Source organism: Bufo gargarizans, chromosome 3 (assembly GCF_014858855.1).
Source record: "Bufo gargarizans isolate SCDJY-AF-19 chromosome 3, ASM1485885v1, whole genome shotgun sequence".
Classification (NCBI taxonomy): Eukaryota; Metazoa; Chordata; class Amphibia; order Anura; family Bufonidae; genus Bufo; species Bufo gargarizans.
Genome location: NC_058082.1, coordinates 416,974,032 through 417,046,120, shown reverse-complemented (window position 1 = coordinate 417,046,120; position 72,089 = coordinate 416,974,032).

Below are 72,089 nucleotides of genomic sequence, written 5' to 3'. Positions count from 1 at the left end.
TATTTTGCCCAAAACAAGTGTTTTTTTTAAATAAAAGAATAGAACAACAGTATCTAACGCGTGTATCTGACACTGACAGATGCAGCAAAGGCAGCAAATGTTGTTTTTTGTTCAAAATTGGTGTTTTTTTAAACCCAGAAAGTTATTAAAGTATTTTAAGCTTGTCTTTCACACTGAAAAATGCTGCAAATGCACCAGATGTAGGGTATTACAAAAAATGGGTGTTTTTTATTAAACCAGAAAATTATTGAAGTATTTCAAGGTTGTCTTACACACTGACAAATGCTGCAAAGGCACCAGATGTAGGAAATTGCCAAAAATTGGCATTTTCTTAAACCCAAATTATTATTGCAGTATTCCTAGCTTGTATGTCACACTAACAAATTCAGCATAGGCTGAAGTTTTTTTTTGGAATAACAGAATAGAACACCAGTATCTAACGCGTGTATCTCACACTGACAGATGCAGTAAAGGCTGCAAATTTAGTTTTTTGCCCAACATGGGTGTTTTTTTTAACTCAGAAAATTATTAAAGTATTTCAAGCTTGTCTTTCATACTGACAAATGCGGCAAAAGCACCAATTGTAGGATATTGCCAAAAATTGGTGTTTTTTTTAAACCCAATAAATTATTGCAGTATTTCAAGATTGTATTTCACACTGACAAATGCTGCAAAGGCCCCAGATGTAGGGTCTTGTAAAAAATGGGTGATTTTTTTAAACCCAGAAAATTATTGAAGTATTGCAAGCTTCAATTTCACACTGACAAATGCTGCAAAGGCACTAGATGTAGGATATTGCCAAAAATTGGTGTTTTTTTAAAACCCAGATTATTATAGCAGTATTTCAAGCTTGGATTTAAATGTCACAAAAGCACATATGCTGTGCTGGTGCATTTATCTTACATAAAATGTCCGCCCCGCCCACCTAACTAACAGATGGATAAAGAAAAAAATTCTGTGTCACTGGGCTCAAGACAGGGTAAAAAGTTTGTGCACTGCACCCACAAAACTAAATCTAGGTAGATCGCTGAGTTAACAAGCACTTCTGATTATTTTTTTCCCCTATACTGTCCCTCACAGCAGCAGCATCCTCTCCCTACACTAGTAACAGCAGAGTGACGTGCAGCGCTATGTGACTCCAGCTTATATAGAGGCTGGGTCACATGCTGCACTGGCCAATCACAGCCATGCCATTAGTAGGCATGGCTGTGATGGCTTCTAAGGGCACAGAGTTAAATGCTTGTTGATTGGCTGCTCTGCAGCCTTTCAAAAAGTGCCATAAAATAGCCGAACATCGAACCTGAACTTTTACAGAAAAGTTCGGGCTTGGGTCCGGGGTCCAAAAATCCTAAAGTTCGGTAGGAACCTGAGCTTTACAGTTCGGGTTCGCTCAACCCTAATTACAATTTTTTAGGTAATGATATTTTTTCTTAATCAATAATTCTTTATTAATCGTACACAAAATGTATAATGCATATTGAATTCCTCGGCACATTAGTACGAAAATTTTGAAAAACACATATGCACATAAATTGACAAAGTAAACACAAAACTAGCACAATTCCTCAGGGTACAGAATAGAGTCCGGACTATTTATCAGGTTGAGCAGATGAGTATTTGGAAGATGTCCAAGCAATCCATAATTTGGTAAATTTAGCGTAGGAGTGTTGCACAAAAGACATGGAATGTTCGTAAAGCCATGTCTGGTTCACTCTGGCTATCACCTCCCCACGTGAGGGTATCTCAATACTTTTCCAGTGTGCAGTGATGGCCATCTTAGTCGAAATCAGGATATGAGTAATCACCAATCAGCAGTCCATAGGGAGGTCTCCAAGGCCAATAAAGAGGAGAGCAAAGGCGGGAGAGGGTTCCATCATCCTTCTCGATATTTCAGAAATAAGGGAGAAAATGTCTGTCCACAACGGCTTAAGTATGGGACAGTCCCATAAGGTATGGAAGAGTCTGCCTCTGGAACCACAAGCCCTCCAACACAAAGATGAAACCCCAGGATACATCATACATAACCTCTCCGGAGTGAGGTACCACCTCAATATCGTTTTTATGTAGTATTCGCCGTGGGTCACACATGTTACATACTTTGTTACACACCTAATAGCAGACTGCCACTGTGTATGAGTGAATTCAATATTTAGATCTTTTTCCCACAAAAGGAAAGGAGCTGATTTAACAAAGGTATCCTTGTCATGTATCATACTATAAAGAGGTCTAAGGCGGGTCGGGTGTCTAGATGGAATGGACCACAGTTCAAACAGGCTCTTGTTGGCCGCTATCCGGAGAGGGTCAGGAAATGTCTTACCCTTAAATATTTGTAAAACTCCAGATTAGGGATACCGTTTGACGTGTGTAGATGTTCAAATGAACAAAAGTCAGTGTTATGGTATAGTTGGTGAACATCATGTATTCCATACCTCCCCCAACCATCTATCCGCAAGTCCAGAAGCAGGAAGTCAAGGGATGCTAACAGAGCCACCTCTCTAAATAAATAAGGAGTTTGTGTACATTTAGTGTGAAAAAGAGACCAACATTTCAAAGCCACTTTTGAAAAGTACAATACAGAAGAATATTTAAAAGAGGGAACAAGGGACGCTATTAGAAGTGCTTTAAGGTCGGGTGAGGACCCCTCACAAGAGGCAATATGAACCCAATGTTTCTCAAGGTCCCTCCTCCACCAGCTTTCTAGTTGGGCAATTTGAGTAGCTAAGTAGTAGTCTGCAATGTTGGGAAGACCAATTCCACCTACCTCCTATGTTTTTGGAGAATTTGTTTCGCTATCTGATGTTTGCCCCTCTTCCACAGGTAAGCATTTACAAGCCGTGAACAAATCGTGAAGAAGGAGTTTGGAAGTTTCAGAGGGAGAATCCTGAATAAATACAGGAGCTTGGGAAGGGAAAACATTTGAAATGCCGCTAGACGACCTAACCAAGAAATTTCATATTTGGCCATATTGTCCAACTCCCTCTCTAAGGAGGACAGCTGCGGAAGATAATTGGCTCTATAAAGATTATTCACCGATTACGTAAGTTTAATGCCTAAGTACTTAACCTCTCTAGACTGCCAGTCTAGGAGAAACTGTCTCTGCAGACCTTTACCTCTGGTGGGCTTTAGGTTGAGGGGTAGTGCTTGAGACTTGGAAGTATTTAATTTATAATACGAGAGGTGTCCAGAATCGGTTATAACGTCCAGGGCACTCTGCAAGGCCACTTCAGGATTCGTAAGTGTGAGAATGACATCATCAGCGTAAAGACCTGTCACTGATCCTAACACCTGTAATGTCAGAACGGGATCTAATGGCCAGTGCCAGGGGCTCAATAGACAACACAAACATTAGGGGAGAGAAGGGACAACCCTGTCTCGTCCCGTTTGTAATCGAGAAGGGTTTGGACAAGTCTCCATTCACGAATACTCGGGCCGAGGGGCAGGAATACATAGAGGAAATTGTGGATAAGATAGGCCCTTGAAGGCCCATATGAGACAATACGGAGAAGGCGAACGACCAATTTACGCGGTCAAACGCCTTCTCCGCATCAAGAGTCACAAAGACTGCCAGCGTTTTCTTCCTAAGTAAATTATCAAGGACGGCTAAGGCTCTCCTAGAGTTTTCTTGGATTTGTCTCCCTTTTATGAACCCAACCTGATCCATATTGATCAGTGAAGAGAGCATGGGGGCCAGTCTCGTCGCAAGGATTTTTGCAAAGACTTTAGTGTCAGAGTTTAAAAGCGAAATTGGTCGGAAGTTTTTGGGGTCCTCAGTATCTTTGCCTGATTTAGGGATAGTAATTATAGTTGCCTCTAGCATTTCCTTCGGGAATACCCCCGATGACATGGCTGAATCGTATACTGTAAGAAGATGGTGGGAGAGTATAGGAAGAAAGGTTTTATAGTATATATTAGAGAGGCCGTCAGGTCCAGGTGCTTTATGTGGAGGGAGGGAATTCACCGCCGTAGTAATCTACTCTACCGTAAAGGTTACATTTAGGCTCTGAAGTTGAGACTTCGGCAGACTCAAAGATTGTAAGAAATCAGTAATAGCCTCCTGTGAAGGGGGAACAACTGAGTTCTGGGTAGCCAAATTGTATAGGGAAGCATAGAAGTCACCGAAGGATTCAGCTATGTCCTGTGGAGCCAGGATCCTGCCTCCAGACTTGGGGCACTTCAGGTGAGGGATATTTGTTTTGGCTGCTCTATGTTTTAAACATTGTGCTAACAATCGACCAGCTCTATTATCTTGGGAGTAATAGGAAGCTCTGGTGGCTTTTAGGCGCAGGTCATGTTTGTACATCAAACATTCCCATAGTTGGAATCTAAGGGAACTCAACCTGTCGATCTGCTCTTGTGTGGAGGAAGCTTTATTTTGTGTTTCTAATACGGTTATGTCATGGAGTAAGCTGTCCACCTTAGCATTTCTTTCTCTCTTCCACCTGCTACCTAATTTAATAAAAATACCTCTAATATAAGCCTTGTGGGCACACCAGAGGGAAAAGGGATCGGAGACGGATCCCACATTACATTGTAAAAACTCCTTCAGGTCTGCAGCTACGGCTTCCAAAGTCTTGGGGTTTTCAATCAGGAAAGTATTATTACGCCAGGGAATGTATGGCTTGGTGGCATGGAGCTCCGACCACGATAACGGGATTGGAGCGTGGTCAGACCACAGTACAATATCTATAGCTGAAGTGGTGATGACCTCAATCATTGATCTGCTGCCCAGGAAAAAATCTATACGAGAGTATGTCTGATGGACCTGAGAGAAGAAGGAGTAGTCTCTCTCCGTACCATGCTGAAGTCTCCAAATATTGTATAGATCCACCCCTAGGAACAGAGAGGAGAGTGCGGGACTATGATCCCTGTTGGAAGCTGTCGTATCTAGAGAGGGATCTAAAATACTATTAAAGTCCCCGCCCCACAGCACATGGCCTTTCTTAACTTTGTGCACCTTGGCAGCTAATTTACGGAAAAATGACACTTGGTGTCTATTAGGCGCATACACAGTAACCAATGTATACAGCACATTATTTATCTGACAGACTAAAATGATGGACCTACCACCCGGATCCAGCACTGAGGCAAGTAAAACAAAGGCCAACAAATCTTTTACAGCCACAAGTACCCCTCTTTGTTTCTTTGAATATAGAGAATGGAAGATATGAGGGAAATGGGGGTGATGAATTCTGTGGCTGTCAGCCTGCGTAAGGTGCGTTTCAGTTGCACAAAAGTTGTCACATTTCAAACTCTTAGTCTCCCTCCACATCATCGCCCTCTTGAAGGGACTGTTCAGCCCCTTAACATTCAAGGTTGCCAATGAGAGTATCATGATCGGACGAGACAAGGTAGCTGAAAGACGGACATGTCAAAATATAAGGCACGCAAAGTCCGCCCCATCCACTGCGACTCATAGAGTCGTACCCTATACTGGATCTGAGTAATATGCCCGACACATGCTCCTGAGGAACGTAAGTAAACAGTTAAACATGAAAAACAAAGACAATAAGAACAAAACATTGAGAACAAAACATACACCCGTGTATTAGTGTAGCAGCCTAAGCAGCCCGGTACCTCAGCAGTGTGGTTTGCGCTTCGCTTTCACCACCTGCCATTCATACGAGGTATGACGCGGAGGTGGGGAGGAGGTTTCTTCGGGTTCGGGGACCGATATATTCCATGATTTAAGCAGGCGGAATCCCCCCGATACTGAGTTGATGGCATGTAGCGCCCCCATGTGGTGATAGACTGGTCCCTTAGGATGGCCGTGACAGGAGCTAGAGAGTGGAGTTGTTGCAACGTTGCAGCTGATAAGTCCGCAAAAAATTTAACCCCCTCATAGGGACTGGGGAAGGATCCTTTCCTGCGTGCTGCCAGCAATAGCGTCTCCTTCGTCTGAAAGAAATGGATCCTTGCTAATAAATCCCGTGGCACGTCGTCTGAGAGGTGTTTCAGGCGGGCCACTCTATGAATCCTGTCTATGATAAGATCTCTGTCCGAGATGCCCGGCAGGAGGATTTTCATGAGACCTTGCAGGTAAGGGCCCAGATCAGAGGGATGTATGTCTTCACTGATGCCTCTCAGCTTTACATTATTACGGCAGGACCGGTCCTTGAGGTCAACCACCTTAGCTTTTAGTCGATCAATCTCGGAAGCCATCTCATTGTGAGCGTCCACAAGCTGGTTATGAGAATCAGCAAAATGTCCCATTTTGTCTCCACATGGGAAAGTCTATTGTCCACCTCAGAAATAGAGGCTTGCAAGGGGGTAATCAGAGACGTGAGCTCCCTGTGTATGGTGCGCCCAAAGAAGATCAGCATGTCCTTCATTAAGTTCCCAGACGCTGGTTGTTCATCAGTCGGGAATTTGTCCAGGGATGAAAAAAGCAGCTCACTTTCTCCCTGCGTGACAGCCTCAGAGAGCTGCAGTTTAGGACTCTGTTTCGCTGGGCTCGCCGATGGACAGACTCTGGAAGGCGGGATCTGGCTGCCGGGGAGTGTCGGGGAGGCCCGCAACGCCGGGACCAAATAAACGTGCCCTGGAGGGGAAAGACTCGAGGTAAGAGGGCTGGGTGAGGTTTTCGGAGCCTACCGGTCCCCTCTCAGAGAGTCTGGTGTCCGACTCTGAAGATGGCGTGGAGGCAGGGGATCCGGCGCCATCTTGCCCTTTGCATTTTTCAAGGAAAAAATCTAGTTTCCCCTGCTGGTGAATTGATCACTTGCTCCTGGGCATCTTCGGCGGCGTTGGGACAGCAAATGATGCAGAGGTGAACCGGTATGGCTGCGTCGTTTAGCTTTGTCGCTGAGCGGGTGCAGGAGCTCTCGCTTCACTCGGCCATCTTCTCCAGCCGGCAAACCACGCCCCCTTAGCTAATGATATTTATGATGATTATATAGTTGGTTAGTTACTTATAGTTCAGTATAGTATAATGTTATTTAGTTGGTTAGTTAATGTTTTTTTTTAGATTACAGAATCCAGTGTTGTTGTTTTCTATTACTGTAGTGTGTGTTGTCCCCTCATTTTTGGCCCTTTGTTTCTGTACATGTTATGAATACAGAATTATATTGCTGTGTGCACATATCTACCCTCCTGGCTGGGGGTTTTGACAACCTCCTCCTCCTCTTCTTCCTCATCAGGATCTGGGGGGGATTGCAGTTGCTGATAGAGACTAGCCTCTTCGGCCTCCACCTCCACCATTTCGCCAACATCTTGTAGTAGTGGAGCATCTGCATGCTGGGATGGTCCAGCATGCTCTCCTTCCTCCTCCTCCTTCTCCAATGCCAAGACCATATCCACCACCATATCCTCTGTAGAAGGCCTGTGCCGTACAGAGGGAACTGGAACCCCTGTAATCACACAATGTTCAGAATTTAGACAAACAACACAGAACTCATAGCAAAAGCAAATTCACCCATTAATGACCGGGACATTTTTCACCTTTCTGCCCAGGCCATTTTGAGCAAATCTGACATGTGTCACTTTATGTGGTAGTAACTTTAAAAAACTTTTACTGTTTTCTCGTCACATATTGTATTTCATGACAGTGCAAAAATTCTATTTAAAAAAAAATATACAAAATTTACAACGCTCCAACATGCGCTGCAGGATAAAGATGCAAGAATATAGTCCTAATTTCCTCAGCAAAACATCAAAAAGTATTTTGTCTTAGAACGGGAAATATTTAATTTTAATTAGGGATGAGCGAACTCGAACTGTATAGTTCGGGTTCGTACCGAATTTTGGGGTGTCCGTGACACGGACCCGAACCCGGACATTTTCGTAAAAGTCCGGGTTCGGGTTCGGTGTTCGTCGCTTTCTTTGCGCTTTTGTGACGCTTTCTTGGCGCTTTTTGAAAGGCTGCAAAGCAGCCAATCAACAAGCGTCATACTACTTGCCCCAAGAGGCCATCACAGCCATGCCTACTATTGGCATGGCTGTGATTGGCCAGAGCACCATGTGACCCAGCCTCTATTTAAGCTGGAGTCACATAGCGCCGCCCGTCACTCTGCTCTGATTAGCGTAGGGAGAGGTTGCGGCTGCGACAGTAGGGCGAGATTAGGCAGATTAACTCCTCCAAAGGACTTGATTAACTGATCGATCTGCAGCTGTGGATCATTGAGCTGCTGATCCTCAATTGCTCACTGTTTTTAGGCTGCCCAGACCGTTTGTCAGTCACATTTTTCTGGGGTGATCGGCGGCCATTTTGTGTCTTGTGGTGCGCCAGCACAAGCTGCGACCAAGTGCATTTAACCCTCAATGGTGTGGTTGTTTTTTGGCTAAAGCCTACATCAGGGTGAAGCTGTCACACCAAGTGCATTTAACCAGCAATAGTCTGTTTATTTTTTGGCCATATACTACATCAGGGGCAAGCTGCGCCTGTCACCAAGTGCATTTAACCCTCAATGGTGCGTTTGTTTTTTGGCTAAAGCCTACATCAGGGTGAAGCTGTCACACCAAGTGCATTTAACCAGCAATAGTCTGTTTATTTTTTGGCCATATACTACATCAGGGGCAAGCTGCGCCCGTCACCAAGTGCATTTAACCCTCAGTAGTGTGGTTGGTCAAGCTATCACACCAAGTGCATTTAACCAGCAATAGTCTGTTCATTTTTTGGCCATATACTAAATCAGGGGCAAGCTGCGCCCGTCACCAAGTGCATTTAACCAGCAATAGTCTGTTCATTTTTTGGCCATATACTACATCAGGGGCAAGCTGCGCCCGTCACCAAGTGCATTTAACCCTCAGTAGTGTGGTTGGTCAAGCTGTGACACCAAGTGCATTTAACCAGCAATAGTCTGTTCATTTTTTGGCCATATACTACATCAGGGGCAAGCTGCGCCCATCACCAAGTGCATTTAACCAGCAATAGTGTGGTTATTTTTTGGCCATATCCCAGTCTAATTCTGTCACTAAATCCATACCGGTCACCCAGCGCCTAAATACTAGGCCTCAAATTTATATCCCGCTAAATCTCTCGTTACCGCTGTCCTGTTGTGGCTGGGAAAGTTATTTAGTGTCCGTCAAAGCACATTTTTTGTTCTGGGTTGAAATACAATTCCCAATTTAGCAATTTAAAAATTTAGTGGTTTCTGCTGTATCAGAGCTATTTGAAATCTATCCCTAAAAGGGTATATAATATTCAAGGTGCACATAGGGTCATTCAGAATAACTTCACACACCCGCTACTGTGCATTTCCAAGTCTAATTCTGTCACTAAACCCATACCTGTCACCCAGCGCCTAAATACTAGGCCTCAAATTCATATCCAGCTAAATCTGTCGTTAGTGCTGTAGCTGGGCGAGTTATTTAGTGTCCGTTCAAGCACATTTCTTGTTCTGGGTTGAAATACAATTCCCAATTTAGCAATTTCATAATTTAGTGGTTTCTGCTATATCAGAGCTATTTGAAATCTATCCCTAAAAGGGTAGATCATATTGAAGGTGCACATAGGGACATTCAGAATAACTTCACACACCCGCTACTGTGCATTTCCAAGTCTAATTCTGTCACTAAACCCATACCTGTCACCCAGCGCCTAAATACTAGGCCTCAAATTTATATCCAGCTAAATCTGTCCTTAGTGCTGTAGCTGGGCGAGTTATTTAGTGTCCGTTCAAGCACATTTCTTGTTCTGGGTTGAAATACAATTCCCAATTTAGCAATTTCATAATTTAGTGGTTTCTGCTATATCAGAGCTATTTGAAATCTATCCCTAAAAGGGTAGATCATATTGAAGGTGCACATAGGGACATTCAGAATAACTTCACACACCCGCTACTGTGCATTTCCAAGTCTAATTCTGTCACTAAACCCATACCTGTCACCCAGCGCCTAAATACTAGGCCTCAAATTTATATCCAGCTAAATCTGTCCTTAGTGCTGTAGCTGGGCGAGTTATTTAGTGTCCGTTCAAGCACATTTCTTGTTCTGGGTTGAAATACAATTCCCAATTTAGCAATTTCATAATTTAGTGGTTTCTGCTATATCAGAGCTATTTGAAATCTATCCCTAAAAGGGTAGATCATATTGAAGGTGCACATAGGGACATTCAGAATAACTTCACACACCCGCTACTGTGCATTTCCAAGTCTAATTCTGTCACTAAACCCATACCTGTCACCCAGCGCCTAAATACTAGGCCTCAAATTTATATCCAGCTAAATCTGTCCTTAGTGCTGTAGCTGGGCGAGTTATTTAGTGTCCGTTCAAGCACATTTCTTGTTCTGGGTTGAAATACAATTCCCAATTTAGCAATTTCATAATTTAGTGGTTTCTGCTATATCAGAGCTATTTGAAATCTATCCCTAAAAGGGTATATAATATTCAAGGTGCACATTGGGTCATTCAGAATAACTTCACACACACCCGCTACTGTGTATTTCCAAGTCTAATTCTGTCACTAAACCCATACCTGTCACCCAGCGCCTAAATACTAGGCCTCAAATTCATATCCAGCTAAATCTGTCGTTAGTGCTGTAGCTGGGCGAGTTATTTAGTGTCCGTTCAAGCACATTTCTTGTTCTGGGTTGAAATACAATTCCCAATTTAGCAATTTCATAATTTAGTGGTTTCTGCTATATCAGAGCTATTTGAAATCTATCCCTAAAAGGGTAGATCATATTGAAGGTGCACATAGGGACATTCAGAATAACTTCACACACCCGCTACTGTGCATTTCCAAGTCTAATTCTGTCACTAAACCCATACCTGTCACCCAGCGCCTAAATACTAGGCCTCAAATTTATATCCAGCTAAATCTGTCCTTAGTGCTGTAGCTGGGCGAGTTATTTAGTGTCCGTTCAAGCACATTTCTTGTTCTGGGTTGAAATACAATTCCCAATTTAGCAATTTCATAATTTAGTGGTTTCTGCTATATCAGAGCTATTTGAAATCTATCCCTAAAAGGGTATATAATATTCAAGGTGCACATTGGGTCATTCAGAATAACTTCACACACACCCGCTACTGTGTATTTCCAAGTCTAATTCTGTCACTAAACCCATACCTGTCACCCAGCGCCTAAATACTAGGCCTCAAATTCATATCCAGCTAAATCTGTCGTTAGTGCTGTAGCTGGGCGAGTTATTTAGTGTCCGTTCAAGCACATTTCTTGTTCTGGGTTGAAATACAATTCCCAATTTAGCAATTTCATAATTTAGTGGTTTCTGCTATATCAGAGCTATTTGAAATCTATCCCTAAAAGGGTAGATCATATTGAAGGTGCACATAGGGACATTCAGAATAACTTCACACACCCGCTACTGTGCATTTCCAAGTCTAATTCTGTCACTAAACCCATACCTGTCACCCAGCGCCTAAATACTAGGCCTCAAATTTATATCCAGCTAAATCTGTCCTTAGTGCTGTAGCTGGGCGAGTTATTTAGTGTCCGTTCAAGCACATTTCTTGTTCTGGGTTGAAATACAATTCCCAATTTAGCAATTTCATAATTTAGTGGTTTCTGCTATATCAGAGCTATTTGAAATCTATCCCTAAAAGGGTAGATCATATTGAAGGTGCACATAGGGACATTCAGAATAACTTCACACACCCGCTACTGTGCATTTCCAAGTCTAATTCTGTCACTAAACCCATACCTGTCACCCAGCGCCTAAATACTAGGCCTCAAATTTATATCCAGCTAAATCTGTCCTTAGTGCTGTAGCTGGGCGAGTTATTTAGTGTCCGTTCAAGCACATTTCTTGTTCTGGGTTGAAATACAATTCCCAATTTAGCAATTTCATAATTTAGTGGTTTCTGCTATATCAGAGCTATTTGAAATCTATCCCTAAAAGGGTATATAATATTCAAGGTGCACATTGGGTCATTCAGAATAACTTCACACACACCCGCTACTGTGTATTTCCAAGTCTAATTCTGTCACTAAACCCATACCTGTCACCCAGCGCCTAAATACTAGGCCTCAAATTTATATCCTGCTAAATCTCTCGTTAACGCTGTCCTGTTGTGGCTGGGAAAGTTATTTAGTGTCCGTCAAAGCACATTTTTTGTTCTGGGTTGAAATACAATTCCCAATTTAGCAATTTCATAATTTAGTGGTTTCTGCTATATCAGAGCTATTTGAAATCTATCCCTAAAAGGGTATATAATATTCAAGGTGCACATTGGGTCATTCAGAATAACTTCACACACACACGCTTCTGTGCATTTCCAAGTCTAATTCTGTCACTAAATCCATACCGGTCACCCAGCGCCTAAATACTAGGCCTCAAATTTATATCCCGCTGAATTTGAATACAATACATTGGGCCAAATAATATATTTGTTGTTGTGGTGAACCATAACAATGAGAAAAACATCTAGTAAGGGACGCGGACGTGGACATGGTCGTGGTGGTGTTAGTGGACCCTCTGGTGCTGGGAGAGGACGTGGCCGTTCTGCCACATCCACACGTCCTAGTGTACCAACTACCTCAGGTCCCAGTAGCCGCCAGAATTTACAGCGATATATGGTGGGGCCCAATGCCGTTCTAAGGATGGTAAGGCCTGAGCAGGTACAGGCATTAGTCAATTGGGTGGCCGACAGTGGATCCAGCACGTTCACATTATCTCCCACCCAGTCTTCTGCAGAAAGCGCACAGATGGCGCCTGAAAACCAACCCCATCAGTCTGTCACATCACCCCCATGCATACCAGGGAAACTGTCTCAGCCTCAAGTTATGCAGCAGTCTCTTATGCTGTTTGAAGACTCCGCTGGCAGGGTTTCCCAAGGGCATCCACCTAGCCCTTCCCCAGCGGTGAAAGACATAGAATGCACTGACGCACAACCACTTATGTTTCCTGATGATGAGGACATGGGAATACCACCTCAGCATGTCTCTTATGATGACGAAACACAGGTGCCAACTGCTGCGTCTTTCTGCAGTGTGCAGACTGAACAGGAGGTCAGGGATCAAGACTGGGTGGAAGACGATGCAGGGGATGATGAGGTCCTAGACCCCACATGGAATGAAGGTCGTGCCACTGACTTTCACAGTTCGGAGGAAGAGGCAGTGGTGAGACCGAGCCAACAGCGTAGCAAAAGAGGGAGCAGTGGGCAAAAGCAGAACACCCGCCGCCAAGAGACTCCGCCTGCTACTGCCCGCCGCCATCTGGGACCGAGCACCCCAAAGGCAGCTTCAAGGAGTTCCCTGGCATGGCACTTCTTCAAACAATGTGCTGACGACAAGACCCGAGTGGTTTGCACGCTGTGCCATCAGAGCCTGAAGCGAGGCATTAACGTTCTGAACCTGAGCACAACCTGCATGACCAGGCACCTGCATGCAAAGCATGAACTGCAGTGGAGTAAACACCTTAAAACCAAGGAAGTCACTCAGGCTCCCCCTGCTACCTCTTCTGCTGCTGCCGCCTCGGCCTATTCTGCTGCTGCCGCCTCGGCCTCTTCCTCCGCCTCTGGAGGAACGTTGGCACCTGCCGCCCAGCAAACAGGGGATGTACCACCAACACCACCACCACCACCTCCGTCACCAAGCGTCTCAACCATGTCACACGCCAGCGTTCAGCTCTCCATCTCACAAACATTTGATAGAAAGCGTAAATTCCCACCTAGCCACCCTCGATCCCTGGCCCTGAATGCCAGCATTTCTAAACTACTGGCCTATGAAATGCTGTCATTTAGGCTGGTGGACACAGACAGCTTCAAACAGCTCATGTCGCTTGCTGTCCCACAGTATGTTGTTCCCAGCCGGCACTACTTCTCCAAGAGAGCCGTGCCTTCCCTGCACAACCAAGTATCCCATAAAATCAAGTGTGCACTGCGCAACGCCATCTGTAGCAAGGTCCACCTAACCACAGATACGTGGACCAGTAAGCACGGCCAGGGACGCTATATCTCCCTAACTGCACACTGGGTAAATGTAGTGGCAGCTGGGCCCCAGGCGGAGAGCTGTTTGGCGCACGTCCTTCCGCCGCCAAGGATCGCAGGGCAACATTCTTTGCCTCCTGTTGCCACCTCCTCCTTCTCGGCTTCCTCCTCCTCTTCTTCCACCTGCTCATCCAGTCAGCCACACACCTTCACCACCAACTTCAGCACAGCCCGGGGTAAACGTCAGCAGGCCATTCTGAAACTCATATGTTTGGGGGACAGGCCCCACACCGCACAGGAGTTGTGGCGGGGTATTGAACAACAGACCGACGAGTGGTTGCTGCCGGTGAGCCTCAAGCCCGGCCTGGTGGTGTGTGATAATGGGCGAAATCTCGTTGCAGCTCTGGGACTAGCCAATTTGACGCACATCCCTTGCTTGGCGCATGTGCTGAATTTGGTGGTGCAGAAGTTCATTCACAACTACCCCGACATGTCAGAGCTGCTGCATAAAGTGCGGGCCGTCTGTTCGCGCTTCCGGCGTTCACATCCTGCTGCTGCTCGCCTGTCTGCGCTACAGCGTAACTTCGGCCTTCCCGCTCACCGCCTCATATGCGACGTGCCCACCAGGTGGAACTCCACCTTGCACATGCTGGACAGACTGTGCGAGCAGCAGCAGGCCATAGTGGAGTTTCAGCTGCAGCACGCACGGGTCAGTCGCACTACAGAACAGCACCACTTCACCACCAATGACTGGGCCTCCATGCGAGACCTGTGTGCCCTGTTGCGCTGTTTCGAGTACTCCACCAACATGGCCAGTGGCGATGACACCGTTATCAGCGTTACAATACCACTTCTATGTCTCCTTGAGAAAACACTTAGGGCGATGATGGAAGAGGAGGTGGCCCAGGAGGAGGAGGAGGAGGAGGAAGAGGGGTCATTTTTAGCACTTTCAGGCCAGTCTCTTCGAAGTGACTCAGAGGGAGGTTTTTGGCAACAGCAGAGGCCAGGTACAAATGTGGCCAGCCAGGGCCCACTACTGGAGGACGAGGAGGACGAGGATGAGGAGGAGGTGGAGGAGGATGAGGATGAAGCATGGTCACAGCGGGGTGGCACCCAACGCAGCTCGGGTCCATCACTGGTGCGTGGCTGGGGGGAAAGGCAGGACGATGACGATACGCCTCCCACAGAGGACAGCTTGTCCTTACCCCTGGGCAGCCTGGCACACATGAGCGACTACATGCTGCAGTGCCTGCGCAACGACAGCAGAGTTGCCCACATTTTAACCTGTGCGGACTACTGGGTTGCCACCCTGCTGGATCCACGCTACAAAGACAATGTGCCCACCTTACTTCCTGCACTGGAGCGTGATAGGAAGATGCGCGAGTACAAGCGCACGTTGGTAGACGCGCTACTGAGAGCATTCCCAAATGTCACAGGGGAACAAGTGGAAGCCCAAGGCCAAGGCAGAGGAGGAGCAAGAGGTCGCCAAGGCAGCTGTGTCACGGCCAGCTCCTCTGAGGGCAGGGTTAGCATGGCAGAGATGTGGAAAACTTTTGTCAACACGCCACAGCTAACTGCACCACCACCTGATACGCAACGTGTTAGCAGGAGGCAACATTTCACTAACATGGTGGAACAGTACGTGTGCACACCCCTCCACGTACTGACTGATGGTTCGGCCCCATTCAACTTCTGGGTCTCTAAATTGTCCACGTGGCCAGAGCTAGCCTTTTATGCCTTGGAGGTGCTGGCCTGCCCGGCAGCCAGCGTTTTGTCTGAACGTGTATTCAGCACGGCAGGGGGCGTCATTACAGACAAACGCAGCCGCCTGTCTACAGCCAATGTGGACAAGCTGACGTTCATAAAAATGAACCAGGCATGGATCCCACAGGACCTGTCCGTTCCTTGTCCAGATTAGACATTAACTACCTCCCCATAACCATATATTATTGGACTCCAGGGCACTTCCTCATTCAATCCTATTTTTATTTTCATTTTACCATTATATTGCGAGGCTACCCAAAGTTGAATGAACCTCTCCTCTGCCTGTGTGCTAGGCCTAAATATATGCCAATGGACTGTGGCAGTGGTGGCTGACATGAAGCCTGATTCTCTGCTATGACATGCAGACTAATTCTCTGCTGACATGAAGCCAGATTGTCTGTTACGGGACCTCTCTCCTCTGCCTGGGTGCTGGGCCTAAATTTATGACAATGGACTGTTGCAGTGGTGGCTGACGTGAAGCCTGATTCTCTGCTATGACATGCAGACTGATTCTCTGCTGACATGAAGCCAGATTGTCTGTTACGGGACCTCTCTCCTCTGCCTGTGTGCTAGGCCTAAATATATGACAATGGACTGTTGCAGTGGTGGCTGACGTGAAGCCTCATTCTCTGCTATGACATGCAGACTGATTCTCTGCTGACATGAAGCCAGATTGTCTGTTACGGGACCTCTCTGCTCTGCCTGTGTGCTAGGCCTAAATATATGCCAATGGACTGTTGCAGTGGTGGGTGACGTGAAGCCTCATTCTCTGCTATGACATGCAGACTGATTCTCTGCTGACATGAAGCCAGATTCTCTGTTACGGGACCTCTCTCCTCTGCCTGTGTGTGTGCTGGGCCTAAATATATGCCAATGGACTGTTGCAGTGGTGGCTGACGTGAAGCCTGATTCTCTGCTATGACATGCAGACTGATTCTCTGCTGACATGAAGCCAGATTGTCTGTTACGGGACCTCTCTGCTCTGCCTGTGTGCTAGGCCTAAATATATGCCAATGGACTGTTGCAGTGGTGGGTGACGTGAAGCCTCATTCTCTGCTATGACATGCAGACTAATTCTCTGCTGACATGAAGACAGATTCTCTGTTACGGGACCTCCCTCCTCTGCCTGGGTGCTGGGCCTAAATATATGCCAATGGACTGTTGCAGTGGTGGCTGACGTGAAGCCTCATTCTCTGCTATGACATGCAGACTAATTCTCTGCTGACATGAAGACAGATTCTCTGTTACGGGACCTCCCTCCTCTGCCTGGGTGCTGGGCCTAAATATATGCCAATGGACTGTTGCAGTGGTGGCTGACGTGAAGCCTCATTCTCTGCTATGACATGCAGACTAATTCTCTGCTGACATGAAGACAGATTCTCTGTTACGGGACCTCTCTCCTCTGCCTGTGTGTGTGCTGGGCCTAAATATATGCCAATGGACTGTTGCAGTGGTGGCTGACGTGAAGCCTCATTCTCTGCTATGACATGCAGACTGATTCTCTGCTGACATGAAGCCAGATTCTCTGTTACGGGACCTCTCTCCTCTGCCTGTGTGTGTGCTGGGCCTAAATATATGCCAATGGACTGTTGCAGTGGTGGCTGACGTGAAGCCTCATTCTCTGCTATGACATGCAGACTGATTCTCTGCTGACATGAAGCCAGATTCTCTGTTACGGGACCTCTCTCCTCTGCCTGTGTGTGTGCTGGGCCTAAATATATGCCAATGGACTGTTGCAGTGGTGGCTGACGTGAAGCCTCATTCTCTGCTATGACATGCAGACTAATTCTCTGCTGACATGAAGACAGATTCTCTGTTACGGGACCTCCCTCCTCTGCCTGGGTGCTGGGCCTAAATATATGCCAATGGACTGTTGCAGTGGTGGCTGACGTGAAGCCTCATTCTCTGCTATGACATGCAGACTAATTCTCTGCTGACATGAAGACAGATTCTCTGTTACGGGACCTCTCTCCTCTGCCTGGGTGCCGGGGCCTAAATATCTGAGAATGGACTGTTCCAGTGGTGGGTGACGGGAAGCCAGATTCTCTGCTATGGAACCTCTCTCCAATTGATTTTGGTTAATTTTTATTTATTTAATTTTTATTTTAATTCATTTCCCTATCCACATTTGTTTGCAGGGGATTTACCTACATGTTGCTGCCTTTTGCAGCCCTCTAGCTCTTTCCTGGGCTGTTTTACAGCCTTTTTAGTGCCGAAAAGTTCGGGTCCCCATTGACTTCAATGGGGTTCGGGTTCGGGACGAAGTTCGGATCGGGTTCGGATCCCGAACCCGAACATTTCCGGGATGTTCGGCCGAACTTCTCGAACCCGAACATCCAGGTGTTCGCTCAACTCTAATTTTAATGTTACTGTTATAAGTTTGGATTGTATTGATATTGTATGTGTGTGGGGTCTGAGCAATTGGATATTGGGCAGCTGAGCAGAGATGTACTTGTCTAGTGAAGTGACGGTACGGTATGGGGTGTACAGCTCGTTCTCTTCCCTGTGGTGCACCCTGGGCAACTCTAAATGAACCAGCAGTTATGGCAGTAAGACAAAGAAAGCTTCTCCTGAGGCCTGACTAACAGGACACAAACTCTAATCTATAGTCTGTGTTTGTGGGTGTGGGTGGGTGTGGGTGTATATAGTGTGTGGCAGCAAAATGGATGTGCAATGTGCATGTGAGAGTTATTTTTATGCTTTCTATATGTACATGCTACAGACATAGTGCTGTGACGTTGCGCCAATCAGTAATATCTACTTAGACAAGATAAAAAGTTAAGTTATATGTATTGCAAAATACAGTGATGATTTTCGCAATCACGAATATTTTATAACACTTTATCTGCACATAAAGTGATTGTTCTGACATGCATGTGAAATTTAATCAAATACACTGGTGTAATGTCAAATTACTTACAGTGATCAGGAGTTCTTCATCACTGTCTCAAAAATTGTTTCCGATCATCTTTTCCAATCGCCTCAAACTTCAGGTAGTTCGAAAACAGTTTCTAGGCCATGCCCCTTTTTGCGCATGCACATTAAGTAAATTTTACATTGCGATTTAGTAATGATTTTAGTAATGAAAAAATGTAAACCAAAGATAGCAAATTCGCTAATTCACAAATTCACGAATATATGACAAATATTCGCCCATATAGTATCAAAATATTGCAAACTTGAATATTGCTCCTGCCGCTCAACACTAGTTAAAGCAGTGAATCCAATCCTAAAGTGTATCAAGAAGCAATTTACAGCTAGATTTTTCCCGGCCAACTACTAGTAATAGGAGGAACATTTTTGCAACAGTTTGTAATTTTAAAAAGCGTTTTAAAAATCCGACGGTGCATTGTGTTTTTAAACAGGCTGTTGTAGCCATGGCTACATATGTAAATGTCACTTGGACAATAATTAACATAGCCTTGTTCGTAAGAGAGAAAGAAGAATTCTAAAAGAATTTGAAAAAGACAATTTGGAAAAAAATTAATCAAATTTTCAGGCAAGTTGGAGCACTTTTAATCTAACTGAATTTTTTGACCCTTGAAACAAGTAGTGTACTGTATAATGCGATAGAAAAATTAATCAGGCCACCAAAAAGGCAATATGGATAAACAACAATAAATTGCCTTGTATTAACTTTCTTTACATGATAAATGCCATTTTCTGAAGTAAGACAGCCCCTTTAACTTGATGATTAACACAACAAAAGCCATTGCAAATTTAAATTAAAGTTTGTTACAACTGTGCATGCAATGCATTAAGTGTCAAACTACTGTAAGTCTTACTACATCTGTATTCTGCTGGAAAAAAACAAAACAAAGGAAAACATATATGTGGTTTAATATTTGACTCATAATTTGAAACATTTTATATTTTTGCTTTTTACAAAAAAATTTGCTCTCACCTTTTGGTGTCAAATTATTATTAGAGTGATATACTGTATCGCTTACTTAGTAACATAGTAACATAGTACATAAGGCCGAAAAAAGACATTTGTCCATTCAGTTCGGCCTGTCATCCTGCAAGTTGATCCAGAGGAAGGCAAAAAAAACTGTGAGGTAGAAGCCAATTTTCCCCACTTTAGGGGAATAAAAAATTCCTTCCCGACTCCAATCAGGCAATCAGAATAACTCGTTGGATCGACGACCCCTCTCTAGTAGCTATATCCTGTAATATTATTACACTCCAGAAATACATCCAGGCCCCTCTTGAATTCCTTTATTGTACTCACCATCACCACCTCCTCAGGCAGAGAGTTCCATAGTCTCATTGCTCTTACCGTAAAGAATCCTCTTCTATGTTTGTGTACAAACCTTGTTTCCTCCAGACACAGAGGATGTCCCCTCGTAACAGTCACAGTCCTGGGGATAAATAGATGATGGGATAGATCTTTGTACTGACCCCTGATATCTTTATACATAGTAATTAGATCTCCCCTCAGTCGTCTTTTTTCTAAAGTGAATAGCCTGAATGTTGATAATCTTTCTGGGTACTGTAGTCCATCCATTCCAGTTATTACTTTAGTTGCCCTCCTCTGGACCCTCTCCAGCTCTGCTATGTCTGCCTTGTTCACAGGAGCCCAGAGCTGTACACAGTACTCCATGTGTGGTCTGACTAGCGATTTATAAAGTACTTATACTTAGAGTTTTTTTTTTTTTATCTGAATTTAAAAAAAGAAATGGCATGCTGCAAATATTCTTCCCAAAGGCACTGCTTTTAGGGGATAATTATTTGCTTCATGAAAGCACAACTTAGTGGCAAAATGCCTATAATTACATAATGTGGATCTGTGGGCAATCTCTTAACATGGTGGATAAGGATGGGAATAAGGGTATTTATATGTGTAAAACAGATTTGCTGCTTGTGACTATGCCCTTAATATACTTTCAATTAATTTAATAGGTTAAATAAAACTTTTTAATTTACTTCAATACAACACAAAGGACACAAATTAACAAGGACAGCTATCTGCAGAATACATACAAAAATGTTTATCTAACAGTTGTATTATGCTTATAGCCAGTCTACTGAGTGGATGTCACTGTACATGCAAATTGAAATAAAATCAATACGTGAGTCTGAGGGAACTAAACAGATTGATTATCACATAAAATTTACTAAAGGACATTCTGGTACAGACGTATCCTAAAAAACCTTTATAAATGTTACCAGTGTTAGGTATAGGTCAGTCCAAATTGCAGGTTTTCTTCTACCTAGGTTCCTGTATTTCTGCTCTAGTCTTTTGGTAGTTCTATACAAAATAATTAGTGTTTACTTCAAACCAGAAAATCTAATGAGGGAGTCAAAAGAAGAGATACCAATGAGACCTGAGGCTACAATGTCATGCCTCAATAACACCAGGACATTTACCGTAGATGTCTATGCATAATTATTGATATGTACAATGTATTTAGTTTTGCATTATTGAGTATATACTGTATAATGAGTAGATAGAGGGCATTGTTGTAACTACCTACAATACAACAATAAGAAAAGATAATGCATAAACATGAAAGCATAAATATAAAATGTACCTATGATATATTTAAAAAGTTTATCAGTTTTTGGGTGTAAATACATTAAAAATATGTAATTGATCCAAATATTCAGGAAGCTTTTTTCAACATGTATGTGTTGAGACAAGTGAGTGGGGATTTAGTGTTGGCCAGATTGTGACTCATTTACTATTATCAGACCTGCCATTGTTCTTGCCATTAGTCTTTCCCTTTATCATCCTCATGGTGTACTTCATGTTGATGGAAATAGATGTATGGAATGGCGGAAAGATAATGGCCACAACAGTATGCATTTAAGAATAAGTCATATGCAGCGTAGATCATAAATACATTTCCATATTTTGCTGATATCACTCTAAACAGACAAACACGTTTTAAGATTTTCCACTACTGAAAAAAATAATAATAATTAGGTGATGACAGATTTCATTAATATGCAACTTCTATGTTCAAGCTGTGTTCCGTTATTACTGAAATCATGACAGATATGATCATTCCGTTTATTAGAGGTGGAACCTGCGCAAGTGTAAACATAAGTTTATATTAACGTGTTCCTAAACATTCACATTCACCGTATTTTACGCCCTATAAGACGCACCTAGGTTTTAGAGGAGGACAATAAGAAAAAAATATTTTTCATTAGGCATCAGCTCACAGCCTCAAATAGATCCCCAATGTTAATAAGACCTCAGATCACAGCCCAATATAAAGAAGACCACAATCATACCTCAGATGAGACCTTCATGCCTCATATCAGCCACCAGCCATATGTAATCAGCAGAATTACATAATTCAGCAGCCCCAAGCCATAATTCAGCAGCCCCCCAGCCATAATTCAGCCGCCTCCAGCCTCAGATCACAAAATAAATAAACCACTTACCTCTCCTGCTACTGGACGCCGCCGGTCCTCACCACCCGCAATCTTCTTCCTCCTGCTGTCGGCTGTGCTGCACCCTCACGCTTCCAGATCCTCCAGTGCTAATGAGTGCTTCCATAATGGAAGCGCTCATTAGTATTCACCCCATAAGACGCAGGGACATTTTCCCCCCAATTTGAAAGACAATTTGCCCCAAACACTCTATTGTTCTGTCCGTGTTAGCATGTGAATTACTGCATCAGACCGTGTTTTAAAGAAATTTTACAGCAAAAATGTAATTGTTGAACCAATGATATTAAATGCATACTGTAGTTCAAAGATATTTCATCGCAACCACTGCATTAATCCCCCAAAAATATTGTCAATTCCAGTGTGCTTGTAGAAGTGGTGGGGCATTTAATTGCTCTACTGTCTTTAAATAAAACTGTTGCAATTTTGCTACTACCATTTAGACCCAGGCCTATTTATCTGAGAGTCATTAAAGTAGGTTGTAGCAGCACCAGCCATATAGTCAGTAGTAGTAGTGGCACTTTTAGCCACAGTGATGGACGTAAGAGCATTGGTAGCAACAGTGACAAATGCAGAGCAAGGAATTGGGAAGGGGGCCAAATAGCCCACAATTACATTTCACAGTCTAGTAAAAGTCTGATAAAAGTGTCAGGGAGGGTGAAGACTATGATGATAAATTGTGTGTTGGACAAGTCCTGGGAGCTGATTTGGGGTCCTGAGGAGGAGGTTACATCAGAGAAGTAAAGCATTGGCCATTGCGGCAATAAAGAGCAGAGGCAACACACAGTCAATGCCGCCCCAAAAAACTAACAGGGACAACTCTGCTTCTCTTGTGGTCAGCTCAGGAACTGGTGATTAGAGATGGCCTTGCGGCTCACCCGGCGGTCGTTTCGTGGCGAACTTTGCTTGTTCGCGATTCGCCGAACATGTGAACATATGGAGATGTCCGCTGGTGCCATATTCTTTTGCATTGCGCCGAACTTTGACCCATGACACATCCATCAGGTGGGACAGGAGAGCCAATTGAGACGTTTCAGCACATGGACACACACCCCCACCTTATCAAAGAACCCAATTTGGCATCCATTTTACATTCTGTGTTTTGCCAGTGTAGGGAGAGGTTGCTTTGTGGAGAAGGGACAGGCTTTTAAGGACACCAAACGCTAGCTAATAGGGCCACAAAAGTCCTTTTAAGGAGTGGTATAGGTGTGCTATTGATAGGTGTGATATAATGAGGGATGTGATATACTTATAATATATATGTTATAGTGCATTTCTATTGTGCAGCAGTTGTGTGTGGTTCTGCTGAGATACTGCAGGTATATAGAGGGACAAACACTATTAGAACAATTAATTGCAACGGGTGTGATATACCTGTTGCCCCACAAAAAAATAAATGATTGAGGGGTGTGAAATACCTATAATATACTTTCTAACATAGAAACTATATAGTGCATTTGTATTGTGCAACAGTTGTGTCCGGTTCTGCTGCGATACCGCAGATATAAAGAAGGGCAATTGCTATTGGAACAACTATTTGCAATGAGTGTGATATACCTGTTGCCCCAGAAAAAACGGATTGAGGGGAGTGATATACCTTCTTTCACAAAATACTGATTGAGGGCTGTAATGTACCTGTTTTCATAAAATATTGATTGAGGCCTACGATTTACCTGCTTCCACAAAATACTGATTAAGGGTTTCAATATACAAACCGGATTCCAAAAAAGTTGGGACACTATACAAATCGTGAATAAAAACTAAATGCAATGATGTGGAGGTGCCAACTTCTAATATTTTATTCAGAATAGAACATAAATCACGGAACAAAAGTTTAAACTGAGAAAATGTACCATTTTAAGGGGAAAATATGTTGAATCAGAATTTCATGGTGTCAACAAATCCCCAAAAAGTTGGGACAAGGCCATTTTCACCACTGTGTGGCATCTCCCCTTCTTCTTACAACACTCAACAGACGTCTGGGGACCGAGGAGACCAGTTTCTCAAGTTTAGAAATAGGAATGCTCTCCCATTCTTGTCTAATACAGGCCTCTAACTGTTCAATCGTCTTGGGCCTTCTTTGTTGCACCTTCCTCTTTATGATGCGCCAAATGTTCTCTATAGGTGAAAGATCTGGACTGCAGACTGGCCATTTCAGTACTCGGATCCTTCTCCTACGCAGCCATGATGTTGTGATTGATGCAGAATGTGGTCTGGCATTATCTTGTTGAAAAATGCAGGGTCTTCCCTGAAAGAGATGACGTCTGGATGGGAGCATATGTTGTTCTAGAACCTGAATATATTTTTCAGCATTGATGGTGCCTTTCCAGACATGCAAGCTGCCCATGCCACACGCACTCATGCAATCCCATACCATCAGAGATGCAGGCTTCTGAACTTCTTTGCACTGTAGAGTTTCAGCTGGCAACGGCGGATGGCACAGTGGATTGTGTTCACTGACAATAATTTCTGGAAGTATTCCTGAGCCCATTCTGTGATTTCCTTTACAGTAGCATTCCTGTTTGTGGTGCAGTGTCGTTTAAGGGCCCGGAGATCACGGGCATCCAGTATGGTTTTACGGCCTTGACCCTTACGCACAGAGATTGTTCCAGATTCTCTGAATCTTTGGATGATGTTATGCACTGTTGATGATGATAGATGCAAAGTCTTTGCAATTTTTCGCTGGGTACCACCTTTCTGATATTGCTCCACTATCTTTCTGCGCAACATTGTGGGAATTGGTGATCCTCTACCCATCTTGGCTTCTGAGAGACACTGCCACTCTGAGAAGCTCTTTTATACCCAAACATGTTGCCAATTGACCTAATTAGTGTTAAATGGTCTTCCAGCTCTTCGTTATGCTCAAATTTACTTTTTCCAGACTCTTATTGCTACTTGTCCCAACTTTTTTGGGATTTGTTGACACCGTGAAAATTTGAATCAACGTATTTTTCCTTTAAAATGATACATTTACTCGGATTAAACGTTTGATCTGTCATCTATGTTCTATTACAAATAAAATATTGACATTTGCCATCTCCACATCATTGCATTCAGTTTTTATTCACAATTTGTTTAGTGTCCCAACTTTTTTGGAATCCGGTTTGTACCTGTTTCCAACAAATATTGATTGAGGGCTACGATATACCTGCTTCCACAAAATACTGATTGAGTGCTGCGATATACCTGCTTCCAAAAAATACTGAATAAGTGGTTTGGTATACCTGTTTCCACAAAATAATGATTGAGGGTTACTATATACCTGATTCTACAAAATAGTGATTAAGGGGCTTGATATACCTGTTTCCACCAAATATTCTTTGAGGCCTGCAATATACCTGCTTCCACAAAATACAGATTAAAGGGTTTGATATTCCTGTTTACACCAAATATTGATTGAGGCCTGCGATATACCTACCTCCACAAATACTGCTCTTCTCTATGGACTTTAGCATAGGGTCATTTTGAAAATGACAGGCAGAGGAAAAGGCAGGCCACTCTGTGGGGGTGGTAGGGGTCGGTCAGGTGCACCATGCCAGAGCCTAAGTGTGGAAGTTGGAGAAGGCACGTGCGATTACTTCAAAGGGCACAGCAGAGTTGGTTGAGTGACTCGCTCACCATTCCACTTCTGTACCCTCCTCATCCTCTGTATCTGCACCCTAATCTCTCTCTGCTGAGTGCACCCCCAAATACACCATTAGTGAAGGACGATCATCAGCTGGGACAATTCGCAAACACGATTGTGCAAACGCGATCAAATGTTCGCAAACTGCAAGTTTGCGGCTGGCCCCCATTCACTTTAATGGCAGGCACCCTAAAAAACCTCTTCAGGTCATATTTTCAGCCACCAAATACTTACTAGAAGTGCACAAATAGTCCCACAACATGGACAGTGACATACTAAAGGGGGATCAATTAAAAAAATTCCCACAGAAAATATGTATTTTTATCATGTGCCATTGTTATGCATCTAAGGCCTCATGCACACGACCGCAGTTTGGGTCCACATCCGAGCCACAGTTATTTGCGGTTCGGGTGCAGACCCATTCACTTCAATGGGGCCGCAAAATATGCGGTCAGCACTCTGTGTGCTGTCCGCATCCTTTGCTCCGCTCCATGGCCCCGCAAAAAAAATATAGCATTATAGCATATCCTATTCTTGTTTGTTTTGCGGACAAGAATAGGCATTTCTACAATGGGCAACCCGTTCCATTACGCAAATTGCGGAAAGGGACATGGGCAGCTTCCATTTTTTCCGTATCCGCGGTTAGCGGACCACAAAAAACGGAACAGTCGTGTGCATGTAGCCTTTAAGGTAAATTCTCAAAAATGTGCCCTGCTGGAGACCGGGAGTATGGGCCCTAGAAATTAGGCATTCACCTGACATAAAAAAATTGTGATGATGCTCGAGGTACATTATGCAGTCACTGAATAACAATTCTACTGTAGCCCATTGGAGTACAGGCCCCAAACATTATGCATTCACCGTACAGAAAAGAACAAGTGATTATGTGGCTGGAGGTATATTAGACGGTCATTGAATAACAATTTGACTGCAGGCCATTGGAGTACAGGCCCCAAAAATTATGCATTCACCGTACAGAAAAGAACAAGTGATTATGTGGCTGGAGATACATTAGGCAGTCACTGTATAACAATTTTACTGTTGGCCACTTAGATTATAGGCCCCAAAAATGTTGCATTCACCGTACAGTAAAGATCAAGTGATTATGTTCTTGAAGGTATATTAAACGGTCATTGGATAACAATTTTACTAAAGGCCAGTGGAGTACAGGCCCCAAACATTAGTCATTAACCGGACAGAAAAGATCAAGTGATAATGTGATTGAAGGTATATTAGACGGTCATTGGATAACAATTTTACTGTAGGCCAGTAGAAATACATGTCAAATACATATGTCTAAAAGAACAAAAAATATAAAATTGGATTAAAAACATGGCTAACAAAATCCCCCCTCTTGAATAAACCCAAAATCATAATAAATTGAAATTTGATAACACGTGGTCGTCACAGGTGTTGAATTCCTCCTAGGCCCCAACAATTAGGCATTCACCATAAAGAAAAGCTAAAGTCATTATGTGGCTGAAGGTATATTAGACAGTCATTGGATATCAATTTTACTGCAGGCCAGTGGAGTACAGGCCCCAAACATTAGGAATTCACCGGACAGAAAAGGCCTTTTATGCCGCCATAGTTACATAAGACAGGGACCATTCTTTGTCCTGGTCCCTGGCGGATATGTGTGGGCTGGCATGAGGAAATTCAATTAAACATAGTCGTCACAGGTGTTGAATTCCTCCTAAATCAATTCCTCATTCATTTTTTGAAATGTGAGGTAGTCCACACTGTCATGAGCTAGGCGAGTCCACAGGTCAAGCCTGCACACCCAGTAGTCCAGGGGTTCCTCGCTTCTCAGAGCATCCACATTGGCCATTAACCCGATGTAGTTCCTTGAGGCTGAATCCGGAGGGCAGGTGTCGATGGGTTGGCTGCAAGAATGATCTCATATCCGAAATGACCAACACATCTTCAAACCTCCCTCTTCTTGCATGCATGGTAGGATTGGTACCCGCAACTGTCTCTCTGTGGGAGGAAATTCCTCTGCCAGCAGCCACAACAGCAGAATGCCGCATCTCTAGCAGCAGGGCCTGGAAATGCTGCATTCTGAAAGCCCTGATGTTGGTAACATGTTCCCCATTTTGTGTTTGTACTGGCGGTCTAAGTTCCTTACCCTTTCTGCTTTTTATGCACTAAATTAGAAGCGGTGGAGCACCCTGGCTCCTACTCATCACCCAGGAGAATGTCGTCCTCGGTCTCCTCCCCCCAACCACGGACAATACCAGGGATACCCAAAAAGTTTAAAGCTTTCTCTTCTTGCTCCTCCTCCACCCAGGCACTATCCTCCTCTGACTCCTCTTCAGACTCCTGTTGACTTGTCTCAGATGGAGTAGCTCCCCCTGGGAATTAATTCAGCATTGCAACTTCCTCATCTTTCTGCTCCTGCTCCTCGACGACTTAATCAATGATATGATGCAATGCAAGCTCCATTAAGAAGGCGTAAGGTACAATTTCACTGATGGCGCCCTGGCTGCGACTGACCAGTTTGGTGATCTCATCAAATGTCTGCAGAAGTATACATTTGTCGCGCATGAGCAGTCACTGGCTCAGGGAAAAGAAACCAAGCTCACCAGAACCTGTCCTGCTGTAGAATTCGTACAGGTAGTAATTAATGGCACGTTGCTGCTGGAGCAGCCTATTAAGCATATACAAGGTGGAGTTCCAGCGCTTCGGGCTGTCAGAAATCAGACATCTGATGGGCAAGTGGTGTTGCCGCTGAACGTCAGTAAGGCGAGCCATGGCCGTGTAAATTCTTCTAAAATGGCTAGAGACTTTCCTGGCCTGCTGCAAAGCATCCTGGACCCTGGGATATTTGGCAACGAATCGCTGCACGACTAAGTTCAGGACGTGTGTGTCATTTTCCCTGTTTCAGCGCGCTCAGCAGATTGGCACCGTTGTCAAGCACCACTTTAGTATTTATGGGCAGGGCTGAAAACGTATTGGTCGTGGGTAAGGCATGCCAAACCTGAACTATATGGCTGAGTTGTGCCTGGAGCCACGGGCATGGGTAGGCCTGGAGAGGGCGTACCCTATTGGAGTGTATGAAAAAGGGGATGGGAGGGAGGGATAAGTGAGACACACCCCCGGTGGGTAGGAGTTGCGGGTATATATAGGGAACTTACGCCCTGCCCACAAATACAGGCTGATATCAGCCTTAATACTTATGGGCAGGGCTGAAAACGTATTGGTCGTGGGTAAGGCATGCCAAACCTGAACTATATGGCTGAGTTGTGCCTGGAGCCACGGGCGTGGGTAGGCCTGGAGAGGGCAAAAAGTCAAGGACACTATGTTGACTAGACCAATTTATTCATATTTTTCCCAACACGCATGACCTATAACGCTAATGACTGACAATCCTGGGAGATCTCCCTGTGTGGACTGGGAACGTACCTGCTGAAACAAGACGATTTCCAGCGCCCCGTTGATCGGGTAACATGAGCGGGGACCTGGTGTTTTGAAGCTGACGATGCTGCCCCGATGTGGAATGGATGGCCCGAAATGACTATTGAGTCGAACCCAAGACCTGCTGTCAGGGAGCGGATGAGGGACGTGAATTGGTTTAAGAGAGATGCTTGTTCTTGGAGGGCAGGAGAGGACTGTCAGGAGGTGCTGTTTGCAACAGGGACATTAATTTATTGAGGATCTGGACTGGGCACCAGTTATTCTGGGTGCGGAAATATTTAATTTCCGTGGGCGGCCCCGTTTGGTTTGTCTTGGTCAATGGGATACGGAGTATGTAGTGGTTATTATGCCAAGACAGCTGTTCTACGCGGAGACAGCCGTGTCCCAGAGGGCTGCTAGTGAACTCTCCTAGCCGGGGGAAGCCATGGAACATGGCCGCTTGAATTACCGCTGGAAAAGGGCCCAAAAGGGTTGCCGTCCAGTGCAGAAGACAATTCCCTGAACAACTCGCTGGACACTGGCCGTCTGCGGGCGGAAGCCTGCTTTGTATTTTATTTATTTTTAATATTTTATATATCTTTGGAAGAGCGACCTGGGTTACTACGTATGAAGTGGTGTTAGAGGCCTGCTGGCACAATCCTGATGGCATTGTACGAAAGCTTCTGTTGGGAAAAACAGAAAGCTATGAACGCCAATATGTAAGATATTTCATCCCAACTGCCCTGAGTATGGAGAAGTCTAAACTATCGAACGCTTTCAACCCAGCTCTGTAATTCCTGGTCGTGTTTGGAGCTAACGACTGACTTATGAGATGTTTCGCTGCTGAAACCGCCTTTACCCTTGTTGCGCGTTTCTTACCTTGTGGAGGCTTTGTCTGATTTGAGAACGATAGTGGCCGGAAGACACTTCTAGGAATCTGAGGGGAACATTAAGGAGACTGAATAACGTAGCCGTGGAAATCGGATGAGGACCACGAGACCCCTTGACCGTCCAGGAGCCCCCTAACTAAAGGCCGAGCCTGGATAGACTGAAGTGGGGTGTGGCAGCTTTAACATGACATATAGCGTGGTAACAGCAGCAGTTGGGCCTGACGGTCCAGTTGTCACCCAGACATTTAGCTTGTCCTGGGTGATCTAAGAGACAAGATTAATGGCATGGCATGCTATCGGCAGTAGCTGAACCTGGGCGGTCCCGGTGACATACGTCATTTAACATGGCCTGGACGATCCAGGTAACAGAGAAAGACATAGATGGTAACTGCAGCGGCTGAACCTGGGCGATCCAGGTGACATGCAACATTTAACATGGCCTGGACGATCCAGGTAGCATACAACATTGAACTCGGCCTGGACGATCCAGGTGACATACAACATTTAACTCGGCCTGGACGATCCAGGTGACATACAAAGACGTAGCTGGTAACGGCAGCGGCTGAACCTGGGCGATCCAGGTGACATGCAACATTTTATCATGGCCTGGACGATCCAGGTAACATACAACATTGAACTCGGCCTGGACGATCCAGGTAACATACAACATTTAACTCGGCCTGGACGATCCAGGTGACATACAACATTTAACTCGGCCTGGACGATCCAGGTGACATACAAAGACATAGCTGGTAACGGCAGCGGCTGAACCTGGGCGATCCAGGTGACATGCAACATTTATCATGGCCTGGACGATCCAGGTAACATACATCATTGAACTCGGCCTGGACGATCCAGGTAACATACAACATTAAACTCGGCCTGGACGATCCAGGTGACATACAACATTGAACTCGGCCTGGACGATCCAGGTGACATACAAAGACATAGCTGGTAACGGCAGCGGCTGAACCTGGGCGATCCAGGTGACATGCAACATTTATCATGGCCTGGACGATCCAGGTAACATACAACATTGAACTCGGCCTGGACGATCCTGGTTACCTACAACATTAAACTCGGCCTGGACGATCCAGGTGACATACAACATTGAACTCGGCCCAGACGATCCAGGTGACATACAACATTGAACTCGGCCTGGACGATCCAGGTGACATACAAAGACGTAGCTGGTAACGGCAGCGGCTGAACCTGGGCGATCCAGGTGACATGCAACATTTATCATGGCCTGGACGATCCAGGTAACATACAACATTGAACTCGGCCTGGACGATCCAGGTGACATACAACATTGAACTCGGCCCGGACGATCCAGGTGACATACAACATTGAACTCGGCCCAGACGGTCCAGGCGAAAAACAAATGACAGAGCCGGTATTTGCAGCGGCTGAACTTCGGACGGACCGGATAACGTGCGGGCCTGTTTGAGACTGTTCACTCGTCACTGGCAAATCCTCCCGGCTAGGACATGTGTTGGAAGCGATGAGCCTATTACGCGCAATCGTGGACCCCTGGAACCTGCTGGCATTGTGAGGCCCCGCCTCCATATTATGAAGCCACCCATGCCTGCATGTTCCAAATAAACCTTAACTGACCCGTTGTGTTTGTCAAGTTAATAAGTATATATTTTGCAATATTGCCCCAGACACAGGCTGGGTGCCGGGCTGCCACTGCCCTACTTGCCGCCGGCACCCAATGTGCCCACTGCTACTTACCTGTGCCGCCTCTGCTGCATCGTGCATCTCTGTTTTTTTTTTTTTTTTGATTGACTCAATATTGTAACCGTGGAGGTAGGCAGAGGACCGCAAGATCTCCTGACTATCCAGGGGACTCCTAACTAAAGACTGAGCCTGAATAACCTGAAGGGACATGTGAAAGACTTAGCCTAGATAAACCTGATAACAAACCATGACATATAGCGTGGAATGAGCAGCGGCCGAACCTGGGTGACCCAGGTGACACACAACATTCAAATCGACTTGGACGATCCAGGTAACGAGACAAATTACATTTTGCATGTTGACTGAAATGGCTGAACCTGGTCGATCCAGGTGACGTACAACATTTAACTCCTCCATGGCGATCCAGGTAACATACAATGGCATATTGCATGCAAACTACAGTGGCGGAACCTGGGCGATCCAGGTGACATGCAACATTTAACTCGTCCTGGGCGATCCAGGTAACACACGAACATGAAACTTGGCCTGGACGATCCAGGTGACACACAACATGCAATTCGGCCTGGGCGGGCCAGGTGACAAGACAGTGACATGGTGTAGCAACAAGAGCGAGCTGAACCTGGGCGATCCAGGTGACATACAATGCTTAACTCGGCCTGGCAATCCAGGTGACAATACTAATGGCATGTGGCAATTTAACCGCCTTCATTCTTCCCTGTTGACTCATGTTAAGGTCACGTGCAAGTGGAGCCCTGAACCTGTTGACACTGCGACCCCCCTAACAACCACCGGATCCAGCGTGGCACAGCCTCCATGTCACGGCGCAGCCCCAGCCCAAAAACAACCCGAATGGGCCCTAATTCTTGCCAACAACACAGGCTGAGCTCTGGGGGTACCCGGCGCACACCCTGCTTCCCCCTGTGACGCCTTTGCTGACCTGCGCAAGAAAATGATGGGGGTGCGTGCTCCGGAGGGAACGGCGGACATGTGTGGGAGGGAACGATCGGTGCTCTGCTGGAGTGCCTGAGGGAGGCGGGCGGAAGTGGGTGCGATCCACCTTGGACCGCAGGACATTCGTGAGGGGAGCGCTGGTGCCGGCCGTGAATATGCGGGAGCACCGTGCTCCAGGAACTTACTTGAGACGAAGACCTCTCGCACTAAAGAAAAACAGACGCCTCAGGCGGCCCGGCGGTCATGTGTGCGTTCCACCGTGAACCGCACGCCATCTGCGAGAAGGGGAGACCGACCCGTGGCCGCAAGTGTGCCGTGCGCAAGTACTTACCTGGTGACGGGCCCAAAACACAAAGTATTGCACTATACCGTGTAGTGAACCGAAACTTGAAACGACCGTGATGCTTGCATGTGGCGGCAGGAAGATGTGGCTCCTCCCACGGAGGTAAGTGAGACACACCCCCGGTGGGTAGGAGTTGCGGGTATATATAGGGAACTTACGCCCTGCCCACAAATACAGGCTGATATCAGCCTTAATACTTGTGAAATTGAGAAGGGTTAGCCACTAATTGGCTTGTGACCGCAGAGCTGAAAGCAGTGCAGGACCAGTGTGGCTCTTGGCTTCCAGCCACAACAGCCGCAGCACAGCATTACAACATCTCGACCTTGGCAAGTCGAATAGGTTCTGGGGAGCTTGGGGGGTGCAGTCAAGGAGGAGACGGAGGATGGAGTAGGAGGAGGAGAAGAAGAGGCAGGCCTGCATGCAATCCATGGCAGTTACACCAAATCCACATGGGTGCCACGGGTTGCATGCTTTACAGCTGTCAGAAGGTTCACCCAATGTTAATTAAAAGTTATGTATCTTCCCTTCTAGTGTTTGTTAGACCACGTGTCTGTGGTCAGATGTATCTTGGCACCGACACTATGTGCCAGACATACAAACCAGATTCCAAAAAAGTTGGGACACTATACAAATCGTGAATAAAAACTAAATGCAATGATGTGGAGGTACCAACTTCTAATATTTTTTTCAGAATAGAACATAAATCACGGAACAAAAGTTTAAACTGAGAAAATGTACAATTTTAAGGGAAAGATATGTTGAATCAGAATTTCATGGTGTCAACAAATCCCCAAAAAGTTGGGACAAGGCCATTTTCACCACTGTGTGGCATCTCCCCTTCTTCTTACAACACTCAACAGACGTCTGGGGACCGAGGAGACCAGTTTCTCAAGTTTAGAAATAGGAATGCTCTCCCATTCTTGTCTAATACAGGCCTCTAACTGTTCAATCGCCTTGGGCCTTCTTTGTTGCACCTTCCTCTTTATGATGCGCCAAATGTTCTCTATAGGTGAAAGATCTGGACTGCAGACTGGCCATTTCAGTACCTGGATCCTTCTCCTACGCAGCCATGATGCTGTGATTGATGCAGAATGTGGTCTGGCATTATCTTGTTGAAAAATGCAGGGTCTTCCCTGAAAGAGATGACGTCTGGATGGGAGCATATGTTGTTCTAGAACCTGAATATATTTTTCAGCATTGATGGTGCCTTTCTAGACATGCAAGCTGCCCATGCCACACGCACTCATGCAACCCCATACCATCAGAGATGCAGGCTTCTGAACTGAGCGTTGATAACAACTTGGGTTGTCCTTGTCCTCTTTGGTCTGGATGACATGGCATCCCAGATTTCCAAAAAGAACTTTGAATTGTGACTCGTCTGACCACAGAACAGTCTTCCGTTTTGCCACACTCCATTTTAAATGATCCCTGGCCCATTGAAAATGCCTGAACTTGTGGATCTTGCTTAGAAATGGCTTCTTCTCTGCACTGTAGAGTTTCAGCTGGCAACTGCGGATGGCACGGTGGATTGTGTTCACTAACAATGGTTTCTGGAAGTAGTCCTGAGCCCATTCTGTGATTTCCTTTACAGTAGCATTCCTGTTTGTGGTGCAGTGTCGTTTAAGGGCCCGGAGATCACTGGCATCCAGTATGGTTTTACGGCCTTGACCCTTACGCACAGAGATTGTTCCAGATTCTCTGAATCTTCGGATGATGTTATGCACAGTTGATGATGATAGATGCAAAGTCTTTGCAATTTTTCGCTGGGTACCACCTTTCTGATATTGCTCCACTATCTTTCTGCGCAATATTGTGGGAATTGGCTTCTGAGAGACACTGCCACTCTGAGAAGCTATTTTTATACCCAATCATGTTCCCAATTAACCTAATTAGTGTTAATTGGTCTTCCAGCTCTTCGTTATGCTCAAATTTACTTTTTCCAGCCTCTTATTGCTACTTGTCCCAACTTTTTGGGGATTTGTTGACACCGTGAAAATTTGAATCAACGTATTTTTCCTTTAAAATGATACATTTACTCGGATTAAACGTTTGATCTGTCATCTATGTTCTATTACAAATAAAATATTGACATTTGCCATCTCCACATCATTGCATTCAGTTTTTATTCACAATTTGTTTAGTGTCTCAACTTTTTGGGAATCCGGTTTGTACATTCACTTGCTGCTGAACGTGGCCATATATCTCTGGGATGCCCTTCTGGGGACCTTCCATTGCAGTGTCTCAATGGCCACAAATTTTCTAAAGCCCTCTGAGTCCATCAGTTTATATGGCAGTTGTTGGCGGGCTAGCAGTTCCGACAAGACAGCGGTTAGCCGTTGGGCAAGAGGGTTTTCCGGCATTATCAACTTTTTATGTTCGAACATATGGTCAGGGCCGGCATCATAACCCGGCATCCCCGGGCAAGTGTCGGGGACCAATGCTCCTGGGGAGGCCCACTGAGCTGCTATGAGCACTTCCATCAATACAGATGGGAGCTCTCACTGCTGGCATTTCACTTACGCAGTACCCCTTTGGTGGGCCCCCTGAGCTGCAGAGACTCAGAACACGCCCCCTCTACACAGGACCTGCTGCCTGAGGAGAGAGACCGGAGGGCTGGAGCTGGAGCAGAGAGGTGTGTAGACAGTCTGTGAGTGAGTCTGCACTGTGACTGTCTTGTCTGTGGGACAGAAGGGGGGGGGGACTCTTCGATCTGCTGCTGCTTCATTCTATTTAGTTGTGTTACTGTTTCATTAAGCAGTTTGTCTCCATGACACCTGCCCCCCCCACATATAATTTCCTATCTCATCCTCATGGGGCCCCTGCTGTCTCCTTTACTCCCTCATGTATCCAGAGAGCCTGTTTCACCCTCCTATCTCCTATTGCTGCCCTGCACAGGCCTCCTGCCCCTACTTCTTGTATGAATCCCCCTCAGAGCCCCTTCCACCTACTTGCTGTGTCCACCCCTCCTTTCCATCCAGGGCCCCTGTCTCACTCCTCTGCCTCTCATTATGGTGGCATCTGAACAGCATTCACCATAAGGACCGTCTAACGTCACAGGATCATGTGACTGTGCCCCCCCACCCCGTACTGTGCCCCTTTATACCCTGCATTGTGCCCTCTTACCACACCCTGTGCAGTGCCCATAGTCTTTCCCTGTACTGTGCCCTCTTATACCCTTTTATCCGGTCACTGTATGGTGGTTTTATCATTGTATGGCGGTGGTATCACTATATGGCGGTGGTATCCAATAACTGCATGGCCATAACTGTATGCCCTTCTATGCCCACACCACTCCCGCATGAGCGGGAAAAGATACAGATTGTGGTGTTAAGGACCTTTGCGCCACAATCTGTGTCAGAAATACGCCTAATATAGACGTATTTCTATATAAAAAATGACTCCCTAATTGTATTATTATTTGGGGGTAGGGCTAATATCTTTGTGCCCTGTATTTCCCAGTAGAAAATGATCCTTATGAAGCACAGTCCTCATCCCTGACCACCAGGACCAGGTAGCGCTCTGTCAGTACATGGCGGCCTCCCCTTACGCCGCGCTGCTCCGCTGTGTACTGGCGCTTATTCTGACACTAGGGCTGGGTTCACATCCCATTTGTGCCATCCATTTAATGTATACCAAAAATGTATGCGTTATCAGATGCCTCAGACTGATGCCGTACAGTGGCGTCCGTTCACCATACAGTTCCATTGTAAAAAAACATATACGTTAACGTATGCATTTTTTACTTGACTCTGCAGGATACAAAAACATGGAGTGCTGCACATTTGTATACATCAAACCGATAGGAAAAACTTCATGTGAACACACATTGGGGGGGAGGGGGGCGTACTAAAATTTGCTGTGGGGCCCAGTCAGTTCCAGCTACATCACTGCACATCTCCTTCTCTCCTCCAGGCCTGGCTCACTGCTGCAGCGGGCCAGAGGAGAGAAGGAGCGCAGGGAGCTGCGGTTAGTGAATGACAGGACCACCAGCTCCCCTGCAATGATAGGTATGTGAAGGGGCCACTGGGGGGTCATTCATCACACTGTGAGGGCCCCTTACACAGTATAATGACTCCCAGTGCCCCCCATTTAGTATAATGATCCCCATTGACCCTCCATTTAGCATAATGACCACCAGAGCCCCCATTAAATATAATAACCCCTTGTGCCCCCTCCATACAGTATAACCCCCAGTGTGGGGGTGACTGGGGGTCATTATTCTGAATGGAGGGTCACTGTGGGGTCATTATACTGTGAGGGCCCTTTACATAGTATAATGACCCCCAGTGTCCCCCATTTAGTATAATGATCACCAATGACCCTCCATTCAGTATAATGACCCCCAGAGACCCCTCCATACAGTATTCCCCCAGTGTGGGGGCTACTGGGGGTCATTATTCTGAATGGGGGCGACTGGGGGTTATTATTCTGAATGCAGGGCCAGAGGTGGTCATTATACAGTGGGGGGGGGGATTGGGGGTTCATTATACTGTGTGAAGGGCCACTAGTAGTCATTATACCGTGTGAAGGGCCACTAGTAGTCATTATACTGTATAGGGGCCACTGGGGGTCATTATACCGTGTGGGAACCACAGCGGACATGTCAATGTAAAAAAATGCCTCATGGGGGCCCACTGGGATTTATCGCCCAAGGGCCCACATGAACCTGGAGCCGGCCCTGCATATGGTCCACAGAATCCTGCATTTTGCCAGATGAATGGCATCGTGGAAGGTGGAGGACAAATGGGAGGAGAGAAGAGAAGAAGAAGAGGCAGGACATGGAGGGATGGGAGTGTGACTTTGTGAGTTCTGACGGTGTTGCTCCCACTGTGCTCGGTGATGGGAGGACAGGTGCCTTCTTAAGGCAGTCATCCCTAGATGAGTGTTGGTCTTACCACAACTTATGCGCTCACAGCACAGGCTGCAGATGGCAACAGTATGTTCAGCAGGTGACACGTTAAAAAAAGCCCACACTGCGGAGCCACGTGGCGGAGTCCTGGAAGCGCCAGATGTGACCGTGCATGGTGGATGGCTCTCTCCAGATATATTTGCAGTCTGCTTTTTGCCTCCTGTGCACTGTGAGTACTGCCTGCTTCTCCTCCTTTTACCACATTTCTGCTGCTCTGTCTCTCCCTCTGAACTCCCCTCCTCTTCCTCTCTTGTGGGAACACACGTTAACATCGTCACCTTCACCAACACTGACATTAGAGATCTCGGATTTGGCAGCAACACTGGAACCTCCATTCTTGAGCTGATTTGGGTACTGTAGTCAGACCTCTGGGTGGCGGCTGTTGCTACCTCCTCTTCCTGATCCGATGCCAAGAATGGCTGTGAATTGGTAAGGTCTGGGAATGGATGGGAAAATAATTCCTCTGACTCGAGTGGAGGGGCTATGGTGGTGGTGGTGTCTTTGTGGGTGGACACAGCAGAGAGTAAGGAGGTTGCAGATACAGAGGATGAGGAGGGTGCAGAAGCGGAACGCTAAGTGAGCCACTCAACCAACTGTGGCGCGTCCTTTGACGTAATCGCACACACCTTCTGCAACGTGGCCTGGTGCATCTGCCCGACCCCTACCCCCCCTGCGGAATGGCCTGCCTTTTCCTTTGCCTGTTATTTTCAAAAGGACCCTGTGACAAAAGTCCCTATAGAAGAGCAGTATTTGTGGAAGCAGGTATATTGCAGGCCTCAATCAGTATTTGGTGGAAGCCGGTATATCAATCCCCTCTATCGGTATTTTGTGATAACAGCTATATAGAACCCCTTATTAAGTATTTGCTGGAACTGGTATATCAAACCTCTTAATCAATATTTGGTGGAAGCCACTGTATCGCAGGCCTCAATCAATATTTGGTGGAAGCCGGTATATCAATCCCCACTATCAGTATTTTGTGGAAACAGGTATATAGAACTCCTTAATGAGGATTTGTTGGAATCCAGTAAATTAAACCCCTAATCAATATTTGGTGGAAGCTGGTGTATCGCAGGCCTCAATCAATATTTGGTGGAAGCTGGTATATCAATCCCCTCTATCAGCATTTTGTGGAAACAGGTATGTAGAACCACTTATTGTGTATTTGCTGGATGCTGGTATATCAAACCCCTTAATCACTATTTGGTGGAAGCCGATCTATCAATCCCCTCTATCAGTATATTGTGGAAACAGGTATATAGAACCGCTTAATGAGTATTTGCTGGAAGAAAGTATATCAAACCCCTTAATACTTGGTATAAGCTGGTGTATCACAGGCCTCAATCAATATTTGATGGAAGCTGGTATAGCTATCCCCTCTATCAGTATTTTGTGGAAAGAGGTATATAGAACCCTTTAATGAGTATTTGCTGGAAGTTTTTTTTTTTGGGGGGGGGCAACGGGTATATTACACCAGTTGCAATTAGTTATTCCAATAGCGTTTGTCCCTTTATCTAGTTGCAGTATCGCAGCAGAACCGCACACAACTGCTGCACAATACAAATGCACTATAATATACTTTCTATGTTAGAAAGCATATTATAAGTATATCACACCCCTCAGTATGTCACACCTATTGATCACACACCTATACCAGTCATTAAAAGGACTTTTGTGGCCCTATTAGCTAACTTTTGGTGTCCCTATCAGTTTGTCCCTGCTCCACACAGCAACCTCTCCCTACACTAGCAAAAAACAGAATGCAAAATGGCTGCCAGTTCGGGTTTATTTATAGGTTGAGGGTGTGTCTATGTGCTGAACTATCTCAATTGGCTGTCCTGTCCCACCTTATGGATGTGTCATGGGTCAAAGTATGCAAAAAAAAATGGCGCCTGAGAATATCGCCATATGTTCCCATGTTCGGCGAATCGCGAACTAGCAAAATTCGCTGCAAAACGACCGCCGGATGAACCACAAGGCCATCTCTATACACCTCTACATACCTCAATCTAATGACATTATTACAATGGAGAACTTTCTTTACCTGTATACAAGGATATTACATTATCATAAGGATATTACATTATCATAAGGACTATAATAATTGATAAGACCAAAAAACACCGTTCTTTAATTTATTTTTTTCTTAATTTCTCAGGTTTCGTGATCTCTACACCCAGTGCCGCAGGGGGTATCCTTTTCCGTTTATATAGAGTCATCAAACTGTATAGTATCCATAGAGCTCACCAGCTTTCTTATCCATCTCATCCATATTATCCCTATAGATCTTACAAACATACATCTATAACCAATTCGCTGGCCATCCCCACTAGTGACAAATACAAATCTGGTGGAACGCAAATCGCTACACCTTCTTCCGACCTTTGAAGCGCACCGTGACACCAACGATGCGCTTCACGCATCCACATCACTTCCGGGTAGTGGAACGCACTGCCATACCAGCTATACAAGCGCATCCACGTCACTTCCGGGTAGTGGAACGCACCGCTACACCAGCGGTTCGCTTACCCTATGACATCACGTCCGGTCGGTGGAACGCACCGAGGCACTATCGGTGCGTTCCACCGCACATTTGAGCGCAATTTGTCTTTGATTTCTCCTGGCTCCTATAAAACAGCAGTGATCGACCATATACAACATGCTACCACATACACAATTCGGCGGCCATAGGCTCCCCATGTATAACAGCATCTTCCCCTGTTTACCTCCAGCGGCACAGGTAAGTAGCTACTAGCTAAAAGATAACTTTGCTTGATCAACATAAGTCTCTCCTTTATGTGTTACAATTTATATAACATACAAAATAATATTACTACCTGTATCATGGTTTAGGTGTTTTTTGGTTTAGGCTAAAACAATACTATTATTTGGATCCATAATAGGTCCAAAGTCTCTAAAGTACGATAGAATTAAGAAATGCATTGTATAGTGATAAGATCAATAGTGGACGAAATGGACAAATAACAAACTGATGATGTACCTGAATGTATGAAGATGAACGTATTACTTAGAAAATATGTACAATAATATTGAACTATATTAGCAGCAAGGATAATGCCGTGATGATCTGACCAGGTGTATGTCAAATATACAAATGGCGGTATAACCACCTTAACCTATTGCAGATATTCCACACCATTGTGATTTATATAACCTGCAACTGAATAACCAACAGGACGGCGAAACCTTTATTTATTTTATTTTACTCTTTTTCCCTTTTTTTCTTTTGACATATGTATGTACATTATGAAGATATTCCTATAATCAATGATGTAAATTGACTGGATACTAATTGTTACTGAAATTATCTTATTGTAATTTCCATAGTGCCTGACGAAGGCCAGATACGGCCGAAAACGTTTGCACAATAATTAAAATCTTCTGCCGCATATCTATTTGGAAATAAATATTCCTGAAAGAAACCTTTGCTGTGATTTATATTCTTGATAACTACGGGGTTGGGAACCCTATCCACAGCACTAAAAGCAGAACAGCCACAAAGTTCGGTACAAAAAATATACACCTCCACCACCACCATAGCCCCTCCACTCCAGTCAGAGGAATTATTTAACGATTCATTCCGAGATCTTACCGTTGCGCAGCCATTCTTGACATCGGATGAGGAAGAGGAGGTTGCAAAGGCCACCACCCAGCGGTCTGATGACAGTATTCAGATCAGACCATGGAGGGAGGACCCACTGTTGCTCTCTACTCGGAGATCTCAAATTTCATTGGTGGTGAAGGTGACGATGATGATATGGCGATGGACGTCACTTGGGTACTCACAAGAGAGGAAGAGGAGGGGAGTTCACAGGGAGAGACGGAGCAGCAGAGAGGAGGAGAAGGAGGAGAAGCAGGCAGAGCTTGAAGGTAACAGGAGGCAAAAAGCAGATTGCAATTGTATTGGAGCGAGCCATCCACCATTCACGGTCACATCTGGCGCTCCCAGGATGCCGGTACATGGCTCTACAGTGTGGGCTTTTTTTAATGTGTAAGCCTAACACTCACCTAGGGATGACAGCCTTAAGAAGGCACCTGGTCTCCCATCACTGAGCCTAGTGGGAGCAACACCGTCAGAACCCACAATGCCACACTCCCGGCACATCCTGCCTCTTCTCCTCTCTCCTCCCATTTGTCCTCCACTCCACTGAGCACTGGCTTGTTGGAACTGCTACCCAGCCAACTACTGCCATATAAACTGGTGGACACGGAGGCCTTTAGAGAATTTGTGGCCATTGGCACACCACAATGAAAGGTCCCCGGTAAGAAATATCTCTACCAGAAGGGCATCCCAGAGCTATATGGCCACGTTCAGCGGCAAGTGAATGTGTCTCTGGCACACAGTGTCGGCGCCAAGATACATCTGACCACAGACATGGGTCTAGCAAACATGGGCAGGGTAGGTATATAACTGTTACTGCCCACTGGGTGAACCTTCTCAAGGCCGTCAAGCATGTAACCAGTGGCACCCGTGTGGATTTGGTGTTACCGCCAAGGATTGCATGCAGGCCTGCCTCTTCTTCTCCTCCTCCTACTCCATCCTCCGTCTCCTCCTTGGCTGACTCCTCCGTTTCCACTGCTACTGCCTCTTCCGCTGCACCGCCCAAGCTCCCCAGAACCCATTCGACTTGCCAGGTGAGATGTTGTTATGCTGTGCTGCGGCTGTTGTGCCTGGAAGCCAAGAGCAACACTGGTCCTGCACTGCTTTCAGCTTTGTGGTCACAGGCCGATCAGTGGCTAACCCCGCTTAGTTTGACAGGTGGTAAAGTGGTGTGCGACAATCTGCTAAGCGCGCTGAAACAGGGCAAAATGACTTACGTACATGGCACACGTCCTGAACTTAGTCGTGCAGCGATTCGTTGCCAAATACCCTGGGGTCCAGGACATCTTGCGGCAGGCCAGGAAAATCTCTGGCCATTTTAGAAGATCTTACACGGCCATGGCTCGCTTTGCTGATGTTCAACGGCGACACCACGTGCCGGTCAGATGTCTGATTTCTGACAGACCGAAGCGCTGGAACTCCACCTTGTATATGCTTGATAGGCTGCTCCAGCAGCAACGTGGTGTTAACAACTACCTGTACCAACTCTGCAGCAGGACAGGTTCTGGTGAGTTTGGTTTCTTTTCACAGCACCAGTGACTGCTCATGCATGACGCATGCAGACTTCTCTGGCCGTTTGATGAGATCACCAAACTGGTCAGTCGCAACCAGGGCGCCATCAGTAACATTGTATCTTACGCCTTCTTAATGGAGCGTGCATTGCACTGTGTCATTGATCAAGCCGTCGAGGAGCAGGAGCAGGAAGATGAGGAAGTCTCAATGCTGAATGAATTCCCAGTGAAGGCTACTCCATCTGAGACAAGTCAACAGAAGTCTGAAAAGGAGTCAGAGGAGGATGGTGCCTGGGTGGAGGAGGAGGAGGAGCAAGAAGAGCAGGCTTTAAACTTTTTGGGTATCCCTGGTGTTGTCCGTGGCTGGGGGGAGGAGACCGAGGATGACATTCTCCAGGGTGATGAGCAGGAGCCAGGGCACTCCACCGCTTCTAATTTAGTGCAAATGGGGGCCTTCCTGCTCCAGTGTTTGAAGAGGGACCCCCGTATAAAAAGACCAGTACTGGGTGGCAATGTACTTTGACCGCCAGTACAAACACAAAATGGCGGACATGCTACCAGCATCACAGAGGGCTTTAAGAATGCAGCATTTCCAGGCCTTGCTACGAGAGATGCGGCATTCTGCTGTCGTGGTCGCTGGCAGACAAATTTCCACCCACAGCGAAACAGGTGCGGGTACCAATCCTACCGAGCCTGCAGCAAGAGGGCAGTTTGAAGATGTGTTGGTCAAGTCGGATATGAGATCATTCTTGCAGCCAACCCATCAACATCGCCCTCCGGATCCAGCCTCAGACAATGCCCAGACCAACAGGTGTCTGACTACATCGGGTTAATGGGCGATGTGGATGTTCTGAGAAGCGAGGAACCCCTGGACTACTGGGTGTGTAGGCTTGACCTGTGGCCAGAGCTGGCACAATTTGCCATGGAATTCTTGGCTTGCCCCTCATCGATTGTTCTGTCCAAAAGGATCGTGACCAATAAGAGCATTGCCTAGCTCACGACAGTGTGGACTACCTCACATTTCTAAAAATGAATGAGGCATGTATCTTGGAGGAATTCAACACCTGTGACGACCAGGTGTAATTGAATTTCCTCATGCCAGCCCACACATATCCGCCACTACACAGAACATAGAATGGTTCTTGTCTTATGTATATACAGCGTCATAAAAGGTTTTTACTGTCGAGTGAATGCCTAATTTTTGGGGGACTGCTTTGGCCTACTGTAAAATTTGTATCCAGTGACTGCCTAATGCACTTCCAGCCTCATAATCACAAGTTATTTTCTGTCAGGTGAATGGCCTGTACTGGCCTACAATAAAATAATTTGCCAATGACCGACTAATGTACCTCCAGCCACTTTATCACAAGTTCTTTTCTGTCAGGTGAATGCCCAATTTTTGGTTGCCTGTACTGACCGACAGTAAAATTTGTATCCAGTGAACGCCTAATATACCTCCATCTACATCATCACAAGTTCTTTTCTGTCTGGTGAATGCCTAATTTTTGGTGCCTATACTGGCCTACAGTAAAAGTTTTAGCCAGTGACCGTCTAATGTACCTCTAGCCACATAATCACATGTTTTATTCTGTGAGGTGAATGCCTAATTTTTGGGGCCTGTACTCCCGTGGCCTAAAATAAACATTTTCTAGGCTCCAGCAGGGCACATTTTTGAGAGTTTCCCTTTAAGACGCATAGAAATGGCCCCTGATTAAAATATATATTTTTTTGGTGGGAATTTTTGCCAATGATCCTCCGATGATATTTCACTGTTCATGTTGTGGGACTATTTGTGCACTTCTATTAAGTGTTTGGTTGCTGCAAATATGACCTGAAGGTTTTTTAGGTTTGCTTGCCATTAAAGTCAATGGAGCGCGTCACGAACGCGCTGTTCGCAAACATTTGATCGCGAACGCACGTTCACGTTCGCGAACAGTCCAGGCCGATGTTCTTCCATCACTACTGGTGATGCCACTAATACTGCAGGCGCAGGTTTAAAGCATACCAGACCTAGGCCAAGCTCAGCTTCTTCTAGCTATGTGCGAGTAGCTCCTGTATGGCATTTTTTCTCCACAAGGTAGCACACAAAACCACAGCAGTATGCAAGATCTGCAGTAAAATATGCCATGGACATTCAAACTGAAACATGAGTATTATCGCAGGTCTAGTTTTAGTCAGGCTAAAACCCAGCGCTCATGCTGGAAAGTGGCAGTATCCTTGCTGGGTCCCTCTATAGTTAATGGGGTCTAACGGTGAACTATCCGACTACACTGTATATGGAAAACGTAGATTTACCACAGATTTGGCACTAGCATAGACAGGTTTTCTACATAAAACTAGGTGGAGCTGCAATTCATAGTTTAAATCAATACAACTAGATAAACAATTGCTAATACTTTGGGAGAATCAAAGCTGACAAAGTCGAATTCGTTCCCAATTTCAGGAAAAATTCGATTCTGAACGAATGCGAATTTCTTTGCGCTTCGTGGTAACAAATCACAATTTTTCCTAACATGGCAGCTAGCCGGTTACAATGGCGGCTACAATGGCGGCTATACGTGTGAGGACATGGGGCAAGGAACTCTGGGAAGGCAGGATGACTCATAGTGCCATGCATGTAGCCAATCAGCAGCAAGCCTGGTGATGTCACAGCCCTATAAATACGGCGGCCATCTTAGAGTCTGCCATTCACTATTGTATTTTCTTCAGGGACAGATGTGTATGCAGGCGCTAGGGAGAGTGAAAGAAAAACTATTTTTTTTTTAAAAAGGAAAGAAGCGATTTATTAGTGCAGGGAAAGGATAGTTAGAGGAATCATTTCACAGGCAGGAAAAAACGTGGTGTTATTTGCTCTAAAAGGGTGTATTGCCATATTTCTAGAGAAAAATAGACTAAGTTTATATTTGCTGTTATTTGTGCTAAAAGCGTTTCTTTTTCATATTTAACTACAATATGAAAAAAATAGATGCAGTTCACATTTTGTGTTATTTGCGCTAAAAGCGTCTATTGTCATATTTCTCTATAATACGAGAAAAATTTACTCAGTTCACATTTTGTGTTATTTGCGCTAAAAGCATTTATTGCCATATTTCTAGAGAAAAAGAGAAAAATAGACTAAGTTCATATTTGGTGTTATTTGCGCTAAAAGCGTTTCTTGTAATATTTCACTACAAAACAAGAAAAATAGACAAAGTTCATATTTGCTGTTATTTACTTAGAAATCGTTTAGTGCCCTATTTTAGTCCAATACGAGAAATATATACGCAGTTCACTTTTGCTGTTTTTTAAGCTGAAATCGTTTCGTTGCCAATTCCCTTAGTTGGCTAGCTCAGTAAAAAAAGAAAAATATATTGGCACTTTTAGGGGTGTTTTAATTTGCTTTAAATTTATTTAGTTCAGCTAAAAGTATGTCAGACAGAAGCACAGGGGATTGTCAGAGGCGTAAATGATTCTGGCGCAAGCACAGGTCGCAGCAGAGTAAGGGGGCGTGGCAGCAGGGGTTTCTTCCCGAGGCCTCAGGTCCATATGTCAGCTAGCGGTCGTGTCTTGACCAGCAACCCAGCAGTTCTTGGTTGGTTGACTGGATCTTCGACTTCGTCGCAAGTGACAGCAGCACCAGCAGCCTGAGTCTAGAGTCGCTGATGAGCAGCTTTCTTCACCCGCATAGTGAAAAAATTACTCACCAGCTGGTAGACCTGGAGCAGGACGTGAACCAGCAGGTGGTGGCATACTGTCACAGACTTTGGTTTGCGCTGTGACACTGTTGCCACACTTGTGGTTGCCCGCGGCAATGTATTGCTGCGAGAGCATGCAGTGGCAGTGTCTCGGCCTTCTGGGTGATTACCGTGACATGGTTTCTGCGCATGCTGTTGCCGGTAGTAATGTGTGGTTTGGTATGTTTGTGTGTGCACTTCCCCTTTAAGTGGCTTCCTTCCTCTGTCTGGTGTTGGAAGGGCTAACTCCCTTCCTAGTGTTTTGTGAACACTGGGTTTATGTGTGTGTGGGTGTGGCTGCTTGGGCTATTTAGCATCTGCTGGATGTCTGAAGCTCAGATAGAGACTCCTGTTCCTCCATGACTTGGATGAACAGGTCGTCTCTTCCCGGCTCCTTGGTGAGGGATTACCAGGGTGACTCAGGGTCTCTAGGAATCCAGAGTATGAACCATCCTACCATCGGGGTGCGCTTCTACGGTGAGGAGTCAGGGAGAGGATTAGGGACACTGTAATAGGTGACCTGCTCCCTTATTACTCCTTTTGGCCAGGCTGATCCCCTTTACCTTTAGACACCGCACGGTGGGGGGTTCCCCCACTCCCCGCCGTGACACATACTTTGACAGCACCCTTCCAGCCTTCATAGAAGATCCGCTGGACTACTGGGCAGCCAAACTGGTTTTGTGGTCGCAAATGGCCAAGTTTGCCCTTGAAAAGCTATCCTGCCCGTCCAGTAGTGTGGCATCAGAGCGGGTGTTCAGTGTGAACCCAAAATTTGTCAACCCAAAATGTGTAGAGACTAGGGATGAGCGAACTCGAACTGTATAGTTCGGGTTCGTACCGAATTTTGGGGTGTCCGTGACACGGACCCGAACCCGGACATTTTCGTAAAAGTCCGGGTTCGGGTTCGGTGTTCGTCGCTTTCTTCGCGCTTTTGTGACGCTTTCTTGGCGCTTTTTGAAAGGCTGCAAAGCAGCCAATCAACAAGCGTCATACTACTTGCCCCAAGAGGCCATCACAGCCATGCCTACTATTGGCATGGCTGTGATTGGCCAGAGCACCATGTGACCCAGCCTCTATTTAAGCTGGAGTCACATAGCGCCGCCCGTCACTCTGCTCTGATTAGCGTAGGGAGAGGTTGCGGCTGCGACAGTAGGGCGAGATTAGGCAGATTAACTCCTCCAAAGGACTTGATTAACTGATCGATCTGCAGCTGTGGATCATTGAGCTGCTGATCCTCAATTGCTCACTGTTTTTAGGCTGCCCAGACCGTTTGTCAGTCACATTTTTCTGGGGTGATCGGCGGCCATTTTGTGTCTTGTGGTGCGCCAGCACAAGCTGCGACCAAGTGCATTTAACCCTCAATGGTGTGGTTGTTTTTTGGCTAAAGCCTACATCAGGGTGAAGCTGTCACACCAAGTGCATTTAACCAGCAATAGTCTGTTCATTTTTTGGCCATATACAAAATCAGGGGCAAGCTGCGCCTGTCACCAAGTGCATTTAACCCTCAATGGTGTGGTTGTTTTTTGGCTAAAGCCTACATCAGGGTGAAGCTGTCACACCAAGTGCATTTAACCAGCAATAGTCTGTTCATTTTTTGGCCATATACTAAATCAGGGGCAAGCTGCGCCTGTCACCAAGTGCATTTAACCCTCAATGGTGTGGTTGTTTTTTGGCTAAAGCCTACATCAGGGTGAAGCTGTCACACCAAGTGCATTTAACCAGCAATAGTCTGTTTATTTTTTGGCCATATCCCAGTCTAATTCTGTCACTAAATCCATACCGGTCACCCAGCGCCTAAATACTAGGCCTCAAATTTATATCCCGCTAAATCTGTCCTTAGTGCTGTAGCTGGGCGAGTTATTTAGTGTCCGTTCAAGCACATTTCTTGTTCTGGGTTGAAATACAATTCCCAATTTAGCAATTTCATAATTTAGTGGTTTCTGCTATATCAGAGCTATTTGAAATCTATCCCTAAAAGGGTATATAATATTCAAGGTGCACATTGGGTCATTCAGAATAACTTCACACACACCCGCTACTGTGTATTTCCAAGTCTAATTCTGGCACTAAACCCATACCTGTCACCCAGCGCCTAAATACTAGGCCTCAAATTTATATCCAGCTAAATCTGTCCCTAGTGCTGTAGCTGGGCGAGTTATTTAGTGTCCGTTCAAGCACATTTCTTGTTCTGGGTTGAAATACAATTCCCAATTTAGCAATTTCATAATTTAGTGGTTTCTGCTATATCAGAGCTATTTGAAATCTATCCCTAAAAGGGTATATAATATTCAAGGTGCACATTGGGTCATTCAGAATAACTTCACACACACCCGCTACTGTGTATTTCCAAGTCTAATTCTGGCACTAAACCCATACCTGTCACCCAGCGCCTAAATACTAGGCCTCAAATTTATATCCTGCTAAATCTCTCGTTACCGCTGTCCTGTTGTGGCTGGGAAAGTTATTTAGTGTCCGTCAAAGCACATTTTTTGTTCTGGGTTGAAATACAATTCCCAATTTAGCAATTTCATAATTTAGTGGTTTCTGCTATATCAGAGCTATTTGAAATCTATCCCTAAAAGGGTATATAATATTCAAGGTGCACATTGGGTCATTCAGAATAACTTCACACACACACGCTTCTGTGCATTTCCAAGTCTAATTCTGTCACTAAATCCATACCGGTCACCCAGCGCCTAAATACTAGGCCTCAAATTTATATCCCGCTGAATTTGAATACAATACATTGGGCCAAATAATATATTTGTTGTTGTGGTGAACCATAACAATGAGAAAAACATCTAGTAAGGGACGCGGACGTGGACATGGTCGTGGACATGGTCGGACATGGTGGGTGACGTGAAGCCTCATTCTCTGCTATGACATGCAGACTGATTCTCTGCTGTCATGAAGCCAGATTGTCTGTTACGGGACCTCTCTGCTCTGCCTGTGTGCTAGGCCTAAATATATGCCAATGGACTGTTGCAGTGGTGGGTGACGTGAAGCCTCATTCTCTGCTATGACATGCAGACTGATTCTCTGCTGACATGAAGCCAGATCGTCTGTTACGGGACCTCTCTGCTCTGCCTGTGTGCTAGGCCTAAATATATGCCAATGGACTGTTGCAGTGGTGGGTGACGTGAAGCCTCATTCTCTGCTATGACATGCAGACTGATTCTCTGCTGTCATGAAGCCAGATTGTCTGTTACGGGACCTCTCTGCTCTGCCTGTGTGCTAGGCCTAAATATATGCCAATGGACTGTTGCAGTGGTGGGTGACGTGAAGCCTCATTCTCTGCTATGACATGCAGACTGATTCTCTGCTGACATGAAGCCAGATCGTCTGTTACGGGACCTCTCTGCTCTGCCTGTGTGCTAGGCCTAAATATATGCCAATGGACTGTTGCAGTGGTGGGTGACGTGAAGCCTCATTCTCTGCTATGACATGCAGACTGATTCTCTGCTGACATGAAGCCAGATTGTCTGTTACGGGACCTCTCTGCTCTGCCTGTGTGCTAGGCCTAAATATATGCCAATGGACTGTTGCAGTGGTGGGTGACGTGAAGCCTCATTCTCTGCTATGACATGCAGACTGATTCTCTGCTGACATGAAGCCAGATTGTCTGTTACGGGACCTCTCTGCTCTGCCTGTGTGCTAGGCCTAAATATATGCCAATGGACTGTTGCAGTGGTGGGTGACGTGAAGCCTCATTCTCTGCTATGACATGCAGACTGATTCTCTGCTGTCATGAAGCCAGATTGTCTGTTACGGGACCTCTCTGCTCTGCCTGTGTGCTAGGCCTAAATATATGCCAATGGACTGTTGCAGTGGTGGGTGACGTGAAGCCTCATTCTCTGCTATGACATGCAGACTGATTCTCTGCTGACATGAAGCCAGATTGTCTGTTACGGGACCTCTCTCCTCTGCCTGTGTGCTAGGCCTAAATATATGCCAATGGACTGTTGCAGTGGTGGCTGACGTGAAGCCTCATTCTCTGCTATGACATGCAGACTAATTCTCTGCTGACATGAAGCCAGATTGTCTGTTACGGGACCTCTCTCCTCTGCCTGGGTGCTGGGCCTAAATTTATGACAATGGACTGTTGCAGTGGTGGCTGACGTGAAGCCTGATTCTCTGCTATGACATGCAGACTGATTCTCTGCTGACATGAAGCCAGATCCTCTGTTACGGGACCTCTCTCCTCTGCCTGGGTGCTGGGCCTAAATTTATGACAATGGACTGTTGCAGTGGTGGCTGACGTGAAGCCTGATTCTCTGCTATGACATGCAGACTGATTCTCTGCTGACATGAAGCCAGATCCTCTGTTACGGGACCTCTCTCCTCTGCCTGGGTGCTGGGCCTAAATTTATGACAATGGACTGTTGCAGTGGTGGCTGACGTGAAGCCTGATTCTCTGCTATGACATGCAGACTGATTCTCTGCTGACATGAAGCCAGATCCTCTGTTACGGGACCTCTCTCCTCTGCCTGGGTGCTGGGCCTAAATTTATGAAAATGGACTCTTACAGTGGTGGGTGACGTGAAGCCTGATTCTCTGCTATGACATGAAGACTGATTCTCTGCTGACATGAAGCCAGATTGTCTGTTACGGGACCTCTCTCCTCTGCCTGGGTGCCGGGGCCTAAATATCTGAGAATGGACTGTTCCAGTGGTGGGTGACGGGAAGCCAGATTCTCTGCTATGGAACCTCTCTCCAATTGATTTTGGTTAATTTTTATTTATTTAATTTTTATTTTAATTAATTTCCCTATCCACATTTGTTTGCAGGGGATTTACCTACATGTTGCTGCCTTTTGCAGCCCTCTAGCCCTTTCCTGGGCTGTTTTACAGCCGTTTTAGTGCCGAAAAGTTCGGGTCCCCATTGACTTCAATGGGGTTCGGGTTCGGGACGAAGTTCGGATCGGGTTCGGATCCCGAACCCGAACATTTCCGGGATGTTCGGCCGAACTTCTCGAACCCGAACATCCAGGTGTTCGCTCAACTCTAGTAGAGACTTATATTTGTCAAGATGAATCAGGTGTGCATCAGCCAGGATTTCCACCCACTAATGCCTGATGCATCAGATCATCCATCTCCACACTATGTCACCATGCCACTCTGTGGTATCATGCTGCTGCTGTTGCTGCCACGTCCACACTATATCACTGTGCCACTTTGTGGCCTCCTAATGCTGCCATGTCTACACTATGTCACCATGCCACTCTGTGGTATCATGCTGCTGCTGTTGCTGCCATCTCCACACTATGTTACCTTGCCACTCTGTGGCCTCCTGATGCTGCCATCTCCACACTATGTCACCTTGCCACTCTGTGGCATCCTGAAGCTGCCGCCACTTCCAGAACCTGTCATTGTGCCACTTGGTGGTCTCCTTATGCTGCTTTCACCTCACCACTATGTCATAGGGCCACTCTGTGGACTTCTCATGCTGTTACCACCCTCCCCACTCTATGACGGGGTCGCTATTGTCCTTGTTTGGCTTTCTTGAAATCACCATTTATTTGACCTTTCTTCTGATCGATCAGAAGGAAGGAAAAAATTAGACGTACAAAGGATCCTGTCAGTGTAGCAACTGTAAGGCCTGCATGGTCACATCAGAATTGGCTTATGATTTGGTAGCCAAAAGCAGGAGTGGGTACAAAACACATAAGACATGCAAATATTACCTTCACGTGTCATCTCTCTTTTAGATCCTCTCCTGTTTTTGGCATTAGCAATACTGATGGATTACCGACCAAATGCTGACTAAGTGAAGGCAGATGCCCCACAGACAGTATCCGCAACACAAACTTACTGCTGACATCATCTCCACTCTGTCGGGGGGGGGGGGGCTTTACTTGTATAAGGGTTTAATAGAACAGGTTCTGTAGACACCTATGTGAAATCAGCTGGAATCAGCATGGACCTGTAAGGCTTAAATAATACTTGAGTTATTTGGTTAGTTTTGGCCCTGTGACTGCCCAAATAAGTGAAGTGTGCAGTTATTCTAATAGCGATGCCTGTTATCTGCATGTCATACTGACTGACAGTATTATTTCACTACCCCAGCACACTCCCTATGCGTGTTACTGCAAGACACAGTGTTCTACACCCATATAAAGTCTCTACGCAGCCCGGAATTAGCCATTTTTTATCGTGATTCGGAACTAAGCCAATTTTTTTCTGAAAATTCAGTGAACCGACCGAATCAAATTTCTGAGAAATTTACTCATCTCTAGTTAAGTGTTCTTGCACGGCAAAACCACTTACTGTTATCTCACATATATATATACAGTATATATTCTTATTATTATAGCCAAATTTACCACCCCAACTCCTCCCACAGTTTTTACTCTACATAGACAGTAATATACCGAAACGCGTGGATTGTTCCCGATTGGTGTGCTATTACTTTGTGGAAAGTTTCACCGAATGGTTCACGAAATATTGGCGTTTTTGTTGCGAAATTGGTCCTATAGGAATGAATGGTGGAATGTTTCAAACTAGAGTGGGAGCTGACAAAAGCTGGAGTGTGAGCTGAAAAATCAGGACATGATTTTTAAACTGCCACCACTCCCTACACAAATCTTATATCAAAACGCTATCCCTGCTGCCACTAAAAATGTCCACGGCTAAGCCATAGTCCTGATAGTTTTCACAATATGAACATTTGTTTGCAACTCAAGCCGCCTATTGACATTTATTGAAACTCCACTCTAGCCACCTCAAATTTGAAGGGCAATTTCTAAACTGTGACTGTGCCTTTATTTTTTATATTTCAGAGACATCTAGGTCTGGGTCTTGTGAGTCTCACAATATAAAGCTCTTCACTGTATGATTTATAATTTTTTAACTACAACCGTTTGAATATGGCAACTGCCAGTGCAATGAGCAAATTGGAGCAGTTTGTTTTTAACAGCACTTCTCTGCCCTTGCTGTAGAGTGAGTTGCCATAGGAACCAAGGTGTGTGAGCATCCAACAGAGTGACAAAAGCTAGAGTGTGAGCTGAAAAATCAGGACATGATTTCTAAACTGCCACCACTCCCTCATTTTCAAATCAGCTGCTAATGTTTTTATAAATGTATGTTTTAATGTAACTGTGAAGCACTTTGGGCAACAACATTGCAATTAAATGTGCTATATAAATAAATAAAAGTTGAAATGCATTTATCACTCTATCAAGCTTGCCATGTGCACTTTTTAAATTTGATCAATCAATTGGTTAGTGTAATGTTTACTATCTTTACTCACTCAAAATACTCCACACAGTTACTCTGCCCACTCCATAAAGTTACTCTGCCCAGTCCAACCTTTCCACAGTTACTCCAGCCACTCAAACCACACAACAGTTACTCAAGCCACTCCACCCAGTTACTCCCCCCACTCCAGTTGTAGCCTACTGGTGGAGGCAAGAACATTTCACACAATTTCCCCAGAAATTGTAGCTTTTCTAGTTATTATGTTATTTTCTTCAATCACACAATTTTATTTATTTTTTTATTTTTTTTCTGCTGTTTGCCAGCAAAAACACACAGCAGTTTAAGAGCATTTGCCACCAGAGCAAACCTTATTAAAGGGAATCCAATATCAGTTTTATGGTTTCCTAAATAAGGGCAACATAAATTAGTTATAGATCTCCTTAGCAAAATGATGGGTCACCTTCTTAATTGACCCAGCTGTTTTGCCAAAATCTTGCACTGAATAGTTCCAGTGCTTAGTGATTAGTCCAAATATTCATGAGTTTCTGGCTTTCTCCACCCACCTGCTGCTGATTCAGTTGGAAATAAACTGTCAATCAGAGGCAGGTTGTCGAGGGAAGGCCGTGAGGTAATGAATGTGGGGACTCATTGGCATGCGCTGGAGCTGTTAGGAATCAAAAGTGAGGGCAGCATCCCTTTAAACCAGTTGTAAGAATGCCCAAGCAGCGTAAAATAATACCTTCTTCCCCTCAATCTGTTGCAGCATTATGCAGAAATTTACTGTTGTAACATTAGGAAATATAAAGCCCAAAGTGCACTGAGGACAGGTTCTAGCCACTCAGTGCACCTTAGAGCCTCTGCTCTGCAATGCTAGACAGTCTCCCCTCCACTTGATTGACTGGGCTGGACATCTGAAACGTCTTCTTGCTTCGCCCGGTAATCCTGTGCTTGCACCATGCAGTACACAATCAGTGCATGCACAGACTACTTGATTGTCTTGGTCCTGCCAGCAAGAAATCTATGGCGCATTCGCGGGGGTGTTCTGTACAGCATGAGATTACAGGGCCAGGCAAGATGATACTTCATAATGAATTGGAGGAGGGAGCAGAGACACTAAGGTGCATAGATTGCCTAGGCCTCGTCCTGATTCATGTTGTACCTCATTTGTATAATTTTAAAGCATTACATTTCACCAAAATGCACATGAATGTATTTTCTTTCCGTGCCATTTCATTTTTTTTTTTTGGTGGACCATATACTGAACCATTAATTTCAATGGGTTCAAAAAAGGAAGTTATTCTGGGTGGATTCCGTTTGTATGTCTGTTTGTCCGTTCCACATAAGATTAGAGCATGTCCTATTATTGTCCGCATTACGGACAAGGATAGCACTGTTCTATTAGGGGCCATCTGTTCAGTTAGGCAAAATTCGGAATGCACACGGACGTCATCCGTATTTTTTGCAGATCCGTTTTTTGCAGAAAAGGGGGAGGAAGGTATCAGCTCACTCAGTTGGGCAGGCTCTACCCGCCATTGTGCCTGGTTTAGTAGAGTTAATCCTGGTGACAAATGCTTGTCTTCTTCCATTTTGTCATCTATGTAATATCAGAGCCCCCACAATGCACTGCTCCAAGCTGAGTTCTGAATGTTGCTTCGGAAGTCAGTAATGACTATTTGACTCAATGTTGTTCAAGTTACAGCAAAGGATAAAAACAAATCTGCCTCATTTCATGTAGACTTCAGCTAAGGAGTGTTGTAAAATGTCACAAATGGAGTTTTCCTTTAAGATTTTTATATCCTCAGATAAAGGTAGCTGGTGGGTTAATCTCAACTCCTGCATGTCTGACTGCTCTCTTTGTTTTATGAACAGCACCTTGCATTCATTTCTGACAGCTGCCTCATGGCCGCCTTTGTTTATCTGTTTACTCACATTACTATTTCAGTTTCAAAATTATATTTCAATTGAAAAGGAAACACGCTATGTGTACAAAGAAGAAAGGACCAAACCATTGAAATACAAGCACTCTGGCATTGAAAAGGAAGCAGATGTCTGGTTTCCATCTGAACCAACAGGAACTTCATAATAAGACCCTATTCTCACCTGTTGTCTGAGAGTCACTTGTACTCATTCATATACCTGCTGTCTGACTTCTGAAAATCCCACGGACACAGAGCGTTCTGGGTAATCATGACTTATTTATTCATTTTTCTACAGGTGGAAGTGTTTGTGGGGTCTCACTTTACTTATGCATTTATCATTTCCCATTTACCTTTGCATTTTGCTCATTATCTACTACAACATACACATACATTAAAAGGTAATGTGCCATCAGACCTATTGTTTAAATCACATTTTTATGTTAAACATTTTTTTTTGTTGTTTTGATGTTTTTTTCTATATCACTATATTTTACAAACATATATAATCTTGTAATTTTCACACTGACCAATAGGCCTAATAATAGGTCATAGTTTCATGTTCTTTACAGGTAACTTTTCAGCAGCTATCTCATTATCACTACAGACAGAATTACAATTACAGTTGGTGATTTCATCAGCTCCCTCCTGACCTCTGCACAGTCATAGAGCATGCCTAGGAAACTCTCCCTTAAAAGTCAATGGGGTAAGCTTCTGTCCATTGTATTTAAGGCCCATGTAGCTGCTCCCCAAAGGCAGGGAGTACTAACATATTTAAGCCTAGTGGTTAGTGTGAAAATTGCAGGATTATATAAGATTTATAGATAGTGACAAGAAAAAACTAAAATTAAATCTAAAAATAAATATGTTTAACATAACAATTAGTAAGTAATTTTCTGATGACATGTTCCCTTTAATGGCAATTTAGAATACATAAAAAAAAAATGGAATACAAAAATACAAAACATTGGAATATAAATATCCTAAAGGAATTGTGTCATCAGGAAATGACCTATTGTTTAAATCACATTTTTGTTACATATTAAACGTATTTTGAAAGAACTTTTGGGTGTTTTTACATTTTCTATGACATTTTTTGGAACAGATATAATGAAATCTTGCAGTTTGCCTTCTGGCCACTGAGCCTCAATATAGATTGACACTTTGCTCTGTAGAGATCACTTTTCATTTGTCTTCTCATTATCACCACAGGCAGGTTTACAAAAGTAGATAACAACTATATAAAGATAATACCAGATGATGCCACTCACAGAGGGTAATAGTCAAAACTTATTCCCTCCTCCTCCTTGCACAATGGCCCCTGCACGGGTCATAGACCATGCCCACAATGCTCTGATGTAGAAGTCAATGATTCATCTCCAGACTATTGGTTTCTATGGTCTGTGTGGTTGCTGTAATTGCATATTTCTTAATGCTGCAAACAGCAGCCCAAGAAAAATGGCCACCCACATTAAATGAAAAGAAATAAAAATAAAGAGTATGTTTCACTGTCTGGTTTTATTTGATAGAAAAATGTGGATGATTCATCCTCTTAAAGGATAATGGGAGTGGATATTTCCACTGTGGATTTAGTAGTAGGATTTTGCAATGAACCCATAGAAAATCCAAAGCACAATCAACATATATTACATGTGACGTATACCAGTAGTATATACTGTAAATTTATCGGTGAAAAAAAAATGTATGTAAATTTTCACATGGCCAGTTTCTGTAGTGTGTAGGTGAGATTTATTAAACTTTCATTTACTTTGCTGGTGCTGCATTTCTGTGTGGATTTTCCTTCGGTAAAAAATCTGCATAAGAAATTCTCATGAAATATGCCACATATCCCTTGCAAAAGTACAACATAAGAGGGGAAGAATCTCCATTCTGTGGGATGACCGGACTGTTGGAAATGTTATTACATCTAAACACTATATTAAGGCCTCTTTCACACAGGCGTTCCGAATTTTCTTCGGATGCGTCCCTGGTGCATTTTGGGAAACCCGCGCAAGTATGATAAAAAACTGAATGTGGTACCCAGACCTGAACCTGGACTTCTTAACTGAAGTTGGGGTTTGGGCTAGGTGTTCTGTAGATTTAATTATTTTCCCTTATAACATGGTTATAAGGGAAAATAGCATTCTTAAAGGGATTCTGTCATCAAGATTTTCGATATGGAGCTCTTCATATCATCCTCTCAGTCTCCATTATCTAATTAAAAATATACTGACCAGTGGATTTAGGGCACATGCGAGAGATTACGGCGCACCATTGGCGATGAGAGGAGGGCATAATTAGCAGTGGGGCGGCGCTGGGCTACGAGATAAGGGGCACGGCTGGGCACAAACGGTTAGATAATGGAGACTGAGAGGATGATATGAACAGCTCCATATCGAAAATCTTTATGACAGAATCCCTTTAATACATAATGCTTACTAAAATGTCGATTGAGGGGGTTAAAAAAAATATAAAAATATGAATCACCTTATCCACTTGATCACGCAGACGGCATCGTCTTCTTTCTTCTTTTTTTCAGGACATGCAAAAGGACCTTTGATGACGTAATCGCACTCACCACGTGGTGAGCGCGGTGATGTCAGCGCACGTCCTGCTGAATGAAGACAGAAGATTTTTACTCATCCCAATTCATTTCTATGGGACCCCATTCATTTCTATGGGACCCATTTCTATGAAAATCATCATCTGCACAGCCCCATGGAAGTGAATGGGTCCGGATTCAGTGCCTGTGCAATGCATTCACCTCACGCATTGCACCTGCACGGAAAACTCGCCCGTGTGAAAGGGGCCTAAGAGCTCCAAACACCCCTATTTGAGATTTTTCTGTCCTACCATTGGATTACCAGAGTGATAAAAAAAAAATATGGACCCTAGAAAACATAGATTACATAGGATTATCTACTTGCTATAATCTTCACTATGGGATTATAAATCATACCATTATCAAACATCAGAATAAGATGCACTTTTTCCCCCCAAAAGTGGGGAAGCGAATACTAGTGAGCGTTTCTATTATAGAAGCGCTCACTAGTATGCTTTAGGTGCTGGGAGTAGGGAGTGAAGCGCTACAAGCACTTGTAATACTCACTCTCTCGGTCTTGATTCCTCCCCTACCTTCCCGGCTGGTGCTACACTGTCCTGACCGCGTACAGCGTCAGGACATAGAGCGCGCACTATGACCTGATGCTGCACGCAGTCAGGTGACAGAGAAGCGCCGGCTGGGAATACAGGGGAGCGTGACTTCTGCCAGAGGTGCAGAGGAGCCGCGGCACAGGACAGGTAAGAGATGGTTATTATTTTAATCTAATCTGAGGTCTGATGGGGATCTCACTATGGGCTGATATAAGGTCTGATGGGGGTCTCACTATGTGGGCTGACCTGAGGTCTGATGGGGGTCTCACTATGGTCTGATATAAGGTCTGATGGGGTCTCACTATGTGGGTTGATCTGAGGTCTGATGGGGGTCTCACTATGGTCTGATATAAGGTCTGATGGGGTCTCATTATGTGGGTTGATCTGAGGTCTGATGGGGTTCTCACTATGGGCTGATATAAGGTCTGATGAGGTTCTGACATGAAGGACTAATGTGATGTCCTGATATGGAGGCCTGATCTGATGTCCTGATATTTTGGGGGGCCTGATCTGATGTCCTGATATTTATGGGGGTCTGATCTGAGGATCTGATATGAGGTCTGATGAAAAATATTATTTTCTTATTTTCCTCCTCTTAAACCTGGGTTGTGTCTTATCATCGGGTGCATCTTAGAAAGTGAAAAATACGGTAAATAACAGACATACATAATACTTGACTACAGCCTTTGATAGTTATTATGTACAATAAAACTGCAAATAACTTCAAAACTTTATAATAATCAATATCATAAATAACAATAAATAATAATCGTAATAATAACAACATAATAATGATAATAATAATAAGCTCAGGCACAAGCTCGAGATCCACCAGAAGCTCTCTTATCATAAAGCAATTTACATGGTAACCAGAAGGGGAAGAAAGGGGAGAGTTGAAACTCCATGTTCAGGAGATGAGATGAGACACACAGTCCCCAGAATAGCCCAAATATATATCCCCAAAACCTCGACATACACACACATCTTTAAACCAATAGCTGACTTGTAGCTGGGGCAGGGGAAACTCTTCCCTCCGCCCCATAATCTATTGTCTGAATCACCTAACCAATCGTTGATCGTTTCCACATTGGGCAGATTTTGTCTAGGGATGGCAACTAACCAATTAAAGTATGGTTACTATACAAGGATCACATGCCCAGGAATGACTACTATTATTTGGGTGGGAAAAACTCCCACCAAAACCCATGAGGAATCCACAAAGGCTGAGTAAATCCTATATGGATCCCTCCTTAAAGTCCAGGATCCAGCCAATATTGTAATAATACTTATAATAGTAATAGTAATAGTACTTTTTAACATTTGTGGTGTTAACAGACTCATGGCAATGAGGTTAGTGCCTTTCTGAATTCACTTCTGAATTATTTTTCAGCATCTGCCCCTGCTTGACCATTGCTGTGCCAGCCATCTTGCTTGTGAACAGATTTTTCTACTATGCATATTTACACTGAAACCCTTTGTGTTTTTGCAGGATTTTTTTATATTTGATGATCTCTTCCTCAGCTTCGAGCTCTGGGCTACATAGCACTAAAAAATGACTATACTTACAAATACAAAAAGGCCAGGATAGAATACCATTTCTCTGCCGGCAGAGATCTATGAGCCAGGAAATTAAATCTACACCAGCCAGAAGCTGTCGTATATATCAGATGTAATGTGCTCCAGTTTTCTACTGCACATATTGTTAAATGTATTAATATTCTTGAATTATTATGTGTCTGTGACATGCTGAACTACTGAAGAATATACCAGGTTGCATATGACAACGATTGATATATACTGTAGTTTTGTGGGAGGAAATTCTGGAAAACTTGTAAAGTATACATTTAAACCTCTGGTCTTTCTATGCACAGGAGTGAGCAAGGGAAAGATTCAGTAAAACTTGTAAACTTTATAACATCTAAATCTCTTCTCTTTCAATGCTTAGGAGTCATTTGGGTGGTCCTACTTAGTGACTGACAGCCTTTCCTGTATGCTTAGTCATGCACAGCTGTTAATCACTAAGTGGAGCCGTCCACATGACTCATAAGCATTGAAAGATCAGAGCTTTAGATGAATATATTACATATTTTGCTAAATCTTTTCCTGCAAAACTATACATCAAGCTGCTCATCTCCTCCTGCCTTTAACATTCTGCCTGCATTAGCACTCCATTTCTTGGTGACAGATTCCCCAAAAGTTCTATCATGTCATGCCATGATATCTCCCTGTGGTTATGTGTGCCATGTTACTTGGACTGATGTTGGTATACTATGTTTAATATGTAATATGATGTGTTATATATCTACTATGTGGGTCTTAAACTGGTTCGAAATAACCAGATGGGGTACCACAAGATATTGCACTAATGTGGATAAAAAACAATGGTCCTGATTTGTCGTGCCTTCCCATCTGAATTCTGGTTTTGAAAAGTCACAAAAGCCCTATTTAGTGACTTTTTGAAACCAGAGGCCTTTTTTGGGCTCACTTGGGCAAAAAATAAATAAAATTGCTACGTTTTTGCATTTGTACACCGCTCATTCCAGTTTTGATAAATGGGGCATAAAGTGCACTAATGCAGACTAAGGCAAAAATGACTTTGAATATTCCCATTGTAATAATTCTGCTGACAGGCTCTGAACATAGCTGTATGGTGATGGGTAATGTCACAGGTAGCCTGCAATAGCAGATAGTCGCATTAGGGGATTCAATTAATTTGGGCAGAGATTCGCACTGGAGACATTAATAAAATAAACTGTATTTTGCACTGTGATTTAAATGTGTACTCTACTGTATGTTGTGGGAAGTCCATTGGTGGCACTGGAAAGGTTAGCGGTTTGGAATACGTGGCACTGGCTGAGCTTAGGGATGAGCATGAGGGCAACGTTGCTGGAATCCTCATGCTCACTGCACATCCCCAGAGGGTATAAATGGTAATGTAAGGGAGCCTTGTGGCAGAGATGCTCCAGTTCTTTAGTAGCTAGTTATCAAGTAGAGGTGGGTGACACTTGCCAAAAAGATTTTAGCACTGATTTATGATGCCTTCACTCCAGAATTCTGGCTTCAAAATGTTGCACAATGAGGCTTTTGAGACTTTTTGAACCCACTTCCAGAAGAATTATTCAACTTTTTTTTACACCACTCACACCAGTTTTAAAATATAGATGGGTAGGTTGGTGTGTTTCCTATGTTTATGAGTTTCACTCCAGATTTATCACTTGAGACTTTTTTAAAAGGTAGCAGAAAAATTCACTCCATTAGGAGGGCAGAGTAGGAAAACTGGAGTAGCTTTTCTAGACAAAAGTGTTAGGTTTAATGATAAGACAAATTTATCAAACAACATGGGACATTTGATATATGTGGCATAAAGTACACCAATGCAGACTCAGCAAGCAAGCAAGCAAGCAAGCAAGCAAGCAAAACTGACTTTAGATATTCTCTCATGATAAATTCCCCCTTTGAAGCCTAATGCTAGAGATGAGCAAATTTGATTTGGCAGCTTTACCGAAGTTCCCCAAGCAATTTGATTTGTTATGAATACATTTTTCTTGAATCTCTAGAAATCAGGTGCCTTTCATTTAATAATGAAGACCGCATTGTGTGGGTCTTCATTGTTAATGAAAGTGCACCACCTTTAAACAGGGGCTATTGCTGGGATAGGGTTTGGCTACTTAGGTGGGGGCACAATATGCTGTCATATCCACTTCTCCAACCCCAGTGCTTTCCTGTCCTACATGTGGGAGCCCTTTTTCTGTCATCTGCTTTTCCACCTTTTCCACATCATCTAATATTGATCAAAATATGTCATCAGGAACATCTAGCTCCTTCTCTCTCTGCATCTTGCTGACTTTTCTAGAAAGTAAAGCCAGCAAAAGATGAGGATGGTTATCATTAAGACTTTGCACCCCCTAAGGGGTTCAGGCTGGATGGTATTGGTTGGCATGCTGGGCACTGCAATAATAAAAGCTTCCATCTTATCGGTATTGAATTTTTCTATTAATCATTTTCAACAACACTGTCCCTAGCATATGAACGCTTGCCACATTCTCCCTATGCTCAGCTCATGGGACAATGGTGGAGACCGCGTAGGATGAGGGTTTTATAGAGCTGTGACATCAAAGGTGATGGCTATCTGCACATTGGCTGGCTGCACAGCCTTATGGGTGATCTTGCATTCCCAACTTGTCTCCTCTACACTTAGGAAAACATGATTCGTTACTATGAATGGCAAGGCAATTCGGAATTCATTGCAAAAGCAGATCATGCTGTGTAAACACAATCTGCTGTCGGCAAACAACAAGTCAGTAGGGGGAAGAGTGATAGGATTAGCTCTGGAGGAGATTGCTGCATGTAAATGTAGCGCTCTCCTCCACCAGCGAGCAGCAGATTGTCAGTAAGGAGTCTGACTATCTGTTGCTCTGTTGTTCTGTGTAACAAGACCTTAATACAAGAGCAGGTTGATCTCTTGGCAACATCTTCCATATGTCAGGCGGTTAACACCACTCACCTTAGGAGTCCTATAGTACAGCTGATATTTTTTGTAATCGTCAGTATAAACTTTGGCTTATGGTGCAAAAGGATATAAAATTGTTTTTCATTAGAATAATTTATTAGAACAAGTTACATTGTTGTAAAGCTTTGGCCCATCAAGAATCTGTGCAACTGTGGTTTTGTTTTAAAGATGGTTACAGCGAAACATTTGCTCTACCTCATGTCTGCGTGTAAGACCCCCAGACTTCTTCTACACAACTTTATGATTCATGTGGACCTCCTACATTCTACAGGATCTCAAGCTTTCTGTTTATCAGTTTAAAAATAAAAATAACATGTGGACACATATCTACACAAAACTCATCATGGTTGGCATGAATAGTCATTTCAGTTTATTCCAGTTACACTCACTACAGACATTTACTATGGGGTAGTAAACAATAGTACGCAGCTGAGGTTTTGAGTTTGCTTATATAATGACTGTTTGGCCTGCACACAATTAAGCTCTTGATTAAAATGCCATTACGGCTTTTTAGTTTGAAGCTTGCAGAGTTCCTTAAACTCATTTGGACACATTTAGCTTCCATGTATATGCAGTTTCTGTGTATGAATTCAGTCAATTCCCTATTTTCTGAAATGATTTGTTGACTTTAAGAGTATGGCCACATGGTCAGATTTCTGAATGCAGTTTTGAAAGCCAATATCAGGAGTGGACCATAAAAGGAAAGTATACAGGACAGATAAAACTTTTCTTTTTTAATTCACTCCTGGTATTGGCTTCCAAAAATGCAAACAGAAACCTGAGAATGTTGTTGTACTACAGCCACAGTGTAGCTGGCCAGCTAAGACCTGTCCTAGGTTTCTAGTATAGCTTATATGTGTATACAGCTAAACCTGACAATAGCCTTAATACAGTTCCTATGTTTATGTGTTAAAGACAAATGCAGAGTTATTTACTGTGACATCTTGTTTTGGATGTCATATAACTGTTATATTTTGTGTTCACAGAAGCAGAAAAAGATAATATGCCTTTAAAATTCATTTTGTAATGTAAGGTAAGCCCAGTGACACAGCATAAACAACAGAACGTATAGTATTAATCTGCTGTTGCTGGGTAGAAGTTTAGACCAATCACAGCCAGCTTCTCACACAGCAAGAGTTTTCTCCAATCACAGCCAGCCTCACACACAGCCTGTCTGGGAATTCCCACAGCTCCTGCTGCTAGAATCATTTTTCACCAGAGACAGGAACTGAAGAGATATTCACTCCACTGAGAGCTGAGTTTTATAGGAACAAGACGCCAAAATATAGGTATTTAAAACAGCTATAAAGGCGTTCGTATTGTTAGTATTGTGTTTAAAACTGTATACTGAACTAGATATATATGTGCTTACTTACTGTTCCACCAATTGCAACCATGCAATTGCAAAGTACAAATACAAATAGCAAATTGCAAGCTACAGTTGCAAACTGTGAACTACTACAAATACCATACAAATATATTACAATCCAAATTGCATACAACCATACCAGATCATACTCAACGAATCTGCAAATAGTTATTGCTAACTGTATGCCGCCATTTTGTGATATCTTTTCAACATGTGTTTTGTACATGGACTATCTGCTGCGGATGCGGCAGTGTTACAGATGAAGAAAAGTTGAAGTTAATAAAGAAGTTATTTTCAAGCATTTGGTGTGCTATTTCAACCTACATTTTCCATAGAACGTCGCTAGAGGAATTACAGAGTAATAGACAGTCTGGTTAGACTAAAAGTCACAGATACCAAAATTATTATAATGCCACAGCCCAAAAGGCACTTCACAGTGCTGCGCCTGTCATACACAAAGGTACAGGTTTCTCAATGCAATTTTGAAAGTCAAAACCAGGAGAGAATTGAGAAAAGCAGAGAAATTTTATCTATCCTTTGTTCTTTCTCTCCCCTTATGATCTTCTCCTGATTATGACTTGCAAAACTGCCTCAAAAAGCCTGATCATGTGGTTGTATCCTACGTTTTTCTCTTTACTTCTGTGTACTAAATACTCAACGTACTATATATAGTACATAAAATCAACTGTTTGTTTTCAGTGTAGCAACAGAAATATTGATTACATGCAGTGCCAGACTAGGGGCCCACCAGTGGAAATGCTCAATCTATATTTCTACATGTGCACATTTTACTTACTTGTCAAGAATGTTATCATTGCAAGAGCATAATATATTACCAATAAGGTTTAAAATAAGTTACTGGTATATGTAAATGAACAAATAGACTATATTGACAAGTAATTGGTTCCCAAGTTAGATATGTATGGAATTTTCTTCTAGTGGATAGTTGAGGGCAAATATATCAGAGTTTAGGCCCACCAGAAGATCCTCTTAAATAACAGGCTGAAACAACTCAGATTGCCTAAACTTAATAGGGGTTATTTATTAAGACTCTTTATGCCAGCTTTTGGTGTAACAAAAGTAGCAGGGGCCTTTTACGTGACTTTTTAAATGTCTGTGGACTTAAATTTAGATACAAGCTCCTCCTTATTTACTGATGTCTTCACTGGAGTAACTTTTTGTTACATCCTGTTCTTTGTCCTGGTAAACAGCACTGCAGGTGATATATGGATACATTTTTGTCATTTGCAAGTGTTGTTTCCTTTTTTATTTATTTGATCTATTTTTGTACACAATTTTAGTTTTTGACGCTATAGTTTTGTTTTATTATATGCCCTTATTTTTGGATATATAATTTTGGTAAGAGCCTTTAGAGGATCTCTCAATATATAATCTCTAGTGTGAGATTTAACCACTGAGATACCCATGAAATTTATATATCTGTAACCCCAATATACCTCTTAGAATATGACTCCTTGCCCTCTAAGAGATTCCTTAAGGATAAAACCATAATCTAGGTTGATAATTTGCTATGATATGTTTCAAAAATACCTATTTAGGAATATTCTGTAGGTTAAAGAATAATGAATTAATTAACTGCAAATGCCAACCCTCAAATATAATCTCTTACAAATTCCATCTGCTAAATTAGCATACTTAGTTGCCTTTCTAATAGCTGTATGCATTAAATTTACCATGAAACAAATACTAACAATAGTTCATATTTTTACAGATGGAATCTCTTTCCCACCAGCTTGTCCCAGAGACCTTCATGCCTCCTAGCCCTGGAGAGTGCTCCAAACCATATTTATTTCCTAAGAACAAGCAGAAGATGAGAGTTAAATCAGTGGGAACAAAACAAGAATCTTGATTTCTTTCCAACCAGTATTGGACACAAATAGCACAAATACTCCCATTCTGAACTGGCCTTTGGTATAAAATTTAGTGTCTCATGTTAGGGCTCTGTGGTAGAAATTAAATACTGAGAAAATAGACATATTCTTGTTCCCAGCCTACAGGTTGAACCTTATAGACAGGTTTTTGTTGTGAATATCTCCAGACTACCATATGAAGGAAGGGTCACACTTGGCTGGGCCACAAAAGAGGGTGGGATACATTTGCTTTCAACCAACTGTTAATAAATGCTTTTTCTGTTGGCCTGTCATTTATAAGGAATATTTTTTTTTGTCTTGCAGATTCCTGACTTCCCAGAAAGTTTCTTTAATCTTGGCACAGGGCAATACTGCACTCTGACATGGAGAAATCTACTTACTTTTAAAGGTCAGTTTGTTTTTTGGTTCATTGGAAAGAGTAGATAATGTCCAAAAATGTGTATTCACAATGATCTTTTTCTTGTCAGGTATCCGTTAAGTGATGAGGGTAATAACCTGTCTATTGATCATTGTGTCCTTTTTAAAATATCCAAAAAGTAAGATATTTACACATCAAAAAGACTTTACAAGCTTCATCCAGTTCTAACCCATTAGTAATTGATAGTTAATGAATATGTTATAGATACTGATGTGTATATGTAGTGAAAACTAAACAAATTTCTTGGCTAGCCTGAAGTAACTAACAGAGAGTCTTTTATTTTTGTGTTTCTTAATTTTTGCTGCCTGGCCATACATTATGAATAGAAGACATGTGCTGCCATAGCACTTAATACCTGCATTGCTGTTTGGCACATTAATCCCATTTACAGAATATGCTATTAATAGAAATATATTTATTTTGGTGTTGTACTGAAATTAAAAGTAATGTCTCAGAGAAAATGTTCTAAGTTTTTCAAACAAGCATCTGGATCTGAACATTTGTATGCATGTAATTAAAAAATTATTATATAGCCACTTCTATTCAATCAAATGTATTGTATCTATATAGTGTACCTTCTTTTCCTTATTTCTCTCCTCACCTCAAAAACATTACTGAGGTAGACATACCTGTACAGTCAGGTCCATAAATATTGGGACATCGACAGAATTCTAACATTTCCGGCTCTATACACCGTTACAATGGATTTGAAATGAAATGAACAAGATGTGCGTTAACTGCAGACTGTCAGCTTTAATTTGAGTGTATTTACATCCAAATCAGGTGAACTGTGTAGGAATTACAACAGTTTGCATATGTGCCTCCTACTTGTTAATGAACCAAAAGTAACGGGACAGAATAATAATCATAAATCAAACTTTCACTTTTTAATACTTCAATACTATCAATCAAGTCAATTACAGCTTGAAGTCTGTAACATATAGACATCACCAGACGCTGGGTTTCATCCCTGGTGATGCTCTGTAAGGCCTCTTTTGCAACTGTCTTCAGTTCCTGCTTGTTCTTGGGGCATTTTCCCTTCAGTTTTGTCTTCAGCAAGTGAAATGCATGCTCAATCGGATTCAGGTCAGGTGATTGACTTGGCCATTGCATAACATTCCACTTCTTTCCCTTAAAAAACTCTTTGGTTGCTTTTGCAGTATGCTTTGGGTCATTGTCCATCTGCACTGTGAAGCGCCGTCCAATGAGTTCTGAAGCATTTGGCTGAATATGAGCAGATAATATTGCCCGAAACACTTGAGAATTCATCCTGCTGCTTTTGTCAGCAGTCACATCATTAATAAATACAAGAGAACCAGTTCCATTGGCAGCCATACATGCCCACGCCATGACACTACGACCATCATGCTTCACTGATGAGGTGCTATGCTTAGAATCCTGAGCAGTTCCTTTCCTTCTCCATACTCTTATCTTCCCATCACTCTGGTACAAGTTGATCTTGGTCTCATCTATCCATAGGATGTTGTTCCAGAACTGTGAAGGCTTTTTTAGATGTCATTTGGCAAACCCTTATCTGTCCTTCCTGTTTTTGAGGCTCACCAATGGTTTACATCTTGTGGTGAACACTCTGTATTCACTCTGGTGAAGTCTTTTCTTGATTGTTGACTTTGACACCCATACACCTACCTCATGGAGAGTGTTCTTGATCTGGCCAACTGTTGTGAAGAGTGTTTTTTCTTATCCAGGGAAAGAATTCTTCGGTCATCCACCACAGGTGTTTTCCGTGGTCTTCCGGGTCTTTTGGTGTTGCTGAGCTCACCAGTGTGTTCCTTCTTTTTAAGTATGTTCCAAACAGTTGTTTTGGCCATGCCTAATGTTTTTACTATCTCTCCGATGAGTTTTTTTTTTTTTTTTTTTCAGCCCAATGATGGCTTGCTTCACTGATAGTGACAGCTCTTTGGATCTCATCTTGAGAGTTGACAGCAACAGATTCCAAATGCAAATAGCACACTTGAAATGAACTGTGGACCTTTTATCTGCTCATTGTAATTGGGATAATGAGGGAATAACACACACCTGGCCATAGAACAGCTGAGAAGCCTATTGTCCCATTACTTTTGGTCCCTTACAAAGTGTGAGGCACATATGTTCACCTGATTTGGATGTAAATACCCTCAAATTAAAGCTCCAAGAGAAGAGAAGAGGTTCCCACGGCACAAAAAACAATCTTTGGGGAAATAAACTTGATTTAATAATTCAGCAGGTGGTACAACGCGTTTTGGGGCTGAAAACACCCCTTCATCAGGTACAAACTGCTCATATAATGGACATGAATACAAAGCACACCTAAATACTTAAAAAAAAACGCCAAATGGCATAGAAAGGGGAGTGGAGGGGGAGGTCCTGAAATAAAGAATTGAAGCTGACAGTCTTCAGTTATAGCACATATTGTTAGTTTCATTTCAAATCCATTGTGGTGGTGTATAGAGCCAAAAGATTTTGAATAGTGTCGATGTCCCAATATTTATGGACCTGACTGTACATCCTTAATTCCATATTTGAAATGCCACAGCCATATCTTCTGTTAGAAGCTCTGACAGTTACAGGGAGAAGGCTGCAGCAGAGAAAGGACACACCTCTGAGAAAGGACTACCCCCCAGAGCTGTGATAAGGAGAGAGCTCTAGCAGAGAGGACACATATGGCCGATTAGAGAAAAATGTAGGCCCTAATGTAAAATCTGTAACAAGTTCCCCCAACTTTGCATTAATATTATAGTATTGGTATCCTCATATGCTTACACTCAGAAAGTATATCACAGAACATGAATAACAGACATAATGACATCCTACCACAGTAATGATTAATATGGTGAAGTCACAATACTGATTAGTGAAAACAGTATTTTTGACAATAGAGAAAGGAGAGATGATAAATATCAGATCACTGGAAGTCCCCATGACCCATTAACTAACTGATCAGTGGTAGTCCAAACGCTGGGACCCCCACCAATCCTGAGAATGGGGGTCCTATGTTCCCATCCTGATGGAGCCACAGGCAGGGAATGTACCTTGTGAATCAATTCATTTGATATGGCACTGCTGAAATATCAGAGTGCTATCTCCGGCAGTCCTATTGAGAATGAATGGTAGGGCGCATACTCAACTTACTGATCCATCAACAAGAGAATAGGGAACCCCAGCGGTCAAGCCCCCACAATCAGTTATCACATATCCTGCAGATAGTTGATAATTTTCTTACTTGAAAAAGTCCCTTTAACCTTGCATTCTGCTACTCCATTCAAGCTATATAGAAGTGAGAGGAACATCTATGTTTTGATTTGAACATTCCTTTAAATAACAGTTTATTTTGATATACTGTACTACAGTACTTATAATGCTCACCTTAGTGGTCCATGTAACTTAAATGCAACAAGTTCAGATCTCTGAAAACACAGATCTGAAGCAAGATTTCTAAATAAAAAGTACAATAAATCCTGATAGGACTCCTTGGAGAGATAATGAGAATCCTGATTACACCACTTGACAGGTTTACTTTAAAGGGGTTGTTTGCTTTTTTATATTGATGACCTATCCTCAGGATAAGTCATCAATATCAGATTGGCGGGGTCTAGCTCCTGGCACCCCCACAACAAACTCTGCAACAACAGCAAAGTAAACATAAAAAAATATATATATATACAGGGAGTGCAGAATTATTAGGCAAGTTGTATTTTTGAGGATTAATTTTATTATTGAACAACAACCATGTTCTCAATGAACCCAAAAAACTCATTAATATCAAAGCTGAATTTTTTGGGAAGTAGTTTTTAGTTTGTTTTTAGTTTTAGCTATTTTAGGGGGATATCTGTGTGTGCAGGTGACTATTACTGTGCATAATTATTAGGCAACTTAACAAAAAACAAATATATACCCATTTCAATTATTTATTTTTACCAGTGAAACCAATGTAACATCTCAACATTCACAAATATACATTTCTGACATTCAAAAAGAAAACAAAAACAAATCAGTGACCAATATAGCCACCTTTCTTTGCAAGGACACTCAAAAGCCTGCCATCCATGGATTCTGTCAGTGTTTTGATCTGTTCACCATCAACATTGCGTGCAGCAGCAACCACAGCCTCCCAGACACTGTTCAGAGAGGTGTACTGTTTTCCCTCCTTGTAAATCTCACATTTGATGATGGACCACAGGTTCTCAATGGGGTTCAGATCAGGTGAACAAGGAGGCCATGTCATTAGATTTTCTTCTTTTATACCCTTTCTTGCCAGCCACGCTGTGGAGTACTTGGACGCGTGTGATGGAGCATTGTCCTGCATGAAAATCATGTTTTTCTTGAAGGATGCAGACTTCTTCCTGTACCACTGCTTGAAGAAGGTGTCTTCCGGAAACTGGCAGTAGGACTGGGAGTTGAGCTTGACTCCATCCTCAACCCGAAAAGGCCCCACAAGCTCATCTTTGATGATACCAGCCCAAAACAGTACTCCAACTCCACCTTGCTGGCGTCTGAGTCGGACTGGAGCTCTCTGTCCTTTACCAATCCAGCCACGGGCCCATCCATCTGGCCCATCAAGACTCACTCTCATTTCATCAGTCCATAAAACCTTAAAAAAATCAGTCTTGAGATATTTCTTGGCCCAGTCTTGACGTTTCAGCTTGTGTGTCTTGTTCAGTGGTGGTCGTCTTTCAGCCTTTCTTACCTTGGCCAAGTCTCTGAGTATTGCACACCTTGTGCTTTTGGGCACTCCAGTGATGTTGCAGCTGTGAAATATGGCCAAACTGGTGGCAAGTGGCATCTTGGCAGCTGCACGCTTGACTTTTCTCAGTTCATGGGCAGTTATTTTGCGCCTTGGTTTTTCCACACGCTTCTTGCGACCCTGTTGACTATTTTGAATGAAACGCTTGATTGTTCGATGATCACGCTTCAGAAGCTTTGCAATTTTAAGAGTGCTGCATCCCTCTGCAAGATATCTCACTATTTTTGACTTTTCTGAGCC